Source organism: Girardinichthys multiradiatus, chromosome 5, assembly GCF_021462225.1.
Source record: "Girardinichthys multiradiatus isolate DD_20200921_A chromosome 5, DD_fGirMul_XY1, whole genome shotgun sequence".
NCBI lineage: Eukaryota > Metazoa > Chordata > Actinopteri > Cyprinodontiformes > Goodeidae > Girardinichthys > Girardinichthys multiradiatus.
Window position 1 is genome coordinate 34756275 of NC_061798.1, and position 66410 is coordinate 34822684.

General features: G+C 39.2%; 4 protein-coding genes and 2 pseudogenes across 4 annotated transcripts; 1 reads left to right on the forward strand and 5 right to left on the reverse strand.

The window, feature by feature from the left end:
- Window positions 1-9088: 9088 nt before the first annotated feature.
- On the reverse strand, window positions 9089-10665 carry LOC124867718 (annotated as a pseudogene).
- Window positions 10666-13633: 2968 nt separating this feature from the next.
- Window positions 13634-18232, reverse strand: tppp2 (tubulin polymerization-promoting protein family member 2). Its single transcript, XM_047364499.1, has 4 exons — window positions 18075-18232; window positions 16028-16219; window positions 15528-15681; window positions 13634-14193 (listed from the first exon to the last, which is right to left on the reverse strand). Exons 2-4 carry the CDS (start codon window positions 16216-16218, stop codon window positions 14002-14004), a joined length of 537 nt encoding a protein of 178 aa, XP_047220455.1. The 5' UTR covers window position 16219; window positions 18075-18232; the 3' UTR covers window positions 13634-14001.
- Window positions 18233-23204: 4972 nt separating this feature from the next.
- Window positions 23205-33530, forward strand: ftr84 (finTRIM family, member 84). Its single transcript, XM_047366358.1, has 7 exons — window positions 23205-23853; window positions 28646-28741; window positions 28849-29082; window positions 29360-29516; window positions 29604-29660; window positions 29758-29811; window positions 30780-33530. The coding sequence occupies exons 1-7, from the start codon at window positions 23290-23292 to the stop codon at window positions 31322-31324; spliced, it is 1707 nt and encodes a 568-aa protein (XP_047222314.1). The 5' UTR covers window positions 23205-23289; the 3' UTR covers window positions 31325-33530.
- A 290-nt stretch (window positions 33531-33820) lies between these two features.
- Window positions 33821-36634, reverse strand: LOC124868785 (annotated as a pseudogene).
- A 1246-nt stretch (window positions 36635-37880) lies between these two features.
- Window positions 37881-42033, reverse strand: LOC124868711 (NAD(P)(+)--arginine ADP-ribosyltransferase 2-like). The gene is made up of 3 exons (XM_047366230.1): window positions 41920-42033; window positions 40168-40270; window positions 37881-40064 (listed from the first exon to the last, which is right to left on the reverse strand). The coding sequence occupies exons 2-3, from the start codon at window positions 40249-40251 to the stop codon at window positions 39330-39332; spliced, it is 819 nt and encodes a 272-aa protein (XP_047222186.1). The 5' UTR covers window positions 40252-40270; window positions 41920-42033; the 3' UTR covers window positions 37881-39329.
- A 4075-nt stretch (window positions 42034-46108) lies between these two features.
- Window positions 46109-48611, reverse strand: LOC124868957 (erythroblast NAD(P)(+)--arginine ADP-ribosyltransferase-like). The gene is made up of 3 exons (XM_047366626.1): window positions 48420-48611; window positions 47208-47288; window positions 46109-47087 (listed from the first exon to the last, which is right to left on the reverse strand). The coding sequence occupies exons 2-3, from the start codon at window positions 47280-47282 to the stop codon at window positions 46323-46325; spliced, it is 840 nt and encodes a 279-aa protein (XP_047222582.1). The 5' UTR covers window positions 47283-47288; window positions 48420-48611; the 3' UTR covers window positions 46109-46322.
- Window positions 48612-66410: the final 17799 nt, after the last annotated feature.

Here is a 66410-nt window from a genome sequence, read left to right on the forward strand (position 1 = left end):
GGAAATAAGGTCTATTTTCCTCCTGTGTAATACAAATATCTGGATCTTTAATCGGATTTCTATTACCCCGAATTCTATAAAGAGTTCCCGTAGATGCACATGTTAAATTAGTCTCACTAGAAAATCTACTAACATTTCTGCTTTCCCTAACAGTATAATTCCTCACCCAAGGAAAAATGACCTCCACCAACCTGTTATCTGGAAAGAAAGTAGCTAGGGTATAAGCAGTATCAATAGGAACAGGTACTAAAAATGGTTGATCATTAATAGCATGTGGAATCAAACAACAAACATAGCAACTATCATTTCTTATTTTCCTCACAGTTTGATGCATCTGTTGCCACCAGACATTATCAGTATGATCACGGTAGTCAGGAAAGTGATGAATCTCTCTTCGAATCCGCTGATGAGTATTATTAGCATAATTCCTCAGATCTTTGCTGCACCTTTTCCAAAATGAACACAAGAGTTATAAAAATACTTGCAATACCAATCATTAGCATCAGAACAGACCATCTTCCATATAGCTGCATCGTGACCTTGAAGTGGAATGTCCTTTCTTCTGGTACTGAAAGCAAACAGTTTTTTCCAAAGAAAACAAATTATAAACAAAACTTAAAAATCCTGCTGCCTCTCCTGAGTGGCTTCAAGCTGCCCTGTTACCAGTCTGGTACAGGTGGGCGGTCGTAGGAAGCTCCTCTAGAAATATGTTTAGAAACAAGAACTCTAACCTGCTGGAAGTTAGGCTTCCATAGTCCAACTAAACAACGGTGGAAATGAACACATTCAAATTTGTAATAATACCATAATGATAGATATCAAGCAATAACCATGAAAGTTAGATAAAAGCATCCGAGATTTCCTCCTCAGAGTCAGTTTCGCTGTCAAAGTGGGAGAAAAGATTTTGGCTGACCCTCGCTGTCCAGGCAAAGGAGCACCTAGTAGCCACCAAATGTTAAGAAATTAAGGAAAATAAGCATCATGGCGCATGTTTGACTGTCTCTCTGTTGCAGACGTCGCCAGTCCATCATCCAGAGAAAGGTTATGTGCAAATGTGTAGAGGTCTTCCCTGTATGTTTCCTATGTGTCTCTCACTGTGGTGTGTGTGCAGTGAGGCAAATGACCTTATGATTTCTAACTTTCAGGCAATGCGATGGCCTTAAGTAGATTCTGAAATAACGTGGCACTGCCCAAGGGATTATTGTGCCCTTGTAAGAACAGTGTTCTTCAACCACCTCTTCAATCACTCGCCAGTGATCAGCTTACAGTTCTTTGTCTTGTGGTGGTCTGCTGTCCTCACACCTTTCAGGCCATGGATGATCCAGTTGGACAATGACTTGTGTCCTGGAAGCCAGATGAAGCTGGAGTAGCTGGACTGCAGCTTTCCTGGGTGTCTAGTAGGATCTGATATGGGCCATTCCAGCCCTGGACTTCCTGTGTTTTCTCCTAAATTCTCTGAGCAGAATCCAGTCGCCAGGAATAAAGGACTGGAGGGTGGAAATGGCTGTTTCTGGTAATGCAGCCTTCACTGTCTGTGAAACTTGAGAAAACACAGTGGACAGGTTTTGACAGTAAAACAACATCCTACCTTCACACAAAGATGTGGAAGAAAATGATCTTGGCAATATCCCCATGTCCAAATTAGGAGACCTGCCACACAGCACTTCAAAAGGACTGAGATTTGACTGTGTCCTTTGTCTCAATCTCATATAAGTGAGAACAGAGCCTTCACAACGCTTGGCTAATTTTCAATTCAAAGTCCCATTCTCAAACCTAAGTGCTTAAGTACATGAACTTCATCAAAACATCCAACAAAATCAAAAGAATTAATCTTCTGACTTCACCTGATATACTAGCAGTGACCATCAGCTAAATATTCTGAATATCAAAAATGTGACATGATGTTTGTGGAAGGCCTGATTACAGGTCATTATTTCCATAATTTCAGAATACCCAAAAAGAATTTCAAAAATGGTCTAATCTGTGGAGATGTAAAATTTCACAAAAGAATCAACACCATAATGTCAGAGAGGTTTTCAGAATGTGGTCTTAGGGAGCTATGCACCATTTATATAAACAAAGTACAACGTCTCTCTTGCATTGTCACTAAGTCCTCACTGGAGGTCTGAGCTACCCTTTTTTTCCCCCATGAGTGCTAAAAACTTTGGAACCCCATGTTACTTTATTCTGACATTCCCCTCTTCTGGCGCAGGGTCCAACCCATGCGACAATCCAGCAAAATTTTAACCAAAAAGTTCTAGTAACCAAGATCACATTACCTAGAACCAAAGAAATGAATTCTGACATAACCATGTGTCACTATGAATTTAACAAAAGCAACATAAAGAAAATCCAGATGTTTTTAATTGCAATTGAGTTCCATTAACAACAAAACACAAACTTTAGTTATTCAGTTCATCAATGTCTCACTTAGAAATTAGTCACATATCATCCTGATTTGTCTTGTATGAAGATGAGTATTAGATTAATGGACATCTAATGTAATTCAGATGCATAAACCCTACAAATTCGAATCTAATAAATAATTCCCACCAAGTATAAAGTCAGGACTCAGATTCTTTATCAAAAATATATTCCTTACTTTTGCATATCTTGAACTGTCAGCTAGCTTAATGGTACCAGGGAAACTTCCAATCTAATAAATCACCAATGATTCTGCATGCAAAACTAATTATTCAAACTAGTTTAAACTATTTCATTAACCTTTTAATAGTAAAACACATAAATCTAAAAGTCATGCTACATCCAAAAAAACATGTTATTAAGGCAACAATCACTGCAAGCATTTTGATTCTATTGTCTCTTAAACAGTGTTAAAACTCAGGAAGGGAGGTGCTGAGCGTTTCCATGGAAGCAAAGGCATGAACCAACCTGGTAGGTGGGCGGAGTCAGGCAGAACTAACCTCTGATTGGCAGCCTATGGGCGGACCCACAGTTTCTTCATTCAAACCCATCTTACTGAACCTTAAACTGCAAAACTGTTAACATGCACCTACCTGAGAAACAAGCTGCTTCTTAACTCTCCTGAAAACTCATAGTTTAATCAATCTGGGATTTAGAAACATTATTCTAAACATGGATTATTGTGTCATGCAACATATAAACAAACATTAATTCCAACAAAACAAACACAAAACATCAAAGACAAACAAATGGCCAAATTTGAAGCTTCAAGAATTCAAAGAAATTTTTAACAATCTCTTTTCAGAATATGTTTTCTCAGCCATATCTTTTAATGCTATAATTGACCAATTTTGTTATGACAATCTTCAGGATCCTTTTTAAGATGAGTGCACATAGTCCAAAGAGATCTCAAAGTATTTAGAAGCACAGCAACAGTTTTCTCTTAAATGAATCCAAATTCACTGATGCTGAAACCTTTTGCTAATTCTTTGTACTGTAACTCTATAATAATAATAACTACAATCCTGAGAGTTATTGTTATAATTCTCTTTTTGTTTGGCTCAATTTGATCGCAGCTGCATTCAAGAATTTCAGGTTAAATGCAAAGAAGTATTTTAAGCCGGCGTTGACATTTTTATACAATGTTAAACTTAACCAGAAATGAAGCTAAGAAGCTTGACTCCAAACTGGACTTTGTTCCCACATAGTGTTTCAAAAGGAGAACAGACATCATTTTCTTTAATTTGGGCTATTTGAATTTTGAGAGTTGGGGAGAAACTTATTACTAGAACACTTCTTTTACAATCCAAATGCTGATAAATGTTCCAATATTTTATCTCTTAGTTATCTGAAATCACCTTGTGTACCTTTGTATTCCTAGGTATTCTTTTAATCTTTAAACCCTAAGAAATCAAACAAGGAGACTGGAGTTTGAGCCAACCATCCTCTTACTGTTAAGAGGATCTTTATTTCTTTTCTTTTTCCTAAAATGAAGGATTTTACTTGTCTTTATTCCGTTATAAAAATCCTAACCTTGGTTCCAAAACAAAACTCTTCAACCCCAATCTGTGTTCCCCAGAGTAGAAATTTTGAGTATTATTGCATTTCAAAGCCACCAAATGACTGGAACTCATCATTGGCTTAGATCTGTTTTAATAGGTAATCGGTCTACCTTTAATTAAATATTATAATTTTATGGACCCAAAATCTATGGCTTACGGACTTCAGGAGTCCAGGAATCACAAGTTGAGTACTACTGCATTGAACAATGGTGTTAACTTTCTGCAGAGATTGAAGGATTGGCTAAATATATTATTTCTGCTTGGACAATAATCAGATTTAAAATTATTAGTTCACAGCTCCTAATTTACCTCAGATCATATTTTGCTCCTAACCCAGTTCATAAGAAGCTTCAGACATCATTATGCTAAAAAGCCAAAAACAAACAAAAACACAGATCTGTTTTAAAAAGAAAAAGCATGCTTAAAAAACTTGGTACTGTGGTGGAAAATAACTCCATGGTTCTGAAGGCCTTTTCTATGCAGAGTCTTTTAGGGAACATGAGATTAGTTTAATTTTTGTGTAGTACCACTGTCCAATCAGAATCTTTCTTACCTTCAAAAATAACCCAATTTTTCCATTCTCATTTTAAAGGTTTGTTCTACCAAGGAAAATGTGTTCAACAAAACCAATTACTCTCAAAGTTTTAAAAGTTTTAGCTGGTGATATCTTAGAAAACAACTAGTGTTTTAAGACTCCTATGCAACACAGAACTGATTAAGTTTCTCTTTCCTTCTTCAAAGTGAGAAAGAAACTGCAAAACCAAGCCTTTCATAGTTTTTTGTCAGGACCTGATATAAGGTACAGTGTAAATCAACACGCTGCATGAATCAGAAGAGGGAAGAAAAAACTATTATAACCTCTTCCCTGCAGCTGCTGTGAAAAACAATGAATTTGTACTTTCCAGTTAGCACTTTCGGACAAAAACTGCACCCCACTGTAAGTACTGTGTCAGAGACTGTATGAAGACCATCTGCAGTAAAACTACGCCAGTTTTCATGAGGTCTCTACCCATTAGATTTATGGGATACAAACTCTGACAACAGAAAATAATACCTGAAAGAGACCCATCAGGTGTTACACATGCGCTGGGTTTTGAAAATGCTCCTTCATGAGATCTGTTCTGAGAATAACATAGAAACACATGGTTACTGCTGAGTTTTGGAGATGTTGTAACTTCCTCTGCTTTTTAATAACGTTTAATAACTAGAATAATTGACCCTGAATATTCCACGACAAAAGAGAACTTGTTTCTCTAAAATAATTAACCGGAAAGTATCAAATGAGCTAAGTTATCACCTTTTTGAAAATACTTTTCTAACCCTAAAATAATATTTTAACCCGCTATATCTGTCAACGTCAAGCAAGCGTCACATGAGCAGCAGTTAATAAGCGTTCTTCGTTGCAGAAAATAGGAAAAGATTTATGCAAATGTGTGTGTGTTTGTACGTTACCCCCATCAGTTTCTAAATCGCTCCAGAGTCAGACTGTCATGGCACACAGTCCTCTATCAGTCCAAAAACAACCCAGGCCCTTCCCAGGTCTGTTAGTGGGACATTCACTCCTTTGTCCACTTTATCTTCTCCAGGAGGGAGAAAGAACTTTGCTCCGGCCTGTTTCTCTTCTGCCCGCATAAGATGTGATTTCAATATAAATCCAGTGTATTGCTCTTCTGGCTCTGGCAAACAGCATGGATCGTTGTCCATCTCAGTGGGTTTGGGACAGATTTCTTCTGAGTTTCGTTTTGGTGGAAACTCACACTGTGATTTGCAGCAAGCAGGCAGGTAGGCAGACCCTCTCTCTTTCAGGCCATGCTGAAGAAGCGTCTCTGGTGGAGTAACCATGGGAAGGGCAGGTTTCTAAAATCCAGACTCAAAAACGCAGATGTTGCACTCAAATCCCATATATGTATGTATGTGTATGTGTGTGAGAGAGGCAGAAGAAAAAGTTTAGTATAGGTTCAGATTTTGCACACAGAAATATTATCAGTCGGTCAGTCAGTTGTCAACCATGACATGCACTATACTAATTTCTTTTCCGACTAATTGCAATATTTAAGACAAACGAAACTTCCTGCAGGAAAGTTTTAACTCTTTAACACCTTAATTGATGCACTCTGTGCTTTTTAATCTTTTTCTTATGTTTTTTTATTTTTCTCATCTCCATCCATCAACTGTTTTACTTGAAACTATTTAAACTATTTAACTTATTTACACTCAAACTTCCACTCTGTGAAAAACCAAACTTATCTTCCCAAGTTAAAGCACATTTAACACAATCATCCAAAAAAAACCAGGCCCTTCCCAGGTCTGTTGGTGAGACATTGAATCATTCTTTGTCCACTTTATCTTCTCCAGGAGGGAGAAAGAAGAAACTTTGCTCCGGCCTGTTTCTCTTCTGCCCGCATAAGATGCTTTCAATATAAATCCAGTGCATTCACTCTGCTGGCTCTTGCAAACAGCATGGATCGTTGTCCATCTCAGTGGGTCCAGACTTCTTCTGTGTTTCGTTTTGGTGGAAACTCACACTGCGATTTGCAACAAGCAGGCAGACAGGAAGGCAGATCTCTCTCTCTTTCAGGCCGTGCTGGAGAAGCGTCTCTGTGTAATAGCCATGGAGAAGGGCAGGTTTCTAAAATCCACACTCAAAAACGCAGATGTTGATCTCAAATCCCATACGTGTGTGTATGTGTGTGAGAGAGACGCAGAAGAAAAAGTTTAGTATAGGTTCAGATTTTGCACACAGAAATGTTATCAGTCGGTCAGTAAGTTGTCAACCATGACATGCACTATACTCCTTTCTAAAACAACTTTCTTTTCGACTCTCTAATGTCCCTTTTCACTTTTTACCTTCTTTTCCGACTGATCGCAATATTTAAGAGAAACGAAACTTCCTTCAGGAAAGTTAAAAATTTTTATTTTTTTACTTATTTACACTCAAACTTCCACACTGTGAAAAACCAATGTTATATTGCAAATTAAAGCACATTTAACACAATCATCCCCACTTTTTCCTTTCATTATTTTATAAATCAGAGTCTGAAGAAGGAGGCACCCCTGATGCCTCAAGGTTCCGGAACCATTTTTTGTTGTTGATGTTTTTAGCATGATTTTTTCAGCGGCACGTCTGCCGTCTGGCTTTTCTCCTTTATGAGGTGTAGAAAATTGCTAAAAACCACCCGCAAAACCGTGTGTTCTGCTTTATTCCATTGTTACCATTGAGAACCTCCCTGTTTTCCCTAACAGGATGACCGGGCCCTCAGCTGATGTCCTCCCTCTCGCAACTCTGGAACCTAATTAATTAGTTAGGAGATGATGGTTAATGTGTAATAAAAAATAATAATATACATTATATCATACAGAGCAACTTCTCACCCAGATATATTTGAAGACAAATAGTTCGGATCCAATCGGCCAGAAGTCGCAGACGGGCACCCGGACTCCCCTCCGTAATATGGAAGTGGTCTGAGAACAACTCTCAGGCTGGCCGGGCGTCCGTGTCCCCTCCTGCGGTCTCCTCTGGCACGTTAGATCCTGTTCGTGACGCTAAAATTGTTGTGGAATTTTCTTATCAAAGTGGGTAGAAGTTGACTCACAAGAAGAGAAAATCCGGACTTTGTCTTTATAAGTTTTATTCAAAGGCATTCAGCGTTTGAATGATTCTGTCACCGAGAAAGTCATTTAGGCACCAGAACATGACAGTGTTATCTCAACTTCAAAGAGTCTGTGTTTTATGACCCCAGACCCTTCTCGGGTTCAGAGGTGACGACAGGGACGTTTTTGTGTCAGTAGGTAACTTTACATCTGAGAGCATAAAAATCACATGTGGCGTTCCCCAAGGGTCCATCTTCGTGCGTTCATCTTTAGTAGAATTGATTACTGCAACGGTGTCTTCACAGGTCTGCCTAAAAAGTCGATCAGACAGCTGCAGTTGATCCAGAACGCTGCTGCCTGCGTCCTCACTAGAACTAAGAAAGTGGAGCACATCACCCCGGTTCTAAAGTCCCTACACTGGCTCCCTGTAGCTCAGAGAATAGACTTTAAAATACTTCTGTTAGTCTATAAATCACTGAATGGCTTAGCACCAAAATACATTACAGACTTGTTGTCAGTGTATCAACCACCCAGACCTCTCAGGTCTTCTGGCTCAAATCTACTCTGCATACGCAGAACCAGAACCGAACATGGAGAAGCAGCTTTTAGTTCTTATGCTCCACTACTCTGGAATAAACTGGAAAACTCTAAAAGTGCAGAAACCCTAAATTGCTTTAAATCAAGATTAAAAACTTAATTGTTTAGAGTGGCCTTTGACTGTGCCATCTAAACATTATTAGTTACGTTTTCAGTCCAATTTTCCTTTCATTTTCTTATCAATCATTCTATTCTCTTTATTTTATTTTAATTTTTTTTTTAATTACCTCTGTTGTTTGATCTTCTGTATCATTGTCATGTTTTTCCTTGTGTACAGCGCCTTGAGTGCCTTGTCGCTGAAAAGCGCTATATAAATAAACTTGACTTGACTTCTCTTCAGGTTGGAGGGGAGTTCCTGCCTCAAGTGGAGGAGTTCAAGTATCTCGGGGTCTTGTTCATGAGTGAGGGAAGAATGGAGCGGGAGAGCGACAGACGGATCGGTGCGGCTGCCACAGTAATGGGGGCACTGTGCCGGTCCGTTGTGGTGAAGAGAGAGCTGAGCCGAAAAGCGAAGCTCTCGATTTACCGGTTGGTCTAAGCAATCAAAAACTTTAAATAATTAAATAAAAAAACAAGAAGGAAGTACTTCCCACTGCCAGGCTTCAAACATGTAAACCATACTGTCACTTTAAAGGACAGTTGTCTGGGTAACATGTTTGAGGATCAATCTAGGTCAGCTCAAATACTTTTTGGTACTCAGTTATGAGTTAAAACAAACTCTTCATCACTTAGTCCAAACAGATAGATTCTAACATCTGCCAATAAGTGAATGTTTTGTCATTTTCTTGACATTTACTTTTTTTTTTTTTTTAAGTAAGTGACACTTGCGATGGAAACATATCGTAGCTCCTGTGAAAACACACACTCTTTTTTAAATCACAAGCTGTGGTGAAAATTTAAGATACTCCAGAATATTCAGTTATATTCATGTATTCATGTATTATTATACAAACATTACATAAAATCCTGCTTCTAAGACATAGCATTTGTGAATATAATGTATACAGTCCTGACATGCAATAAAGAAACAAAACACGTTAAAACATATGAACATATTTATCGATCTCATACAGAATAAAGGAAAAAACAGTATATGCTTCCAGTAGAAATGCTAACACTTAAACAAAACAGTGATAAAAAGCTGTTTTCTAAACAAACCCTTGACAATTTTTGTTTGCAGCAGTTAAATGGTTTTATGTGGGAATGTGAAGGGAAGCTGTAAGCAGTCAATATCTTATCCTTAGGAGACAGCATTCTGAAAATCTTAACCTCAAATAAACACAAATAAGAGTTTTGGAAAGACTTTTTGATGAAAAAAGTAAAAATTGTTTGACTAATCTTTACACTAATTTGGTGTGGCCTCTGACAGTTTCTCAACCAGGTTGAACTTAAGTGTTTCATTTGAAAAATATTGTGGATAAAATATTGTAGATATTTTAAGATGGCAAAAGCCAACTTTGTAACCTCTATTTAACTTGCTATTAGCTTTACGTTACTGTCCAAATGTCTGTGGGTTTACTCTAAGCGAGGAAGTGAGGAGTGTAAATCTGAATATTCTCTTTAAAGATCAGTCATGTATAAGTTCAGGAGGAGATGAAAATGTATGGCTGCACGGTTATAGGTTAAAAGATAACAAAAATCACAAAAGTAGTTGTTTTGCAATTGAGCAGTTAAGATTGCTTTGGAAGCCAGTACTGTTCAAAACATAAACAGTGTCACAGTCTGCAAGTCCTTCAGTTTTATCTTTGTTGATTATTTTGAACTTCTCATAAGGTGGTACGAGCACCTCTTGCTCTTTGTCTCCGAGATCTGGAAATGTTTTCAAATAAGCACCATGACAGACTGTAATATTAAAGCATGTAGTTTTACCAAACCTATAATGTTCTGATGACTTAGAGGTGGAGGTAAACATACCAAACCGAATCTCTTTGTTCGTGTTGACAATGAACTTAACATTGGTTCTGCAAAAAGTTATTTTATAACCTTTGTTCTCATTGAGGATCTGTATAGCCCTGGTCAACCAGAAATGGAAAGAATGGAATGGAAAGGAATTTGCGTACTGTTTTCTTTTGGTCCTGACTGCTTTATTGAATGGCTTATGGAACTCTGCCTTTCCTCCAGCTGTTTAAGTGCAAATTGCTTGCATGTGATTTATTGTTAGATCCCCATCTTCATTCTCTCTTTGTTTTATATTCCTCTTGTGTCCATGCATTTTTAAATAACAGATTTTTTATTTCATTTTTGAAGAAAATTTTGTTGACCTTTGCTTCCATCTCTGTAGCGCAGGTAGAGTACATGTCATCAACAGAATTTTAAGCCATGTTCAGTGGGAAGGGCTGATCATCGTGTGTAATGAAGGGGCCACCAATCTAGAAAGAATGAAGTTTTATTCGCCTTACTTACTTAGTTGAAAATAATGATGTTATGTGCCTCAATATGGAAATCTAAAAAAAAAATTGTATCGCACCATGAAAGTGAAATAATCTGTCATTCATGAATTTGCAAGTAGACAGAACTGTTTTGACGTACAATCTTGCTTCAAGAATAAAACTGCCAGTGGTGGTATAGTAAATATACATATTAATCATACCTATAACTTAAACTAAAGAAATAATTAAAAATTTACACTGTAACACCAAACAAAACAAAGTACCTTCTGTGGATCAGCAGGAAGCATGCAGCAAAGAAGCAAACACAACCAAAAAACTGCATTTTGGTCTTCATCCTTGCAATCCTGCTAAAATATTTTCTGTTTACACAAACAAGAACACAGCATTTATCACTGTAGTGACCCTATGTAAGTAATATCATGATTTAACTCCACACCCGCTCTAGCTGTTGTTATTCTTGAATTTTATAAATAAAATAAAATCTTACAGTTTTCCAAACCAGATGTCGTTTTGAAATATTAAATCACAATTCTCTGGAAGTGTAGACCAGCTGGATCATGATTTGCACAGTGGTTGCTACTTATATACTTTGCTTTCTAATAAAGACCCACACACACACACACTTCCTTGCTTCTGACCGCACACGTTGGAAACCGATAAATCCAATAAGTCAGGTACATGCACAAAAAGGACAGAATGCTAGTTTTATATCACAAACAAATCATTATGCATTTAAGTGACCTGGTGGCTGGTGGTGGCTTATTTTAAAGCCTGGTACACTGAAATACTTATGAGTTGATTGCTCTGAGTCCAAAGATCCACCGTGGGTTTTGATCAATTATTTTGTGAAACTGGTAGTCCTTTTATGCTGTTTCTCAACATTTCTATTTTTGTGTGCTCTATAGGATATTTAAAGGGTCGGGCATTTATTTTATTTATTTTTTCTTAAATTCAAAGTTTTTTTCTGAAAATATGAAGCTTCTTAATTTCCAATCAGTCATTACGTTCGAAAAAGGCCACAACAGGTCAACAAATCTTGGGACATTAAACATAAAATTAGCTGATCAACAAAATCATAACATCTGGAGTTTTCAGGAGCGCAAAAGTCTCAAAGCACTCATGGAGAGGAGGGTGTCTCATCTTCAAAACATGAGTCACTTGAAGCAGCTTTTGCATTAAGTGAAGGAGTTTAATTATGTTGACTCTTTTGTTCACGAATGATCGTAGAATGGAGTAAATGATGAAAAGATCTACTCTTCAACAATAAAGATGCTGTTCCGGTCTTTTGTGGTAAAAAAAAGAGTTTTGATGAAAAGCAATGTTCTCAATTTACTGGTCCTTCTATGCTCTGACATTCACCTTGTTGTCATTAGATATTGTTCATGAAAAAAAGACGAAGATCCCTGAGACCAGTGGCTTCAATAAGCTACCTTCACATAGAAGCACGTCCCACTGGGAGAAGACCCTTGGGCATACCTAGAAAATTTATTTTTTGTCTGGTCTGCAATTGCCTATGGAGTACCTCAAATGAGTGTTGTTTGGAAGAGGGATCTCTAGGTTGTGTCCCAGAACTTACTCCTCAACTAAAGCTGTATACGATGGATGAATCGATAGATGGCATATTTTCACTCATTTTCATGTGCAGGTTATTACTTCAGAATTTTCAAAACAATATTTTTGTTTGTTACGTATCTTAACATAGATGTAATGGTCATTCAGGCATAGAAAGGCAGTAATGCTTGTCATGAAATTGTATATGTGATAAATCTCTCAGATCCCATATAAGGTTTTTGCTGAAAATGTCCCATTTATTAAGGACATAACTTTCAGATACACCGCACCTTTTTTTTTTTACTTTACATTAACCAAATTTACCTTTTTGCAGTGTGGTAGCCAATAGGATTTTACTTTCTTGTGTTTACACCATTTTAGCACATTTGAGCAACACAGAGAAAGTTTAGTTTTGAAGCTTTATCTTGGTGGCTACAGCAAATCCAGTAAGCAACCCAATAATTGTTGTCTGAACACTATTTTAAAGACATTTACAAGTACTAAATTATTTTATTTTTTTTTCATGGTTGTCTACAGCAATCTGATTTAATTTAGTTGGTACAACATCTATAAATATTAACAGTATTTCATTTACAAACTTGCCATTGTTCACATGTTTTGCTAATTCAAACACATTTATTTTCACGTAGTTTATATGTTTGATCTTTGAGATTAATGAGAGGACAAGGAAACAGACTCACTCGGTTAATTTTTGCGTTTAAAATGAAGCTGGAAATTCCACAGACTGACACTCTCACAGTGCAAAATTAAATTAATCACACAGTTAGAAGATATGAATGAAGCAATATATAAGTAAGAGAGTTTAACACTAAAAGGACAAGACTGCCCAAGCTTATTAACAATTGTTACAACAAAGAAATTTATTCTCACAGTTGTTGCTGGAAATAGAAAATTATTTCAGAGTTGAACAAATTACATGAATTATTATCATGTCTATAGCAACTGCCATTCGAATCATATTTTTATTTAGAGTGATCACAGATTCAGTTTTTAACAGCTATAGTTCATTCCACTATTATTGTCGCCACTAGATGGCGGTAGGGTTGGTTAAGGCCTTAAAATAAATTAATTTTGGCTGAAGATATGAGCAGGTTTGGGCGCATAGCTATTTTTAGCCATAAGATTAGGTGGATAGAAGAAATGTGCATGTGTGTCATGTCATATTTTTACCTCAGGGCAGCTCAAAGTCATTAATTACTAATTATAATAATTTTTCCCGTCTCCTAAATTAATGTACTGAAATTAAAGGTTGCATTTATCAACGTTTTTGATTATGTATTACTGCAATGAAGGATGCATTAATTTTAAGGTATTTGAAATTCTTTACCAGGCCTGTCAACACACTTGGAGGGCACTCCAATCTTTCACAATATACCTATTTAAGAATATAGACAATGTCATTCATTTTAGTTTGGAAGTTAACAAACCACTTTTAATTATTTTAAATTCAGTAATGACACATATTATTTAAAGGAAAAAAATAACACATTAAGACTCTTCACCTTTAACCACATCATCTGTAAAGTTTATTGCAATTTTTCTTGAAGAATCTTTTCTCAGTACATTATGAAAGAAGCTTAATTTTTTTATGTAGCAAAGCTTAGCATGGTATATAAAAAGTGGCTGCTAGTGGGGCATCTTCTCAAAACCAATGATTAATTATTCATGAAATCAATACAGCTTAAGCATAACAGCACAATATGTCAGAGCTTTTATTAATGGTTCCGAATTGATCTAGAAAGCAAGCGTTCTATCTTTGGTTCCTATAAAATAAAAGACATAAATATACATTATTACATTAGTATTTATACATGCTATGCATCATTAAACTGTTGCCAGTGCAGGGGTTTGTAATTTTAACAGGATCATGGATTTTTTACTTTTTCATCAAAAGTGCCACTGCCCTTATAAGCCGTCACATATCCACTGGTGTCTGGAATGTCCTCACGTCCACCCTTCCCTTTCCCTTTGCCTGAGTCATCAAACCGCTCCTTGTGAGAGCCGGTGTACTTGGCTGAGTCAGTCAGTCTCTCCACTGCGGCTGCCTTTGCAACTTTCTAAAACCAATAACAGTAGAAAACATGTAAAGCGAAATCTAAAGTAGTAAGCAGGGTAGTAACTTCACAGTTCACTACGTTCAGATACAAAAATAATACACGAAAAACACACTGCCAACCTTGATTGCATTACATTGTTGGAGAAATATGTAATGTACTGAGTTAAATGTGAGACTCAATCCCACCATCTACTGGTATAACATGAGTAGCACAAACAAAAACCAACAGAAATATTTTTTTGGGTCAAACAAAAATATAAATATACTGTTTTAAAACTCAAAAGCCCATACACATTCTTTCATTTTCCTTCTCTGCTCTGTTCTCTCAAACCCCCAGTTGGTTGTGGCAGATGGCCGCTCACACTGAGCCTGGCTCTGCTGGAGGTTTCTTTCTGCTAAAAGGGAATTTTTCCTCTCCACTGTCGCTACATGCTCATCCAGGAGGAGTGACTGCTGTGGGTCACTGACTCGATGCAATCTGCTGGGTTTCCATAGATAGAATGACTTTTTATCTAATTTGAATAAATAACTGAATCTGACTGCTGGTGGTTGGGATTAATTGGAATGTATGTACCTGTCTTGAAATCTGTATGATTTGATTGAATTGACTTAGCCTATTTTAAACCATTCACACAATGCAACAGGAAACAACATTCTCCAACTGTTTTTAAATCCCTCCCTGTTGGATGGAGTAAGGGGGAGTCAGGTTTTGCCTAAACCGGCTCAGTTATGGTTGAGGTGCAAACACACCCTCCATTTCTGCTACCTGTGCGACCCCTTCTCTTTTCCAATGGTTATAATCAGACAGAGAGAGGTATCCCAATCCTTGTGGTTTTTAGTACAACAATGGCCATCAGTGGGCTCTAAATGGACAAACTTTATCAGTTTATTATTTTACTTAGTACCCCTACACATAGCCCATTCTAATATGGTCAAACTCTAACACTCAGTAGTTTCATCTCACCTGCCCAACAACTCCGCACCATTACAAACCCTTTGTGAAGTGCCTTGAGACGACATGTGTTGTGAATTGGCGTTATATAAATACAACTGAATTGAATATAACTGAACTGAACTTAGTCAGTCAGAGTGACTGACTGACTGAATTGAATTGAATTTCATTACATGGGCAAAACAGCTAAATAAAAAGATTCAACAAAAAGAGAATACAAGAAGTGATCAAATGGTTGCTAAAAAATAGTTTTGACGTCTTTAGTTTGAATTTAATGTTCAAATTTTATGTTAAATAAGCACCCCCACACACACACACACACACAAACTGGTTATGAATTTAAAGTAAGAGTACAGTTGTTGTGATTATGACCTAATACTTACAGTGACTCCAGCATTGGCAGGTTCTTTCCCAATAATGAGGCCATAGAGCTGCTGAACAGCCTCCTCTTTGCTCTTGCCTTTAAAACGCTTCGGAGCCAACTCAATCAGGGCCTGGTTGAACTGCTCAAACGTAATGACACGAGCTGACTTTGCCCTATGGAAACAAAGTGTTGCCAGTTATTTTCTAGAGAAAGTGACAAAATTAGACCTGCATAAATATAAATAACATAATCTATAAGGGGATATGTTTTGCTTATATAAAAAGGATAGTTGTTACAATAATTATGATCAAAACATAGCTTTTAATAAAATAAATTAAAATGGTCTATTTTACGTCTTTATGACTGTGTGAAATAGTAATTGCAATACCGAAGATTTATTCAGAAAAATAAACATGAGTATACACCAAATATGAAAGTGACTTTAGTGCCTTTTCTTGTTGGGACATATCACTGACTTATAAATATTTTTGAAAAGATTGCTCCAGGCTTCAGTCTTACTTGACTTTGCTGAAAACAATATCAACATCCGTAGTGGTGACGTTCTTGCCGTCGGTAATGTGACAGTCTTTGCAAATCTTGGCAAAGTTCTTTCCATTCATCTCTTTTCCAGTCGCTTTGGTGTCTCCATGTACTGCAAACTTCTGGAAGGAAGTCTCCACCTCAGCCATAGACACTGTGCCCTCTGCCATTCTAAGACAGGCATATACATTTTTATTACAGAAAAGTGTCCCTTTAAATAATAATTAACTGATTATGCAAAATTCATGTCAGTTATATGATAACATTCTCTGAACACTTTAACAGACAATTAAAGAGTAAAAGCAGCTTTGGAGTACAGAAATAACACAACAATGTTTACCACATGATGGCATTACATGTGAAACAACAAAAAGCTTATGTGAACATTATTCTAGTAAAATGTCTAAAATATGAAAACCATGCATTACATGTGTACAGTTTTTCTCTGTTTTACACACATTTTTCACACTGTACACATTTTACTGTAATTATTTTCCAATGTGGTTTTTGATGGTTGTTTCTCACATATTTCATGTTACCGCACAATATCATTTCCATATGTGAAATGTTTTATCATGTGTTTATGTTAAATATTTTGCTGTAATTAATGTCATTGTGCTTTCTGCTGTCACATGTGAAATCTTTATCCACGTGTTTCACATGTGACAAATTTCCACATGCAAGATAAATACTTTTCACCTGTTCTACATTTTGCTATAATTAATTTCAAATGAGCTTTTAGTTGCCACACCCACACATGTGGAACATTTTTCCATGTGTTAACCCTGACCCTGTCATGTTATTACAAAATATAATTTGAAAACACTTTAATAACATAAATGTATTACATCCCTAAGCATCAGCTTTACTTTTTTTACAGTGGTGCTGAAAATTACCACAAACAATGGTGGATTCAGCATGATAGCAATTAACTAAGTGACTTCTGCTGGAAAGCATCCCTTTTGCACTAAATTACCCAGTAGCAGTATTAAGTTCATGCTATATGTACTGCACAATAAAACACAATTATAGGGTTGCAGTATCCATATGGCAAGCCGCTATTTAAACACACACTAAGTCAGGATTTAGTTCTCAAACCTTTATAAAACTATTATTAGAAATGACATAAAAGCAGGCAGGGAAGGTACCACCCAAATCTTCTAAAATCACGTTTTCCATTTGAAAGATGTATGTTTTTGTACATGTGTTTCACATATCTCCCATGCAATTTCAGCATGAAAGGTCACAAAAAAAATTCCCAAAGTTGCCTTATATTTTTTAAAGATAAATTATAAAATTTCAAGTCTTACTTAAAATTATAAGAACATTGGTGAATAATTAGCTGTTTGCTTGCCAGAAAAATGACAGACATAATGACCACTTTCATTTTCCCTTTCCATTTATGCACACATACACTGATACACAACCCTAACATCGGTCATTATGTCAGTGTTACTGCAGCTGCACTCAAGCCAATTTAATAAAATTAAGTCTGTTTCCAAATGGTTTCTCTGCTTTTCAATCTGGAGATATACAAAACCGTTCAGTGCATTTATTCTTCTTCTCTTTTACAGTTTAGTGTGTGTAAACAATAAAATTGTATAACAGTTGCTGTTAGTATTAACAAATGGACAGTTAATGTAAAGTGTCTCATTAGCCGATAAATATGAATCTACAGTAAAGGACAATTTCATACCTGCAGGACATGCATTGAAATAATATCATACACCTAACCTTATCTTCCTATATCTACAAATATAAACATCATGATAAACACTGCTTAGAAATGTGACATTTTGGTGATATTGCTAAATCTCTTTTAAACTAATAAAAAAGACTAAAAATAAGCATGCACTATTCCTCAGTACTACTCCACAAATTAAGTATACAGTTGTTCTACATACCCTGTAACCACTAGCCTCAAAGCTGGTTTGTAGCATTTAAGATAATTTCCTGACTTTCATTATATTCCTAAAAGGACTTCTGCTATATCGGTGATGCCTGAAACGTGAAGCATAAAACGTACCTGCTGTTGTAAATGCAGTGATGCCACGTAAATATTTAGCTGCTTCACTACTGCCTTTCTCTTTGTCCTCTGGCTCTCCTTCCTGCCACTCCCAGATTTTTCAGAGATGCGACATACAGAGATGCAAGTGGAGAGAGGCTGAGAGGAGTTGAGATGGGAGGAGGGAGAAAGTACAGGCAAGCACATTCAATGACGTCATAGGTGCTCACTCCCTCTAGTGTCCGTTTAGGCTCACTAGCTTCATGCTTCATTGTAAAGACTCACTTTGTCAGAGGGATTTAAAGCATCTCAGACAGGATTTCAAAGTTCAAGCTATATGTAGCTCTAATTTGCCCATGAGAAAATAATACATCTATATAGTCGGAATTTAGAGCTTTATATTAAATTTTAAGGAACCCAAACGTTTGTAAATCATGCAAAAGAAATGCAAAAAGGAATGAACTAGAACTCAAGACATCTTCATCTTGTTAAAACTAGTTCAGAAAAGATAGACTTCATTGATCTTATAATGGAGTTATTAACTTATTACAGCAGCTCTTAGTAACACACAAGTAGGGTGCAGATAATTCAAATGTGCAATCAAAGAACCCTGTAAATGTGCAAAAATAATGTAGGAATAATAGAATAAAATAAAATAACTTATGTTCAGTAAAAAAAAAAAGAAGGTGATTGTGCTAAAGTGACAATGATTGCAGGTATTTACAAATACAGAGGTTATTCCCATAAGTTGTTCTGCCACTCCTCCAGCTTAGTTTATGTATTTGTTACTTCAAGGCCGGACAGTTGTAATTCTTCATGATGAGGAAGTCCACAAATAGCAATTAAAAGCTTTGAACTGATCCAAAATTCTGCAGCAAGAGTTCTGATGAAAATAAAAAAGAGATATCATATTTCTAATATTTTAGCTTCCCTTCATTGGCTCCCCATTAAATCCAGACCACAATTTAAAATTCTCCTTCTCACATGTAAAGCCCTTAATGATCAAGCTCCATCATATATCAGAGATTTGATTGTTGTATATGTTCCCAAAAGCACTTCACACTTAAACTGAAGGTTTATTGGTGGTTCTTAGAATTTCTAAAAGTAGAACTGGAGGCAGATCCTTTAGTTATCAGGCTCTTCTCCTGTGGAACCAGCTACCAGGTTTATTCCCTGAGGCAGACAACCTGTCTGGTTTTAAGACTAGGCTTAAAACTTTTCTTTTTGCTAAATCTTATACTTATAGTGGCTGAGGGCTGAGGTTATCCTGAGCTATCTCTGCAGTTATGCTGCTATAGGCTTAGGCTGGTGGAGATGAAAATGGCCACTTATCCAGCTTCTGCTACATTCTCCTACAACTACAAGTGTGCATTGTTTGCTGTTATTTCAGCTTTTAATTTTGTGTTCTCTCTATGTTTTTTTTTTTATCTTTGTAGGAGCAACAGTACATCTGGCCTGGCTTTCTGTAGCTGTAACACCTTCCCAGAGGAGGGCATCAACTGGGCTCCTGCTGCCAACAATTTCATGTTCTTCTTCTATAGATGATACACTAGCCACTGTATTTCAGTTCTGTTTTCCTTTTTTTTTTTTTTATGCTTGAAAACTGGTTCAGAGCTTATTTGTTAAGCTATGTTTCTCTCCTAGATGAAGCCACTAGAGGAGCTACTAATGCCATTAACTTTTTACTTTTCTTTAACATAAAATGTACTGCCGGATCAGTGCTTCTGAGTTTCTATTTTTGTGTGTTTGCTCTATCTTTTAAAACCCCTAGCTGGTCGTGGCAGATGGCCGCTCACACTGAGCCAGCATCTGTTGGAGATTTCTTCCTGTTAAAGGGGAGTTTTTCTTTTTGCTGTTGCTACCTGCATGCTTAGTATGAGGGATCGCTGCAAAGTCAGCAACACAATGCAAGCAACAGTCGACTGTTGCTACATGTTAATCCAGGAAAAGTAAATGCTGTAGTGAATAAATTAAGAAACTTAACACAAATTAATATATTAATGTGGAAACACCTTTCAAACAAATAAAAATGAAGACAGAAATTTTAACAGGAATGTGGCAAGACTTCAAGAACATAATAAATAACAAGGAAATGATCAAAACACCAACAAAAGAAAACCAAAACACCTATGACTCATGAGACTAATGTTGTCTAGTTTCCATTTGTGATATTTCTGTAATAATATGAGAGTGTGAAAAGTACTCTATTTTTTGTTTGTGGGTGAAAAATCTAAAGAATTGTGATAAATATCATGACATATTTTCACCCTACTGACGGATGAAATCTAGCTTTTTAATATGTGTCGTTATGCAGTTATGCAGGTGTACAGAATGTAGCAAGAATGAGCAAGAATCCTAATTATCAAAATTATACCCAAATACTACACACATCTCTACCACTAAGTTGTTCATAGCAATGAGAGGACACATCACAGATTCTTGTCGAGGCAGAAGAACTTTCATAATTTACATTGGGAAATAAACATGTTAAAAAATAACATACACAAAACAGCTTCTTGGTCTTGGTGTTACGTGGCTATTACTTAGGAATAGAGAGGTATCCTGATTAATAGATAAGTTAGTAAAGCACTCCCTTAGTAACTGAGTGTCATGATCCACAGCTGTTTCTGTTTTTGTTTTCTTCTTATGTTTGTATTTAGATCCATTCTCTTCCCATTAGCCTACCTTTCCTCAGTTTCCTGCTTAGTTTCTCCCTCAGCTGCTCTGCATTCTGTTGATTGTACTCACCTGGTTTTCATGTAGCTAATTACATCTACGCTCTATTTAAGTTCCTGGGTTCTGTTCCATCTTCGCTGGATTATTTTGTTGACTATTGTCCTTTGTGTTTCCTCGTGTCCTGTAACTGTTTCAGTTGCATCATTAAAATACATTCTCATCATGCATCTGACTTGCAATTTGGGTCCACAACAACGTCAAATCACGACAGAGATCCTGCTTTAAAAACACGCTGCTGTCGCTCCTTCTTTTTTATGCTAGTCAGTCTTGACTAAAACAGATTTTCATTAAGCCTTAATATGTCTACAACTTAGCCATGGTAATCATTTTCACTTTAAGTCAAATATCTACTAAATATAGTCAACACTTATGAACCATTGAGACATTGTTTAGATGTATTTTCAAAATTCCAAAATAAACTCGCTAAGTTATTAAATATTCTATTTCCGTTATTTTTCCATCATTTTTAGATGATGTTTGGTTTTGAGATACAAGCCATAAAAACACTTTTTTCTATGAAGGAATATCTGTTATTCTTCTATGTTCCCCCCTCTTTGCCAGTACATTTGCAACACATCTGTCTGCTGTCCCCATCTATTCCTCTTCAACTCTGTTGCTTTCTCTTTTTTTCTCCAGCTGTTGTTTTAACAAGAACTCCCTTGTTTGGGAAAAGATGAGAGAAGCCTTTCATAGAACAAAGAGCATAGATAACAGAAAGCTGGCACTTAATGGGACATTTCAATCAACCTCTTAGCTTATCAAAATGTAGCAAGCAATTCATGAAATTTGCAGCTCTACACTGATCCTAAACAAACAGCTTCAGAATAATGCTATAAATGGAAAGACAAAAAGGTATTTAATGCTAATAGTTCAAAATGATGCAGCAACAATTCATTTCTCATGGGGTAACCCAGTCATAATTTATCTATCTGATCTTATAAAGCAAAAGTTCAGTGAGCGTGAAACATCATTCACACATGTAAATTGGCCACAACAAAGTCTGAAACATAACCGATGTTCTTTGAGATATGTGAAATATGTATTGATATCTTACACTTTTTGTTGCTTAAACATTGTCTTACAAGATATTTTTATTTGAGATTTTGACATTTGTTTAAGAAAAAACATGTTAAACCTCTATAGGTGAATAAGTGGAAAACATTTAGCAAAAGCTTATTATTCATTTCATTATTGCAAGAAAATGTATAATTCAAAGAAAGGACAATAGACAGTAATGTAAAAATGTAAGATGATGTACTTATAGAGCATGTGTGTATGCCTACATTTTGCCACATTGTAGGTACATAGGTAAATTATGTATATAAAGGTAAAGAAGAATTTGATTGATGTAACCAATAAACTACCCTCTGATCTGATGTCATAGGTGTGTACAGCTGCCCTCAGTGCCATGAATCCTTCCTTATTTCACAGTTACAGGCTACATTAGCTGAAAAGCTGGACAGTGAATCCCAGGATATCTCTTGTGAGGTCAATCTTTATGACAAAGCTTACCATATAGTCTTTACACACAATTGTTAGTGTGTCAAAGAAAACATTCAGAGGAGACTCAAATGAAAAATGTATTGTTTTATTTTTATTTTATTTCATTTATTGTCTCTTATGTAATCCAGATTTGTTTCACCTTGTTGTTAGGATCCACATTGGCTCCTGAGAGAACCCACGTCATGTGCTTTGTTCACGACAAACCGATCAGCTTGTTTTGGAATCAGACACCACCATATTCATTTCTCAGTCACATGGAAAGCTCAAGGTTATGAAGGACTTTTGGTTCAAACTATTAGACCCTGCAACGTGCTACCTTTATATCTTCATGAAAAACGGTTTTTGGACAATGAATATCTCATAGACTGACTTCTATGCACAGCACCTTGCAAATTTATTAATAACCCATTAAACTTTTAGACTTTTTGCTATGTTAGAACCACAAAATTCTGTGTATTTTATTGGGATTTCATGTAAAAAAACAGCACAATTTTGTACATCATTTTCGAGTGGAAGGAAAATGATACATGATTTTTGAAAGTCAAAAGTGCGACATGCGTTTGTATTCTGTCCCCTTGTAATAGCCGGTGCAGCCAACTAGTTTCAGAAGTTACCTAATTAAATGTTTTATGTAGAAAATATTTTCCTCTGCTGATTATTTTACCTTACTTTGTGAGTTAAGGTAACATTCATGTTTAAAAGTAAATTCCATGAAAGATGCAATGTCAGGACTTTCAGAAAATGAAAAACACGTTGTGTGGGAAAAGATCCGCTTACTGTTTGTTGGCAAACAAAGCCTTTCCTTTAAATGTCAGCAGAAAATAGCACAGTGTCCTTACAGGACTGGTAGCATCAGTGGCACCTATTTAATTAGTCTTTGTGGACCTTTTTCTGACTGGGAGCATTTGACTGTTTGTTTTAACATACTGACATACAGACTTCGACAACTTGTTGGGATTCGCATATCTTATTTCACAGGATACCTTTGCTAAAGATCATGGCTGATTCAGGTTTCCCATTACCACCAGACTCTTTCTGTCCACTATGTACTGATGGACTAAGGGACCCAGTCACTATTCCCTGTGGTGACACTTACTGCCTGGAGTGTATCAAGATATATTGGGATCAGTTTGACCACATGGGTGTGTACAGCTGCCCTCAGTGCCGTGCAACTTTCACACCACGACCTGTCCTGAGACGTAACGTGCCAGATGTTCAGCATCAGCAGCTTTCAGAGCTAACTCCCTTTCCTTACTTGCACCGTGAATCCTACTGCGACTTTTGCGTTGGCCGCCGCAACAAGGCCGTCAAGTCATGCCTGATGTGCCTTGCATACTACTGTGAAATTCATGTCAGGCCTCATTATGAATCATCCACATTCAAGAGGCACAAGCTTGTGGATGAGACAGGCCACCTGGACAGGAAGATTTGCCCCCACCATGAGAAAGGCCTGGAGCTCTTCTGTCGCTCGGACCAGATGTGCATCTGTGTGCTGTGTACTGTCAGGGAGCACCGCAACCACAACATTAGCTCATCAGAAGAAGAGCGTGTTGAGAAACAAGTGAGTTCTATCCATTTTCAGACAAATCCGTTTCTCATATTGAAAATGACAGCCTACAGATGTTTCCGTTGTTGTTTAAAAAATCTGGTCAAAAAAGGAAAATATTCGGTTAACGCAACCCCTGTTCTAGACTAAATTTCTAAAACTGTCTAAATTTAAATTCTGTTTTAAAAGTAAAAAGTTTTTTAATGTCTAGAAGTGGTTTGAGATTTTTTATTAGACACCTAAATATACACTGTTTTAGCAAATATTGGTTTGAGCAACACAAAACAAATAAAAAACCTTAGCTGACTCGGGACCTCTTGATTGCCAGGCTAACTCTTTACTAACAGGGCAGTTCTCTGCTTTTCATACAATAAAAAAAAGACAAAAGAAACAACACACATTTATGTTTTTACCAAAATACTCAAAATAGGATTACATTTATTTGTAATACAAAATCAAATTAAGCTCTTTTTGTGATTTGGCTTATGCTTTCTTGCATGTTTGCGTAGTCAACAGACTTTTTGTGGAATATCTGAATTTTATATTTTAAATATAGGCTAAGCTTAGACTAAGCAGTTTAGCCTGGTCTAATCTCAGACAAAATGGTCAAAATTCTGCATATAAAGAGACAAATCATTGACTAAAGTCAAACGATGTTTATATATACAGGGGTTGGACAATGAAACTGAAACACCTGGTTTTAGACCACAATAATTTATTAGTATGGTATAGGGCCTCCTTTTGCGGCCAATACAGCGTCAATTTGTCTTGGGAATGACATATACAAGTCCTGCACAGTGGTCAGAGGGATTTTAAGCCATTCTTCTTGCAGGATAGTGGCCAGGTCACTACGTGATACTGGTGGAGGAAAACGTTTCCTGACTCGCTCCTCCAAAACACCCCAAAGTGGCTCAATAATATTTAGATCTGGTGTCTGTGCAGGCAATGGGAGATGTTCAACTTCACTTTCATGTTCATCAAACCAATTTTTCACCAGTCTTGCTGTGTGTATTGGTGCATTGTCATCCTGATACACAGCACCGCCTTTAGGATACAATGTTTGAACCATTGGATGCACATGGTCCTCAAGAATGGTTCGGTAGTCCTTGGCACAAGTATTGGGCCAAGGGAATGCCATGATATGGCAGCCCAAACCATCACTGATCCACCCCCATGCTTCATTCTGGGCATGCAACAGTCTGGGTGGTATGCTTCTTTGGGGCCTCTCCACACCGTAACGCTCCCGGATGTGGGGAAAACAGTAAAGGTGGACTCATCAGAGAACAATACATGTTTCACATTGTCCACAGCCCAAGATTTGCGCTCCTTGCACCATTGAAACCGACGTTTGGCATTGGCATGAGTGACCAAAGGTTTGGCTATAGCAGCCCGGCCGTGTATGTTGACCCTGTGGAGCTCCCGACGGACAGTTCTGGTGGAAACAGGAGAGTTGAGGTGCACATTTAATTCTGCCTTGATTTGGGCAGCCGTGGTTTTCTGTTTTTGGATACAATCCGGGTTAGCACCCGAACATCCCTTTTAGACAGCTTCCTCTTGCGTCCACAGTTAATCCTGTTGGATGTGGTTCGTCCTTCTTGGTGGTATGCTGACATTACCCTGGATACCGTGGCTCTTGATACATCACACAGACCTGCTGTCTTGGTCACAGATGCGCCAGCAAGACGTGCACCAACAATTTGTCCTATTTTGCACTCTGGTATGTCACCCATAATGTGTGCATTTCAATATTTTGAGCAAAACTGTGCTCTTACCCTGCTAATTGAACCTTCACACTCTGCTCTTACTGGTGCAATGTGCAATCAATGAAGACTGGCTACCAGGCTGGTCCAATTTAGCCATGAAACCTCCCACACTAAAATTACAGGTGTTTCAGTTTCATTGTCCAACCCCTGTAGCTTTGCCATTGAAATCAAATCTATTGCTTACTGGTTATGATGAAACCTTCTATGACTGAACATAATTCTACACACATTATATATTTTTGTGAATAAATTGGAGCTGTCTTCTTTTAAAGTGTCTTGGGATTACATTTGTGTGGATTTAATTAAATTGAATTAAATTGAAATGTCCATCCATCCATCCATTCCATCCATCCATTGTCTTCAACTTATCCGGGGTCGGGTCGCAGGGGCAGCACCCTATGCAGAGAGACCCAGACTTCCCTCTCCCCAGCCACTTGGGCCAGCTCGTCCGGGGGAATCCGAAGGCATTCCCAGGCCAGCCGAGAAACATAGTCCCTCCAGCGTGTCCGGTGTCTTCCTCTGGGCCTCCTCCCGGTGGGACGTGCCCGGAATACTTCACCAGGGAGGCGTCCAGGAGGCATCATAACCAGATGCCCAAGCCACCACAACTGGCTCCTCTCGACGTGGAGAGGCAGTGGCTCTACTTTAAATCCGTACTGGATGACCGAGCTTTTGACCCTATCTCGTGGAGGAAACTCATTTCAGCCGCTTGTATCCGTGATCTCGTTTTTTCGGTCATGACCCAAAGCTCATGACCATGGATGAGGGTAGGAACATAGATCGACCGGTAAATTGAGAGCTTCGCTTTTTGACTCAGCTCTCTCTTCACCACAACAGACCGGTACAGCGCCGGCATCACTTCTGATGCAGCACCAATCCATCTATCTATCTCCCGCTCCATTTTTCCCTCATTCGTAAACAAGACCCCAAGATACTTGAATTCCTCCACTTGAGGCAGGAGAAAGCACTCTACCCTTTGCCGGCTCAAGACCATGGCCTCGGAATTGGAGGCAATGATTCTCATCCCCAGCTGCGAACTGCTCCATTGAGAGCTGTAGATCATAAGCTGATGAAGCCAATAGGACCACATCATATCATCCGCAAAAAGCAGAGATGCAATCCTACAGCCACCAAAACATATCCCCTGAACACTTTGGCTCCGCCTAGAAATTCTGTCCATAAAAGTTATGAACAGAATCGGTGACAAAGGGCAACCTTGCTGGAGTCCAACCCTCACCAGAAACGAGTCCAATTTAATGCCGGCAATGCGGACCAAGCTCTGACACCATTCACACAGTGACCTAACAGCCCATATCAGAGGGTCTGGTACCCCATACTCCCAGAGTACCCCCCACATGATTCCCCAAACTAAAGTTGGTTTAGAATTCCGTTTGGGTTTAAACAAAGATGTAAACTCTCGGTGACCATTTTGGGACTTTTTAAGATAAAACCGTAAAGAATATCGACAAAGTTTTGCGTACATTTGTAATGGAAAGACAGCTTGTGTTCTTTATCATTGGTTAAGTGTTTTCTATTGTTGCTCAGCCTTCCCTTTGCATTGCCACTTGGCAATTAAGCTCACTCATCCCACATGTGCCTGCCAATCATCTCAGTATCTCCCATCTGTGTCTCTATGCCTTTTCCTCATTTTTGTTAGTTCTTTGCTTATTTTTATTATTAAAGCATTTATCCTGAATAGGCTCTTTGCACATCAACTTCCGTGTTCAGGGATATGCTGCGGGGTTACTTCCGGTCTATTGAAAATAGCTTTCTATACAAGGTGCTTGCGGGGCTTGCCCAAGCTGATGATTAATGACGTTCACCGCATTTGTAAAAAAAATAACTTTTGTACAATAAAGCTTATGACCAAACATGAACTATACATGAACTGTAAGTAAGTCTCTGTTGCAATTTTGGGTAGCCTTGTTCTTTATTGAGTGAAGTAAACAGAGGTGGGTTGAGGAACCAAAACTGTACTCAAGTAAAAATAATCCTACAAGTACTTTGCTTTTCAAAGTAAATGTAACCATTTACTGCCCACCTCTGTTCACATTTAAGTTAAACTATTAATTTGTGTTGAGTTTAGCTAGTTTGCAGTGTATTAGCTTACTTTGTGTAGAATTGAATGTAATCTTCGAACCCTGCGAATCGTTTTAATCCAAACGTAGATTGAATTTTAAGTTTCTCGAACTCTTTCTTTAAAGCTTCTATTCCTTCTTTTAACTTACAGTTTTCATTTACTGCCATGGCTTCTGCTGCTTTATCTGGCTCAGGTCTCCTCACTCGGTCCCAGACACCCGGTCTTGGAAGCTGTATAGAGTAATCGTTCCATTTAAACAATAACAGGACAGCTCCTTTGTTTACCGTCCTTCTCCCCCCAGCAGTTTTAGGCTGGATTATCTGATCTGGAGTAAGATGCAGACTGCAGACCTTGCTGCGTGGTGTTACGCTGAACCTGTCACGCCGAATACTCATTAACCACCATCTTCTTAATTCAGCATCGTTTGGAAAGGCATGGAAAGTCCATTATATTTTGAAAACACCATGCAATTAGGGACACATGATATTGTTTTACTTGGTTCTGAAACACAAGTTTGTCTTTCTTTGTAGTCATAGTTCCTCAAAAAGGAAGAAAGTAAGGCGGATTTTGCACATGCAGATGTGACATCAGGGTCGTACGTGCAAAGGGCCTTTTCACCTGCTCTGCATTGGAGTAAAATAAAACCCTTCCTCTTTCATTGGCTAGATTATTGAGAAAGATGTTTCAACATTTGTTATGGATTTGAAGAAAAATGCATGGGTCTCTGTTGGGTCAATTGTTGGCCAGTTGTTGGTTCACCGTAATGGGATAATTTAGAAGGCAAAAGACAACCAGAAGGCAAGAAACACCAAGTGGCAAACTATTTAAAGAATTTTGTTCTGCTGCAAGTGCAACAGCAAATCGTATTTTGTAGTTTAAAGAGAAAAACTATTGTTTAAGGTTAAAAGTTTATTGTCTTTAGAGTAATGTGAAATAACTTCTTGGTGTGTATTTTTTCTTTCAGAAAGTTCTGGTGGTCACCCAGTCCAACGTGCAGCACATCATTTCAGAGAGGATGAAAGAGCTGCAGGAGCTCAAGCACAATGTGGACGTTCTAAAAGTAAATCAGACATTATCAAACGACACAAAAACATTCTCTTTCACCGCTGTACACAGGACTTCAAAATATCCTTGTCTTATAAAATAAATTCTCATTTTTCTTTCCAGAACGCTGCCCAGCGCGCACAGACTGAAAGTGATAAAACCTTCCATGAAATGCTGCAGGCAGTCGAGCGCTGGAAGTCTGAAATCAATCAGATGATAATGTCCAACATGCAAGCAATGATGACACAGGCTGAGGGTTACGTTGAGCGCCTTGAGCAGGAGATAATGGAGTTGCAGCGCCGGGATGCAGAGCTACGACAGATTCTTGAAACAGAAGACAACATTCACTTTCTGCAGGTGTCAGAGGATCATACACGTCTGTTTGCTGATATATCTTATATACTAAAGTACTCCTAACAGAAAATAATCAGGTCAGGCCTTCATTTGGACCAAAGTATGAAAGAACCAGATTCAGCCTACTGATGCTCATCAGTCCAAAATTTTATTTACATTTCCACAATAGGTTCATATTTGAAGTGTAGTTATTTAGGGGTTGAAACTGGGTCTTGAAAAATCTAAGTTTTGTTTCAAAGCTCTTGACAAAAGTCTGTCATTACTCTTTCTTATTATACAGACTTTTCCCTCCCTATGTGTTCCCCCGGAGGCCATGGTCCCCAAAGTTCTCATCAATCCTCAGTTCTCCTTTGGAGAGATAAGCAGAACTGCCATAGAGATTAAAGAAAATCTAGATGACATCTGTAAAAAGGAACTGAGTAAGATCTCCAAGACAGGTATGTTTCTGTAGAAAATATTTGTACACTACCAGAACTGAAGTAAACTCGTGCGACAAGCCAAACTAATGTAGACATTCCTTACAGTCAGTGAAACCACCGTGTACATACTTTTGCCCAGAAATGGGGACAAACGTCTGAAAGGTAAGGCATAATAAGGTCAGTTATATTTGGCTATTTACGAACAAAAAATGACAGGCCTTTATATCTAACAAAAGTCTTTTATTATCTTTATAAACAGTACCTTCCGGCGTTGATTTTCAGGAGCCAAAATCCAGAACAGACTTCTTGAGATGTACGTGGGCCTTTATGATTCAGTCAATTTACAGATGATGAAGACTGAAGGGTTAGACATAGACTCAAGTTATACCTCAGTTACAAAAACATAGACTTTCAACATGCTTTAGACTCGTACATGTAATGAGAAGTGAGAGTAAACCAGTAAGTGCAGATCATTTGTCTGAATAATTCATGTATGTTTTGAGGTACTGTAGTGTTTCCAAATAACTGTTTTTATGCTAATATCACATGACAGTACATATGGGTTCTCTAATATTCCATGTCAGTAAAAGAAACATTCCCTGGGCTTTTAATAACTCATGACAACCTGTTCACGTTTGTTGTAACATCATAATGAAGAATGTCTTTCAAACAAAGCTGTGAACTAAATGACTTCAAATTTCATAAATTTGACAAAGAGTTAAGGTGTCACTAAAATGTATTTAACGTTAAAAGTATATTTTTTACCCTATTTCCAGCAGGATTAAAAATATACTTTTCTCATTTTTCAAAAGAATTCACAGCAGGTAGTGACTACATTTTAATTGTTAAATTAAATGTTCTGGAAAGGTTTTGTCTGTCAAATTAGCCTTAAGGATAATAATTTCAATTTAGTGTATAATATTCAACAGTTCTGTGGTTTAGACATTATAAATGTCAAGCATTTGATGTGAGAATGTAAATCCCAGTCAGAGACTTGTGACTTGGATTTTCAATGAAAAACCTAAAATTGTTTGTGGAATTGCCTTTGATTTGAAATGAAAGGGTGAGTTGAGTTTTAGCTTGGACTTACCAATTACAGACTTAGGACTTGTCTTGGACTTGTAAATAATGTGAACATTCAAGGGCCTTTATAGTATTATTGAAAAAAAAGATACTTTTTTTCTTTTAAAGCAGTAAAGTGCACATCTTAATTTAAATTATTTAATGTATTTAGAGTTGTTGCAGATGAATAATAATGTGTGCTGTGGATGTTTTTCTCAGATGCGTGCAAGCTGTCATTTGATCCAAACACCGTCTACAAAGAGCTTGTATTGTCAGATGGAAATCAGAGAGTCACTCGAAAGAAAACAATCCAGTTTTATTCAGACCATCCAGAACGCTTTGATGGCTTTTCCCAGGTGCTGTGCAAGGAGGCTCTGTCTGGTTTCAAGTTCTACTGGGAGGCCGAGTGGAGTGGGGAGTTCTCCATAGGTGTGGCCTACAAGAGCATCAGTCGTAAGGGCAAGAATTCACACAGCCTTCTGGGCTACAACGACAAGTCCTGGAGTCTCCTCTGCTCTGATTCAGGGTACTCAGCCTGGCACAATAAATCAGACCAAGATCTTCCTGATGCTCCCAGGGCAACAAGAATAGGTGTGTACTTGGACTGTGCAGGCAATACTTTGGCCTTCTATTCAATATCGAATACAATGGAGCTCATCCACAGATTCAGAGCTCAGTTCAGTGAGCCTCTGTATGCTGGTTTTGGGGTTGGCTCCTCTGTTACACTCTGCCAGTTGAAGAAGAGCACTATGTCTTCTACCTAAAAGAACACAATTCATGTTCAAGGTATCTATACTTATATTTATGAATATTTGATATTGCTTGAACAGTTGTTTATAATTTGTAAAAGATTATTTATGAAATGCAGAAAATAGATAGAAAACTATTTTTTATCCAATATTTATTAGCTTTTTAAATCAGATGGCATCATCTCTTATTTTAAAATTATGAATTTAGATTGTAAGTTAAATGCACTCTTTTTCCCTCTTTTATATTTCAAACCGATTTTCAAAAAGCATCAACTGATATGTTCAGCTCTTTAAATTGTCCTTGTGAGTGTGTGTGCATGGTTGCATGTGTGTTGCCCTGTGATGGGCTGGAGACCAGTCCAGGGTACAACCCACCTTCTCCCAATGACTGCTGGAAAAAGGCACCCCATAACACCACCATAACAACTGCTGGTTGTGGATAGAAATTAAGCCATAAAACAGATGAGAATGATCAAAAGAAATAATCAGCAGCTCTTCTGAAATATTTATTTTGAACTTGAGATAAAGATTCATTTTATTCAGTCAAAACCAGCAGCTATCCTTTGTCGCTGTCTTTTTTGCTATATTTTTTTAATTTTATTTCCCTGTTCTCATTTTAATAAGTACTTTATCAGCAATATCTCCTATGTGTAGATGATATATGCATAAAAAATTGATTCATTAAATATTATATAAAATTTAAGAATGATGACACATGGCTAAGACGTGATCATCTAAGTACTGTGTGTGTTTAAACTTTACTAAATAAATAGATTTTAAACCAAGATTAAAAAAGAGACTTTTAGCTCTTTTGGGTTTTCAATATTATTTTATGTTATACCACACCAAGCAAGGGTTGTCATTTTGCACCCATATACCCACAGTTTTTTTGTCATTATAGCCTCTTATAGATCACAGGCCACAAAGTAAGTTATTGAACCAGTAGAGGTCAGCAAACATTTATTTATGAATACAGTTACTTTTACTTGTTTTTAACCTTCCAGAACATATTGGAAACACATCTAAATGATTGGCCAAAACTGTGACCTTTATCACAAGTGAGCAAAATCCATCTCTCTGCCAATGTATAAAAATTAGGAACATCTGGATTGCAGAGATGTGTTTGTCATGAGACAAAGTTGTGATACAACACAAAGCAAATCAGTGTCACAGCAAACATGTGTCGCCAGGTATATTATCATTATGTTTAATTCTAAATGAGACTTTAATAAATGAAAATAAACAGCATGTTTACAAAGTTATTTTTTCCACATACTGTCCGATGGCCTGGCTGATTTGTGTTTCTGAACACAGAAAACTGACAAACGCTTCATCGTACCCACTCCATTTAATCAAACCAGCTCTATTCACATTGTAACATTCCTGCAGACTGGATTATAACTGGGACTGAATGGGCGTCTACACAATTGAATTTGTGTGTATGGCATCTATATGAAACTGTCTGGATTCATTTAGGTATATATTTCTGCAAATTAATTAGGCACCTTGGTCTTGGAAAATACCTAAAGATCTTTTATTTTCTTAACTGGTGCTGTATGAATAAATGGAATAAAAAAATAAACCAAACATTCTATTGTCCCTGTCATTATGACATTTTACTATGGAAATACTTTATATTATTGATGGTAAAAGAAATGCATTTCAAATTGTAACTTTGAAGTTTCAGATTTGATTACCTGTAATCCAAAGTTTAAAACAAAACAAAATAAAATAAAAATGTTAGATGATGCAGGGAAATGCATAAATACAGTTTACCCCTAAAAAACACATTTTACAGTGACTCAACAAAACATTAATTTAGCTGTATTTGTATCATTTCTATCATTTCTCCTGACTTTGTCTAAAAAACAAAAATCTATGCTTTGATGATCGTCTCAGACATATATAAAAACATTCTAACATATTCTTCGTTTAGTTCTTGGTGCAGAGGGGTTTCTGACAGTTCACCCATTCCCTAAACAAAATGCCTACAAATACCCCTTGACACTAATCATCTTCAACAGTACCCTTTGAACATTTATTTCAACAAAAAATGTTTAGTATTCTTTTCTTTTACATTAATTTAAAAAGTGAGTTCATTTGTCAGGAAAAATTACTGCTCCTACGAATTGTATATTTTCCTTAATAAATCAAAAGTAATTTCATATGTAGAATTTATGTGGTTGCCATTGCATACAGCAGTTGGAGATTTAGAAATCAACTTTTTCCTTACTCTTCCTTATTACACAATCTTTTGGCTTATTTTTTTCTGTGCAGGTTTTGTGATCCAAAGAAGTTCAAATTCATGTGATGTGTCTAAATTTACACAAATAAAAGGCCAAGATTTTACATAGTGATGCTTAAGCCCTTTTCATATTTTAGCATATGTAGATCACTTAAAATGTGACCAATTTGTGTTTATTGAAAGAAAGATTAAAACATGCCAATCTGAAACAAAATTTTATTTTCATATATTTTCAAATTGACACCAAATATGCGAGTCCACTCCATTTAGACAAGAGCACAGTTTAGGTTGGAAAAAGCTTTTTGCGTGCTCTTAAGTTTATAAACAATGTCACATGGAAGATTTTTCTGCCCAGATCTCCTCTTAATCTGCATCACTGTAAATACCTCATACGGGGGAATCAAAACTTCTGCTTCTGATTCTCCAAACCTAGAGTACAATGAGATGTCCGCACCCAAACAGGTGGAAATCTCAAAGCATGTTTTGTCACCAAATCTGTAAGGGCGTTGATAACCAAGCATTGAACTGGAGGCAAAAGAGCCAAAGCGAATCTGTTTGTTGAGTAGCTGTTGACCCTTCGATAGCCAGTGAGGCATTTTTTTAGAGTACTTCTGGAAGTGCTGAGCCTTTTCAGGGCATTTGTGAGAAAGAAGTGCAGAGCGTGGTATTTGAATATGGTTTTATACTCCATGTTCTGTGTTCTAACTGCATCATTGAATTCAGGGTAGACTTTGGGTTCATCCATTGTGTAGACATAAATAGCCATGATCTCCTCTTTTACCAGGGTTCTGGAAGGGACCTTTCCATGTTTGGGTCTCCATTTCTGGTTGTAGTATTTTTCTGCTTCATTCCAGGCCAAGGAGAAATTTTTGTTTTGATTTTTCTCATTCAGCAGAAACTCAGTCCTCACTTTGTGCTCCATCTTGTCTTCACAGCCAGTGTACAGGTCCTTCTCAAAATATTAGCATATTGTGATAAAGTTCATTATTTTCCATAATGTCATGATGAAAATTTAACATTCATATATTTTAGATTCATTGCACACTAACTGAAATATTTCAGGTCTTTTATTGTCTTAATACGGATGATTTTGGCATACAGCTCATGAAAACCCAAAATTCCTATCTCACAAAATTAGCATATTTCATCCGACCAATAAAAGAAAAGTGTTTTTAATACAAAAAACGTCAACCTTCAAATAATCATGTACAGTTATGCACTCAATACTTGGTCGGGAATCCTTTTGCAGAAATGACTGCTTCGATGCGGCGTGGCATGGAGGCAATCAGCCTGTGGCACTGCTGAGGTCTTATGGAGGCCCAGGATGCTTCGATAGCGGCCTTTAGCTCATCCAGAGTGTTGGGTCTTGAGTCTCTCAACGTTCTCTTCACAATATCCCACAGATTCTCTAAGGGGCTCAGGTCAGGAGAGTTGGCAGGCCAATTGAGCACAGTGATACCATGGTCAGTAAACCATTTACCAGTGGTTTTGGCACTGTGAGCAGGTGCCAGGTCATGCTGAAAAATGAAATCTTCATCTCCATAAAGCTTTTCAGCAGATGGAAGCATGAAGTGCTCCAAAATCTCCTGATAGCTAGCTGCATTGACCCTGCCCTTGATAAAACACAGTGGACCAACACCAGCAGCTGACACGGCACCCCAGACCATCACTGACTGTGGGTACTTGACACTGGACTTCTGGTATTTTGGCATTTCCTTCTCCCCAGTCTTCCTCCAGACTCTGGCACCTTAATTTCCGAATGACATGCAGAATTTGCTTTCATCCGAAAAAAGTACTTTGGACCACTGAGCAACAGTCCAGTGCTGCTTCTCTGTAGCCCAGGTCCGGCGCTTCTGCCGCTGTTTCTGGTTCAAAAGTGGCTTGACCTGGGGAATGCGGCCCCTGTAGCCCATTTCCTGCACACGCCTGTGCACGGTGGCTCTGGATGTTTCTACTCCAGACTCAGTCCACTGCTTCCGCAGGTCCCCCAAGGTCTGGAATCGGCCCTTCTCCACAATCTTCCTCAGAGTCCGGTCACCTCTTCTCGTTGTGCAGCGTTTTCTGCCACACTTTTTCCTTCCCACAGACTTCCCACTGAGGTGCCTTGATACAGCACTCTGGGAACAGCCTATTCGTTCAGAAATTTCTTTCTGTGTCTTACCCTTTTGCTCGAGGGTGTCAATAGTGGCCTTCTGGACAGCAGTCAGGTCGGCAGTCTTACCCATGATTGGGGTTTTGAGTGATGAACCAGGCTGGGAGTTTTAAAGGCCTCAGGAATCTTTTGCAGGTGTTTAGAGTTAACTCGTTGATTCAGATGATTAGGTTCATAGCTCGTTTAGAGACCCTTTTAATGATATGCTAATTTTGTGAGATAGGAATTTTGGGTTTTCATGAGCTGTATGCCAAAATCATCCGTATTAAGACAATAAAAGACCTGAAATATTTCAGTTAGTGTGCAATGAATCTAAAATATATGAATGTTAAATTTTCATCATGACATTATGGAAAATAATGAACTTTATCACAATATGCTAATATTTTGAGAAGGACCTGTACATATCATCCACAGAGCTCAAAGCCATGTCCAGCTGAAACAAGCTCTGCCAAAAGTCATAAAAAACATTCAGGGAGAAGAGATTTCATTACAAATCTGGTAATCATCCAATAAGATGTGTATTCCACCATTATTGACCATCATTTCATTTTGCTTACCTTTGCAGTTTCCGTGGCGACTCCCACAATTAACAGCACTGCTGTCCAAACTACCATCTTTGCCATGTTTGATGAGTCTGCAGCCCTATTAGACAGTTCTATACCGCTAAATTCAGGTTTTTATAAAATGTGAAGATTTTATTTACAAAGTTTGACTAAATTAAAAACAAATCTCTCAATATGTTTACACATATTTAAATTGTTTAAACGTCTACTTTTGCACTTAACTGCATTAATTTCTTTAGTTGTTTTTAACAAAGAAGAGTAAAAATACAATGACTTTTCTTTGGCTTTATTGCACATCTAGACTCACCGTTGGTGAAGACGAGCCGTTCTGCCTGTTTGGTGCCAGCTGCAAATAATCTCAATTAGAGTTACTGCTCCTTTAAAGACTCTTCTGTCTTTATTGATTGTGGTGAATTGGACTGAGTTTAGATTCTACAGAAAATGATATAACTGATATGGGGTTAGTCAAATTATAAAAAAAATTAACTTTGATTTCCTGACAATTAAGCACTGTAACAATATTCAAAAAAGCTCAGATCATTAAACCATTTTGACTACAAAACAAGCTACAGCTCATTCCTAAACTTTAAAGTCACACTTAACTTATTTCACATTAGATATGTTGACTTGAAATAACACTATTGGCTGCACTGCACCTTTGTGTATTTTCAAAAATATTATGTAGCCTTTATTACTGCTTGTGTTTGTCCTACAATTTCATTTCTCACAAATTTAATTAATTGAAAAATAAATTCACAAATTAAAGTTTTGCAAAATATTTCATTTAAAATGGTGTGATGTTGTTATACAAGGCAAAGTATTTTATTAGAGCTGGATCATGATCCAGCAATTCAAAACACAGAAACAAAATTTGGTGAAGTGTCATACAACTGCACAGTAAAAGTGCAAAGTGGTGCAAAATGAATAAATATAACTTTGTTAGGCTATGGTGATCAGTGCGGACACAGACAGTAATATAGCATCTAAGGGCATGATAGGAGAAGAGAAATATACTGTAAAACTGTCAGATGTTTAGGCAATATTAATAGGTTGCTGCAACAATGCAATATCCAGTTCACAGTTATTGTCATGGTGAGAGTTGAGATAATGATGATGGGTGGGGGCAGAGAAAGGAGGAGATGTCCGTCAGCCTGAGGATACAGACTGTGAGCCATTCTAGTGGTCCTATACCTTCTGCCTGAAGGTAACAGGTGAAATAGGTCATGTGCATCATGGTATTTATCCCGCAGGGTGTTGTTAAAATAGTGCTTTATTTCTAAGATAAAATACAAAGATAGATCTAATGCAGTTTGGGTTTTTCTTGCTGCTGTCCCACATTATAAAGGTTCAGTTCCTGACTGTTTGATACAATTCAATGAAATGAGTGTAACTTAACTTCAGCATGGCACCTTTAATAAAACTTAACAATGGAGAAGTCATGCTAGTATGATCTCAAACAAGACATTTAAAATAAGGGTATGCAGCATAAAAAGATTACCTAAAGAACAATCACATTTTCAAAACTTGAACCAGTTTCAGTTCTTAAAAAGTGATGTCTCTATCTTATGAACAACTTTAATTTTAAGATGCATTCAGCAGGGCTCATGCTTCGTTTTGTAAAGTTTATTAAGCAGAAAAATCAATCAGGAAATATAACAAAGGTAGAGAAAATGCATTTAAAGAGTTTTGGCTCAATTCAATTAATGTATAGACCACCAATTAACAACAAATGTCATCTTGTTTTATAAGACAAACAGGTCAAATTTATATCTAATCACATTGCATACATTTTCCTTCAAATTCGAATCATAATAATCCAATACAATCCAGTCATGCAGTCAGATATAGATCAAGTTACATATACAGTACAGTTCAAATCAAATTTTAATTCAATATTGTCGAATGCTGATCATCATTTTATGCCACTCAGTAAAAACGTTATCTATCTAATGAGGCTGAGCTAATTGCTTTGAGTTATTGACTTAGTATCTTGAGCAAGCATGTAGCGACAGTCGTAAGGAATGACTGCCTTTTGGCACAAAGATGCTTTCAGCTGAGTATTCAGCTCCAAAGTTCCAAAATGTAATAAATATAGAAATAGTTAAAACAATTAGTTCTGCAAGTCATAAATACATTAAAAGTAGAATTACAGAAATTCATTAATTAATCATTGTCAAAGGTCAATAATTTAATGTGTCTTCATGCAGTAACAGAAACAAAGTGCTCTGCCTTTTATTTGGTTGCCACTCGAACTTCTACGACTTACATAGAAACCACACAGCCTGGACCTGTTTGGGTCACATTCAGACAAAACTTATTTATGTTTTGTTGAAATCTGCTTAACCTCTTCTATACGACGAAGACAGGATGAAAATAATTAAATGAATACATTATTAAGTAATTAACTGTAAAATTGTTTAATTAAAAGTTGCAATTAATATATGTTGGAATCCTTTTTTCTGTATTTTGTAAAGTTATTATGGTTGCTTTACTGATGTCCACCTTAAAATGTTTTAAGCTGTAGCTTGCCATATAGACTCTGACATGATTGGTTAGAATTCACAGGCCTGCCCTTTGACTTTATTTACTGAGGCTGTCAGACGAAACAAACTGATGTGCTGCAACCCGCAACCATGAAATAATAAAGTACCTGCTGAAGTATTAATATATTCTTTATTTGTAAATATAACATGTTTATTGGATTTTTTATTCAATTCAATGTGAATTATATATGTATTTGTTTTCAAGTTTATGTAGCTAATGACATGTTTATATAATCATTTATGCATTTCTGGACTTCCGTACCCGTAGTACTTGACTCAGTTTAAGTCTCAATTTGCTGTGACAGGCTAGGAGTTCTGACATAGAAAAAGCACAGCAATATGGGTTCGGGATAACTTTTTATGCAATAGCAAGCAAAGTAAACACAAAGTTAATGGTTGTAGCACTAACTAATGTATCAAATGTTTTCTGGCTTTTTTATAAATTCAGCTTTCAGGTTGCCCGTATCCTAAACAAAATCTGTCCAATTATGTCCATCTCTGCAAAGCCTTACTTTTATTTCTTGGACTCGAATATCCCGGCAGATATTCTTGGAAAAGCACAGTTTAAATTGGAATGTGGATTTCTTGTGCTCTTCAGTTTATAGACAACTTTGCATGGAAGTTTCCAGCTCATCAGGGACCTTTTCTTTATGTCTGTTATTTTAAAAACCTCATATGGAGGGATCAGGACCTCATTTTCTGATTCAAACCTGGAGAACTTTGAGATTTCTGCTCCAAAGCAAGTGGAAATCTCAAAGCATGACTCTTTTCCAAATTTAGTAGAAGGATAAGAACCCACCGAGCTGGAGGTAAAAGCACCAAATCGAATCTCTTTGTTGACATCCGTTTCAAATTTGCTTTTTGTTCTCCGGTAAGTGGTGATACACTCTTTTGCCTTGCTTTTGAGAGAGCGCAGGGCCATAGTGAGAAAGAAATGCAGTGCGTAAAATTTAAATTGATTTGTTTTGTACTGACGGTTTTGTGTTCGTACTGCCTTATTGAATTCATCGTACAACGGTGGATTCTCGAGAGTGTATGAATAAAGAGCCATGATTTCTTCTTTCTTCAGTATATTGGTATTCGCCCACTTCATGTTATAGTATTGCTCTGCCTTAAGCCAGGCATCTTTAAATTCCCCGTTGTTCTCCCTATTTAGCAGAGGCGTTACTATTTTGTTCATTTGATCTTCACAGCCATTGTACATGTCATCAACAGAGTTTGGAGCCATATCCAGAGGGAATGAAGAGCTCTAAACAAAAACAAAATAAATGTGTTATTTATTCTGAGTATTTATGTTGTTCATATATGCCTGTGCACTACTTAAAGCAATCCCCAAACTATGCACCCTTCACCTTCTTCATCCACTGTAATGGCAGAAACCCACTACAGAATCCAAATGAAAGCAAGACTACTGTCCAAATTGCCAGCTTTGCCATCTTGTCTCACAATACAATCCTGAAAAAAAGAGAAGAAAAACATTTGTTGAGCACCATGTTGAATATTTGTCACTGTATCAGTCTTTGTAAAATAGTTATGCCTTTTTTTCTCCTGGTCCAATCCCCAACCACGTGGAAATTGCTGAGAGATTAAAGGTTTGAAATTTGGGAATAAAAAGCAGGTAGAGCTTGAAGATAAGCAGGGTTGCTGCAGGAAGGACTGGGTGAATATTTGATCAAACCTGTTGAAGGACTGGTTCAAATCCATAATGCAAAGGTTCTCCTCAAGAAGAAGAGGGCCTTTGCCTTTGCTGGTTGATGCAGGTCTTTCTGTTGGAGAAACACTGTACTGGTATTGGGGGCACAGAGTTGTCCACACAGAGGTTGATGTAGTCCCTCACAACTTCATCAGTTACCTCAGACCATCTCTTCACTGTGTGTGCACAGTTGGTTCTACGTGTACAACAGGTTTATAAACAGGCTGCAGATGAAGCAGCCTGTGACCTAAACCCCCAGGAGAGGGCGGTGAAAAGCTGTATGCCTCCTTAAAGTTTTAACTAGATTCTAAAATGAGCACTAAGAGAGTTAAGAGATGCTGACACAGATGCAATGTGATCTTGTGATCTTTGCACTTCTTTCCAGGCAAAATACTTGCAACTCCATTTTGGACTGGTGGCAGCTACTAAACTGAAGATTATTTTAAGACTAGCAAACAGTTGCAGTAATCCAAGCAAAACTATGATCAAGATATTACTTACTTTACAAAGTACTTTGATGGAGTGTAGGAGTTCCCTTTACTAATGTTCTTTATCTGAAAAAAAACTCTTCTTCCCCACTTAGTTGATCAGTTTGTCAAATTAAATGGAACTGTCAAAGACCACACCAACATTTTGCGCTAATGAATGTAAACATGAATTTAAAATCTGCAGTTCATTTTATTTATTTTCAAACAGTGACTCAGGGTTGGGCTTTATACTTTTACTGACCATTAGGTACACCTGTCCAACTGCTCGTTAAGGCAAATATCTAATCAGTAAACCTGCATAGTAAGACCTTTCAGATTAAATGTTGTCCGGACCCATTGGATGGAGAGCTGGATTGAGCAATCCCCTCAGAAAAACGGAAGTAGAAGGGAGGGGTTAGCTCATCAGACAACGAAAACATGAATTTAAAATGTGCAGTTCATTTTACATATTTTTGAACAGTGGCTCAGGGTTGGACTTTATATTTCAAATTTTGACAGTTGACAGTGTGATGATGGACAGCTGTAGCAGAGATGTAGAAGCGTCAGAGGAGACTGTACCCACAGCAATAGTAGCATGAACATATATGTTAGGACCACTTAGACAATTTTGGACATGTTCATAAGTATTAAAAAAGCAGTTATGAACAGAAATAAATGTCCTGTCAGTGTCATAGACGTCAAGAGTAAACAACAATATGATAAAAATTGACTGCATGTGTATAATCAGTATATGTTGCAAATTTCACCCCCACTTTGAATTTACCATTAAATTGCATTGTTACATTAGTGATGTCAGTAGTACAATTTTCCTGTGGAGTTACATGTTTTCTTATCAAACAATCAGATTTAACACTATATTTTCTAATATTATACCTTAAAAAGTTTTAATTATTGTGGCGTTTTAGAAAACAAAAAATACTCACACCTGAGATGCAGAAAGAGTTTCTATATAGATGAATGCCTCAAAAAGGGTTTCTGTTGGATGAGTGATAAAGTACACGAACTCAAAAATCTTGACTGACTAAAATCGGGAAACCCTCTCCCCACCTCAACCCTACTTGGCTTTTTATACTGAAAAAAGAAGGAGGAGTTTTCAAGCTAATCAATCAGCTGCTGATGATTTTCTCACAATACCAAAGATCTAAATCTTGTATCAGTAGAGGAACAACAGCACATATTTTTTTCCATTGCAGATTTCAATAACACAGTCCTTAAGCAACAGTCTGAATCTTTTTCCATGCATTGAAGGTTGTGGCTTCTCTCTATATGTCAACCTTAAACTGTTTCCAGGCCATCCACAATATCATCAATGGCAGTGTGTAGGAGAACTTATGCACTTCAAGGTCCCCATTTGTCTGATTAACTCTAACACCCAAAACACATTGCTTTTACTAGTACGATTATTGACTTTATTACACATTCATTAATAATCACTTATCACAGAGCTTCATGTTAAAGCAGGAAGGATCGTTAGGCTTAATGCTGCTTTTAGGTGTTTTATTTGACACTTCTATTCATCCGAAGGCCTTAACAGATGTCTTCTCAAGGGTTTTATGGTACATGACCACAAAAAGGAAGTTCAATCAGTGTGTGTTTTCCAATTTTTAACATCCAAATAATAGAACGTGTCTTATCATTCTTTCAAATTTCTCATTTTCACGCAAGCATCTGCTTTCCCAAAGACCTTTATGTCTCACTAACTGTGGAAGTTCGTTTTTTAAACCTTAGTTTGAGTTCAGGGTCTGCTGAACTATCAACATGAATTATTTAATTTTAACACAGGTGTTCTGAACAAACTTCATTTATTACCTAGGCATTACTGGCATTTTCCAGTATACTTTCTAAAATTTAAGAAGCATTGCTTTATTTTGAGCTGGACCAGTGTAGGTATTATGAATTCTGGAGTGAGACAATTTGGTAAAGTCTGCACAACTGAGCAGGTACATGTGATAAAGTACAACTAATCATCAAACTAATATAAATTATTCAGTTTAATTCATCATTTTTTGTTTGGGAATACTCACTTATCTCACTTTCAATTTTAACACTCCTAGCTATAGTCAACTACAGTATATCTCCATACTTGAACAGAGTTCAAAATAAAGTACTAAAGTACTCCAAAAATTCAGTACTTATTTTCAAATATAAATAACCACATTAGATATTTAATAAAATAAATCTGTAGTTATTGTCTCTTAAGACCTAATTTATATGCCACAACAAACAAATAATAACTTATTCTTGTACACCTATGCTTAGATTTGAATGCTTTTTTTATTCTGTCATTATAAAGTAGCTGACATGTTGGAATTTGTGAAATTTAAATTCCTGTTATTAAGTTTGCTCATTTATAGGTTTGGTCACCTACATAAATATGCTGCTGTGTGAATATAATAATTGCTATGTCTATTGTCTGTTTTCTCCTCTCACATTGAAGGTAAATCTATACTCTTTCTTAAAAATGTTCGAAAGTTTAAAACTGTTGATACCTTTGTTGAGTGCATTTTTTTAATGTTTTTTTATTTTGTATTTTTTATTACAGTACTGGGTACAGCTAAGCATTATAGGTCATAAATCCTTTAAAAACAGTCTCTTATCAGCCTGTTGTTGTTTGATAGTAAATATTGTTAAATAACATTATTATAACGTTGTCCTCTAAAAGCTTGTACAGGCCACTTCCTTAAAGTGCTAGACATGCTAAACCACAAGAAAACAAGAAATTGAAGAGCAATGTGCTCTCAGTTTAAAAAGAAAACTAAAAAACTTTCAAACCATTTAGGTTCAATAGTCCGACAGTCTACAAACAAACAGTTCTAAACTAAAATGACATCAATTCAAGTAGGCATATTTGAGACGTGGAACCAACTTTTATTTGAACCAAATGATGCAACAAATAGTTTTACAGAGACATGGGAAGGATAGTAGCTACATGAAACATGCTATTTAGTCATTTTTTAAAGTTTACAATCAAATGTGCTAATTCAACTTAGTTCATTTTCACATTTTTGAACATGTGCACACCAGCTAAAAGCAAGTTCACATCTCAGATTATCTTTGACCTGGTTTCCTCATGGTTAGATTTAATGCTTTTTTATTCTATCTTTATAAAGTAGCTGGCATGTTGGAATTTGTGGAATTTCAATTCCTGCTATTTTAAATAAATTAAGTTTGCTTATTTGTAGGTTTGGTCACCTACATGATTATCCTGCTGTGTGTATATAATTATTGATATGTCTATTGTCTCTTTTCTTCACTCACCTTGAAGGTAAATCTATACTCTCTCTTAAAAGTCTTTGAAAGTTTAAAATCGTTGATACCTTCGTTGAGTGCATTTTTATGTTTTTTTAATTTTTTATCACTGACAGGCTACCAGTCAGGGTCAGCTAAGCATTATAGGTCATAAATCCTTTAAAAACAGTCTCTTATCAGCCTGTTGTTGTTTGATAGTAAATATTGTTAAATAACATTATTATAACGTTGCCCTCTAAAAGCTTGTACAGGCCACTTCCTTAAAGTGCTAGACATGCTAAACCACAAGAAAACAAAAAATTGAAGAGCAATGTGCTCTCAGTTTAAAGAGAAACTAAAAAACTTTCAAACCATTTAGGTTCAATAGTCCGACAGTCTACAAACAAACAGTTCTAAACAAAATTGACATCAATTCAAGTAGGCATATTTGAGACGTGGAACCAACTTTTATTTGAACCAAATGATGCAACAAATAGTTTTACAGAGACATGGGAAGTATAGTAGCTACATGAAACATGCTATTTAGTCATTTTTTAAAGTTTACAATCAAATGTGCTAATTCAACTTAGTTTATTTTAACATTTTTGAACATTTGTACACCAGTTAAAAGCAAGTTTACATCTAAAATTACCTTTGACCTGGTTTCCTCATGGTTAGATTTAATGCTTTTTTATTCTGTCTTTATAAAGTAGCTGGCATGTTGGAATTTGTGGAATTTTAATTCCTGCTATATTAAATAAATTAAGTGTGCTTATTTGTAGGTTTGGTCACCTACATGATTATCCTGCTGTGTGTATATAATTATTGATATGTCTATTGTCTCTTTTCTTCACTCACCTTGAAGGTAAATCTATACTCTCTCTTAAAAGTCTGAAAGTTTAAAACTGTTGATACCTTTGTTGAGTACATTTTTTTATGTTTTTTATTTTGTATTGTTTATTACAGTACTGGGTACAACTAAGCATTATGGGTCATAAATCCTTTAAAAACAGTCTCTTATCAGTCTGTTGTTGTTTGATAGTAAATAATGCTAAATAAAATTATGTATAGTGTGTTTAGTGAGATTAAATATTTTGTCAAGACACGTCTTCCTCTAAAAGCTTGTACAGGCCACTTCCTGAGAGGGTTAGACATGCTCAACCACAAGAAAACAAGAAACTGAAGAACAATGTGCACTCAGTTTAAAGACATAACTAAAAGACCTTAAAACCATTAAGGTTCAATAGTCCGACAGTCTATAAACAAACAGTTCTAAACTAAAATAACATCAATTCAAGTAGGCATATATGAGCCGTGGCAACAAATTTTATTTGGACCAAATGATTCAACAACTAAGTTTTACAGATGCATGGGAAGTATAGTAGCTACACAAAACATGCTATTTAGTCAGTCGTTTTCTACCGTTTATTCCATAGAGCTGGTGCCTATCTCCAGCAGTGTATGGGCGAGAGGCAGGGTACATGGTATTTATTCATTTCTTAAGTTTACAATGAAATGTGCTGATTCAGTAGTTTATTTTTACATTTTTGAACATTTACACACCAGTTAAAAGCAAGTTCCCATCTCAGATTATCTTTGGTGAAACTATGTGTGGTAGCTTTAATTTGGATTTGAAATTATGTCTTTGTGATTCGATAAATCTCAGTCAGTCATTTTCTACAACCTATTCCATAGTGGGTCACAGGGAAGCTGGTGCCTATCTCCAGCAGTCTATGGGCGAGAGGCAGGGTACACCCTGGACAGGTCGCCAGTCTATTACAGGGCAACAAACAACCATGCACACACCAAAGGGCAATTTAACCTAACAGGCATGTCTTTGGACTGTGGGAGGAAGCCTGAGTACCTGGTGAGAACCCACGCATGCATGGGGAGAACATGCAAACCCCATGCAGAAAGACCCCCGGCCGGGAATCGAACACAGGACCTTCTTGCTGCAATGCAACAGTGCTACCAACTGCGCCACCTTGCTAGATAAATCTCAATAGTTCATATTAAAATCAATCTCAAAAGAAATCTAATGTTATGGTTGTTCTTTGTGCATGTTTCACTAAAATTTGACATATGTAGATTCATTGGATCAGTTATCAAGGAAAAATGCACAGTTTAAGTTCGAAAGAGCTTTTTCTGTGCTCTTTAGTTTCAAAACAACCTCACATGGAAGGTTCTTGTCCTCAGATCTCTTCTTTATGTCTGTAATTTTAAATATTTCATAAGGAGGAATCAGGACTTCTCTTTCTGATTCTCCAAACTTTGAGTACAGTGAGATGTCTGCTCCTAAACAGGTGTAAATCTCGAAGCATGTTTCATGGCCAAATGTTTCATTTCTGGGGTACTCCCCCATCGAGCTGGAGGTGAAAGCGCCAAAGCGAACTTCTTTGCTGAGAACGCCTAGGTTGTATTTTTTGTTGACTCTCCGGTAACCAGTAAGGCATCTTTCTGTCTTAGGTTTGCGAGAGTTGAGAAATTTAAGAGCGCCTGTGAGGAAGAAGTGCAGTGAGTGATATTGAAATGTGCCTTTGTACTGATCTCTCTGTGTTCGGACTGCATTGTTGAATTCAGCATATATTTCCGGTTTGTCCAGAGTATAGGCATATATGGCCATCTTCTGTTCGTTCTCCAGGGTTGTGGGAGGCTTCTTTCCATGTTTGGGCTTCTGTTTCTTGTACCGTTTCTCTGCTTCTTTCCAAGCTAGTGCAAAATTTTTGTTTATCTTTTTCTCATTCCCTAGAAACTCAGTCTTGACTCTGATCGCCATCTTGTCTGCACATCCTTCATACATGTCATCAACAGACTTTGGAGCCATGTCCAGTGGGATGAGAGGATCAACCCCAGATCTATACTTCTGCGACAAGAAAACAAGATAGAAATTAAACCTTTCAGGTAATTTTTTCACATGTCTGTACAGATACAGTATGTCTGATTAAAGAAACACATATATCCTGTTTCACCCAGTTTACATTACCGTTGCAATAGAAATGGAAGCTCCAAACACCAAAAGCAGGGATGTCCACATGGTCATCATTGCTAACTTTAGCATTTAGTCCTGCAAAGACATTTTAAGTAAATTCTGATTATTGGTTTCCGATCATAGTCATTCATCTCACTTAAGTGTAAGATCTATTCCGCTAACATATAACATTATGCTTCAGAATGAAATTCCAGCATATTACCCTAACAGTGTTTATATTTAAAGTTGCTAAGCCAGAAAACAATATAGAGACACTAAACAGCAGCAATGAAAAACATGATCTGGAATATTTGGATTTTCACAGTTGTAATCCCAAATTCTGATTGGACCCTTAAACAAACTGAGCGGAGACTGAAGACACCTTTATATGCAAAGTTGTCATACTGAATTTTGAGGTCAGCTTGCTAGAAAGCTCTTGTTGTAACTTGTTAATTTCACATTCTAAGGAACAATCAAGAAATTAAATCTTACATTTCACCTCTTAAACAGTCATTCAGTGCGAATAACTAAGAACTTTTTTTTAAATAATATGACAAGCTGACAATTCCCCCGCGCCCCACTATGGAATAAGCGGTAGAAAATGACTGACTGACTGACAAGCTGATAATGTTATAGTCCTGATATATAATTAAAAAATGAGGGTGGTACTGACAAAACATAGTATTTATTGTAGCGGTAACCATTATAAAAATAATTCCACTTTCTATTTGCTCCTGACAACCTTCTGTTGCACAGATTTGGAGCTTTCAATGTCTGAACTTTTATGGTGAAACTGCAGCATTTAACACAGGATTAATGTAGCTCTTATGTAATCTGGAGTGAGAGCTTTTAAGTTTTGAAGTGATAAATTATTTTCTGATAAACAACTGATCGAAGACAGCAACTCAAATCTTAACATATACATGTGTAGTGAAACATTTATGAAAAAAATGCAATTCCCACTTCTATAGTTGACAGAAACATTAGAATAATGACAATAACTAGCCTATTATTGTCTGCATGGGACTGCTGCATGTCATAGATTTATCTTCCTCATGGGACTTACCTTTATTTTACAAACTGACAAAAGAGATCATTCATTGTGTTCTTGCATTACACTTTTACCTATCAAACACCTCATCTAGCAGTTCAGATGTTGTTTTTTGCCACCTCTACCCTAAAAAAGTCAAACCTATACTACATTTCACAATCAAAATAGGTCTTTACCTGAGTTTTAGGAAGAGCTTCTGTGGAGATGAGGAACAAGATGAAAAGAAATTATAAAAATGTTCTGTCTTTTCTGTAGATCAATTAAATAACCAGCAGATTGATTAGAAAAAAGTAAAATAAAGATAAAGGTCAAAATAAAAGTGAATATAAATTTTAAAGAGAAGGCTTACAAATGTTTCATTTGATGAACCCATAGACGAACCCCTGTGGTTACAGCTAATCTGATCTCTTTAATGACAGGGAAAAAAAGGAGGAGTTTCAGAGTTAACCCATCACAAGTTACCTTATCCTTCATATACCCTCCACACAGAAAAAAAACACATTTCAAATACTGTCTGATTGTACAGACATGATGCATGATTGTCTTCAAGGTGCTTTTATTTACACTAGTGTATCTATTCCCGTGTCATGAATGGCCTCACATAAAAATAGATGCAATGTATATGTTAACTGTAAATGTGCAAAGTGGCAAAAGTGTTGTATGCTTTAAGTCAAAATACCACTTCTTGTTTTTCAAAAGAACCCTGCAGACTGCTTCCTAGGTGGTTAGACATGCAGAACCACAAATAAGTACATAAACAGAGTGTGCATCATGTGCAAAAACAGTTCAAGGACGAACTGCCATTTGACTAAAACCAACCCCATACTTCTTTGGACATTATAGTTGTTGTTTTTCATCTCACTATTAATGGTTTGGCCTTTCTAATTTGGCTTGCAAAGTTGTTGTAACATTGGGATTTACAAAATTTCCATGATACAGATGCAATACAAAATTACAAATACATTAATTTTGGACAAATAATTAGCAAATAATATGTAATTAATTTAAGGTTAGTAGTTTGAACTGCCACCCCCCCTCCTTGAACCGACACATTAACGTGGTGAAGGGATTTGAGTGCTTGAATGATTTTAGAGGGTATGTTTACCAGTGCTTTAATTCCCCTGGTAGGGTCTCCCATGGCAGACAGGCTCTGATTGATAGGTCAGATAATGTCTGGTTCAGAAGCCTCCATTAGGACATGTACAATGAGGCCTGGTAGGGCGGAACTGGGGCCCCACCCTGGAGCTAAGCCTGAGGACGGGACTCGTCGGCAAGTGCCTGACTGCTGGGTTACTCCTCGTGAAACCCGGCCAGGCCAGGCCCGAATGGGAGATGCAAGGCTATTCCCCAGTGGGCCCAACCACATGCAGGGGAAACCCTGCAGGGGTAACTCTGAGGGACCAGCGCTAAGACAACTGGCCAGCGGTCAAAGGCAGAGACCTCGATGACCCGATCTCTGGATGATTAAACTGGCTCTAGTGGCATGGAATGTCATCTCGCTGGGGGGGGAAGGACTCTGACCCTGTGCTGGAGGTTAAGAGATATCAGCTAGAAATAGTCCGGCTCACCTCAGTGCAAAGTGTGGACACTGGAACCCAGCTCCTTGAGAGAGGTTGCACTCTCTTCTACTCTGAAGTGGCCTGCGGGGAGAAATGGCAGTCTGGGGTGCGTTTGCTTGTCGCCCTCCAGCTTAGTCATCTTGTGTTAGGGTTTACCCCGATGAATGAGAGAGTCACATCCTTGTACCTCCAGATCAGGAAGAGGTCTCGGGCTGTTTTTTTGGCCTACGGGCCAAGCAGCAATGCGGAGTACCCGGCTTTCCTGGCATTCATGTTGGTGGTGCTGGACAGTGCCCCAGTAGGGGACTCCGTCATTCTGCTTGGAAACAACAGTAAATGCTGCAGTGCTTTGCCAACACGGTTTACAGTGGGGGTGGGAAGCTGCTGACCCCGACAGGGGACAATATTGGGAAGTAGAATAAGTATTTCCAGGATCTCCTCAATCCTGCCATCATGCCTTCGCTGGTGGAAGCAGAGACTGGGGACTGGAGTTGGTTCATCACCAGGCTGAAGTCACCGAAGTGTTCAAAAGGTTCCACGGTGGAAACGCTTCGGGGGTCGATGAGATCTGCCCTGAGTACCTCAAATCTTTGGATGTTGTAGGGCTGTGATGGTTGACAGGCCTCATCAATAATGTGTAGATGTCAGGGACAATGCCTCTGGACTGGCAGACTGGGGTGGTGGTCCCCCCGGATGGTGTGTTCCAACTACAGGGCAATCACACTCCTCAGCTTTCCTGGGAATCCCTATGCCAGGGCATCGGAGAAAAGAGTTTGGCTGATAGTAGAATCTTGGCTTCAGGAGGAGCATTGTGGTATTCATCCTGGCTGTGGAACGCTTGAACAGCTCTACAGCCTCTACAGGGTGCTTGGGTGTTAGTGGGAGTTTACACAACTGGTCCACATGTCACGGTTTACTTGGAATTGGACCCCACAGTGCAGACGAGCAGGCAGCTTGATGGGAAATGAAAAAAAAAGAGGTATAATTACAAAAACTCACTCACAGCAGGAGGCAGGAACAAAACAAACGGGCAGGCAAGACAGGCATGGCATGATCAAAAAAACAAGACTTGGTTAGCATGAGAATGAAAGATGTTTCCGCGATGACTAACTGAACAGGTGTGTATAAATGGAGCATGGTACAGGTGGAGCAAGGAGACAGATTAACTTGGACAGGTGAACCGAATAAACTTAATTGACAGAGAACACAATGTGACAGGAGCAAAACATGGCTTGAACAGAACGCAAATCCAAGGAAACAAACTAACAGAAATATAACTAGAAAAACATGAAACAAAAGCATAACCAGATCCGAAAACCAAACTTGATCAAACATGAAGACGACAAAACAAAAGCAAGACCAGGAAAATAACAGAAGCATGATTCAAAATCTAAGAAGAATAACAAAAGAACAAGTCAAAACCGTAACTGTGAAAAACATAAGAAGAAACCCAAAACCAAAAAACCAAACAACCCTATATCATGACAGAACCCCCCGCCAGTCCAAAAAAAAGAAAACAACCCGACCAGGGCTGGCGGTGGGGGCCTTGGTAGGAGGGCCAAAAACAGAGTTCAGGCGGGCGACCAGGAGGTTGTCCCGAGCAGGCACAGAGTTCAGGCGGGCGACCAGGCCTGCACCAAAGACGTGGAGGCCCTCAGTGGCGTGAGCAGGGGCTGAGGCGTCGCGGACCCTCAGTGGCGTGAGCAGGGGCGTCGCCGGGGCCCCCAATGACTTGAGCCAGGGCATCCCTCTTACGACATCTTCTGCGCCGTGTGGTGGGGATTGAGGCTGACTCAGGCTGAGGCTGTGGTGTGTCTGACATGGGCTGCTCTGCAGCAGCAGCTCCCTGGAGTTCTGACGTGGGCTGCTCTGCAGCAGCAGCTCCCTGGAGTCCTGACGTGGGCTGCTCTGCAGCAGCAGCTTCCTGAAGACTTGCCGTGGATGATGGAGGATGGCAGTAAAACAGCCTTACTGCCGCTTCATACTCCATCTCGATCTGCTTTATCCTCTCCATCAACTCAGGAGAGGAATACAGGAGACCTGTCGTCCTGAGGATCTTGATTTGGCTAGCAGTGAACCTCAAGCGCTGCTCCAGCTCGGCAGGTGTTGCCCCAGAACTCCGGGCTGGAGCGAGCGCAGACGGCATGGGCGGAGGTGCAGCGAGCCTGGCAGACAGTGCTGTGGCAGACAAAGATCGGGCTCACTTGCTGCAGCCCTCACGTAGGCTGGCTGGGAAACCACCTCCGGAACCGCTGCACGTCGGCGTTTCTTGCGGCGGGAGGAGGACGTGGGCCTCACTGCCGGACCAGAGTGCACAACCAGGGGAGGAGGCGGAGAACGGCGACGAAGGGGACCTGTCCCCGGAACTGGAATCGCCAACCTGGTTCCATCATAAGCCGACTGCGGCACTGACAGCCCCGCAGAACGGCGCAACGACGTCTCCGCCTCCCGAGACAGGAAAGTAAGGAGGTCAATGGAGCTAGCCTGATGCTCCTCCGCGAGGTCCTTGTTTGGCGGAAACATACTGTCACGGTTTACTTGGAATTGGACCCCACAGGGCAGACGAGCAGGCAGCGTGATGGTAAGTGAAAAAAAAGAGGTTTAATTATGAAAACTCACTCACAGCAGGAGGCAGAAACAAAACAAACTGGCAGGCAAGACAGGCATGGCATGATCAAAAAAACAAGAATTGGTTTTAGAACAAGACATGAGCATGAGAATGAAAAATGTTTCCGCGATGACTTACTGAACAGGTGTGTATAAATGGAGCATGGTACACGTGGAGCAAGGAGATAGATTAACTTGGACAGGTGAACCGAATAAACTTAATTGACAGAGAACACAACGTGACAGGAGCAAAACATGGCTTGAACAGAACGCAAATCCAAGGAAACAAACTAACAGAAATATAACTAGAAAAACATGAAACAAAAGCATAACCAGATCCGAAAACCAAACTTGACAAAACATGAAGACGACAAAACAAAAGCATGACCAGGAAAATAGCAGAAGCATGATTCAAAATCTAAGAAGAATAATAACAAAAGAACAAGTCAAAACCGTAACTGTGAAAAACATAAGAAGAAACTCGAAACCAAAAACCAAACAACCCTACATCATGACACCACATGTGTTTTGTGGACAGGAATTCTAGGCACAGCAAAGGGCCAGAGGAGATTTGATTTGTGGACCAGTGGATTTGGGCTTTTTAATCCCGTTAACCACCAAAAATAAACATTGCAATTATCATAAGCAACAAAATGAAAACCTTTTGGCTTACCTTTTTATTGCTAGCCGCATGACAATCCATGGAGGACAAAAAGGACAGAGGAATGAAAAAAATAATGAAAATTAGCACAACATTTCAAAATGAAGCTAATTACAGGGAATGGTTCCATGATTCCATAACATAACCCAAAAGTTCGAGACAAGCATACAACTTAGTTAGATTTAAGCAAGAAACATTTATTTTCCTATTACACAGTCAAACATGTTGTTTGTAGTGTTTGGGCCTGCTTTGCTTCCTCAGGACCTGGACGAATTGCCATAATTGATGGAATCATGAATTGTGTTCTCTGCCAGAACGTCCTGCAGAAGAATGTGTAGCCATCAGTACAGGACTTTAAGCCCAGTCACACTTTTGGTTATGCAGCAGGGCAATGATCCAATCGTAGCAAGGCCACCACTGGGGGACTGAAAAAAATAAGTATTGGAGTGGCTTAGCCAAAGTCTAGATTAAAATGTGAATCAAATATTGTAGTTTGACCTTTTCCCCACACTTGAACATCCTCTAAAATGGCTAAATTAAGATATCTCTGCAAAGGAGAGTGGGCCAAAAATCCTCAGTGGTGATGTTAAAGACTAATTTCCAATTATACCAAACTGTCGACGTAATGTTGCTGTAGAGTGTGCCACAACTAGTTATTGACTTTAATTACATTTTACCCAGGGCCAAGTTGGTTAGCTTTTTTCCTCTCAATAAATGAAATCATTTGAAAAAAGTTTTTTGTATTTATTTAGTTTATCTTTATCCAGTATTACAATTTGTCTGAAACATTTAAGTGACAAAATAGCAAAAACACAAGAAATCTGTAAGAGGGCAATTACCTATACCTAATACCTATATTGGTGAAAATAAATGATGAATAATGATAATTGAAATGTTTACAGAATCTTTTCACACCTGCCAAAAACGTTTGTACAGTACTACATATATATATATATATAGGGTACTGTGCAAACATTTTAGGTGGAACCCTGAGGATGTGCGACGAAGCCCTGAGGATCTCCGGTGGAGGCCTGAAGGTCTGCGGCGGAGCCATGGAGATCTGCAGCAAGACTGTTGAGGCTCTAGAACTCGGGAACAGGAACTAGAGGTGGTTCACTCTCGAACCCCTATCGGAACGCGGGAACAGGAACAACTGGCCACCCTTTAGCAGAGACTGGAGGTGATGAAGATAATGATGATGTCTGAACCAGGAGTGTAGATGATGAAGATGATGATGAGGATGATGATGACTGAGCCAGGAGTGTAGATGACGAGGAGTATGCTGCTGACTGAGCCAGGAGTGTGGATGACAAAGTGGATGATGTCTGAGCCAGGAGTGTAGATGACGACGGTGGTAACTGATCAGCAGGAGCTGAGGCATCGGTCCGACCCATAGCGGAGGCAGGAGGTGAGGCGTCGGGCCGCCCCACAGCAGAGGCAGGAGCTGAGGCGGAAGTGTCGAGCTCACCTTTGGCGGCGGCTGAGGCGGAAGCGTCGAGCTGACCTTCAGCGGAGGCTGAGGTGGAAGCATCGAGCTGATCTTCGGCGGCGGCTGAGGCAGAAGCATCGAGCTTATCTTCGGCGTCACCTGAGGCGGCAGCCTTAAGCCTATGGCGGCATCTGTGGCGTGCCGAACGGGTGGAGATGGATGGAGTCTCTGTAGTCAGGTGAATAAATGCGGACAGGATGATCGTGGGTGATAAATCCTGGGCTTGAGAAGGCTGAGAGGCAGCGATAAAGGTGTTGACCAGACCCTTTGGAAGATGGGTGGAGGTGTCGATCTTAGTCTTTAGTAGAGACAACCACCCTTGAAGGGAGCTCAGCAGGGTTATACTGGGGCTTTGGGAAAGAAATAGTTTCTGATATTGTTTGTTTAGGGCTCAATAGCATATGACTTTAATGGTCTCACCGTTTTTATACAAAAATAGTTACTAAGAAAATGGAGCATGAGCTCAAGCAAGAAACGTCAAGTCAGTGTGCTGGTCAGCATTATTAATCTAACTGATAGAAAGTGTTGCATCATTCTCTCTTGCAGTTTGTTTTCCTACAAACTTCTGTTTCAACAAAGATGTGGAAATTTCATTCCTTATATGGTCAGGCATGTATATCTAAAAAAATATTTGTTTAAATTTAATTACCATTTAATTTAGAGACGTTTCAAAGGCTGATACAATTACTTTTACTTTTAAGTCATCAGTACAAGTAAATAACCCAACAGATCTTAAGCTACAGCTTTGCAATAGCAGTGCAGCTTTTTCAGCAAAATAATCACTTTTTCATTTCAGGTGTCTGTCTTTTCGTTCTTGTTTTTTGTCAGGTTTAATCAACCTAAAATACTTATAATCATCACAAAAAGAAGAGAAAGACCAGATAATTAGTTTCTTACTCAATGCGAGGAGAACGGACAGAGATGTGCTTTCAGTTACAAATCTCCTACCGCTCTGAAAACCATCTCTCCAACACCTCTTTTTATTATATTTAGGGTGGTCCCTAGTTACATAAACGTTGCTGCTCTTTAAGGGTGGGGAACAAACAGTAGCAACATGACATAGATCCCGTACCCCATTATCTTGTACAAACACACTTGCACAGTCTCCATAATCTTAAGATATGTGCGCTCTTTGTTCAGCACAATCAGCCTCCATCTTTATGATGTCCTCAACTGACTGCATCATCCCGATTCCACCATTCCTCCTTGCCTGCAAACAACTCATCACGTTTACTTACACATACAACATGAAAGGTTATAAAGATCAAGAGCATTGTGGTATTCATCCTGGCTGTGGAACGCTTGAACAGCTCTACAGCCTCTACAGGGTGCTTGGGTGTTAGTGGGAGTTTACACAACTGGTCCACATGTCACGGTTTACTTGGAATTGGACCCCACAGTGCAGACGAGCAGGCAGCTTGATGGGAAATGAAAAAAAAAGAGGTATAATTACAAAAACTCACTCACAGCAGGAGGCAGGAACAAAACAAACGGGCAGGCAAGACAGGCATGGCATGATCAAAAAAACAAGACTTGGTTAGCATGAGAATGAAAGATGTTTCCGCGATGACTAACTGAACAGGTGTGTATAAATGGAGCATGGTACAGGTGGAGCAAGGAGACAGATTAACTTGGACAGGTGAACCGAATAAACTTAATTGACAGAGAACACAATGTGACAGGAGCAAAACATGGCTTGAACAGAACGCAAATCCAAGGAAACAAACTAACAGAAATATAACTAGAAAAACATGAAACAAAAGCATAACCAGATCCGAAAACCAAACTTGATCAAACATGAAGACGACAAAACAAAAGCAAGACCAGGAAAATAACAGAAACATGATTCAAAATCTAAGAAGAATAACAAAAGAACAAGTCAAAACCGTAACTGTGAAAAACATAAGAAGAAACCCAAAACCAAAAACCAAACAACCCTATATCATGACAGAACCCCCCGCCAGTCCAAAAAAAAGAAAACAACCCGACCAGGGCTGGCGGTGGGGGCCTTGGTAGGAGGGCCAAAAACAGAGTTCAGGCGGGCGACCAGGAGGTTGTCCCGAGCAGGCACAGAGTTCAGGCGGGCGACCAGGCCTGCACCAAAGACGTGGAGGCCCTCAGTGGCGTGAGCAGGGGCTGAGGCGTCGCGGACCCTCAGTGGCGTGAGCAGGGGCGTCGCCGGGGCCCCCAATGACTTGAGCCAGGGCATCCCTCTTACGACATCTTCTGCGCCGTGTGGTGGGGATTGAGGCTGACTCAGGCTGAGGCTGTGGTGTGTCTGACATGGGCTGCTCTGCAGCAGCAGCTCCCTGGAGTTCTGACGTGGGCTGCTCTGCAGCAGCAGCTTCCTGAAGACTTGCCGTGGATGATGGAGGATGGCAGTAAAACAGCCTTACTGCCGCTTCATACTCCATCTCGATCTGCTTTATCCTCTCCATCAACTCAGGAGAGGAATACAGGAGACCTGTCGTCCTGAGGATCTTGATTTGGCTAGCAGTGAACCTCAAGCGCTGCTCCAGCTCGGCAGGTGTTGCCCCAGAACTCCGGGCTGGAGCGAGCGCAGACGGCATGGGCGGAGGTGCAGCGAGCCTGGCAGACAGTGCTGTGGCAGACAAAGATCGGGCTCACTTGCTGCAGCCCTCACGTAGGCTGGCTGGGAAACCACCTCCGGAACCGCTGCACGTCGGCGTTTCTTGCGGCGGGAGGAGGACGTGGGCCTCACTGCCGGACCAGAGTGCACAACCAGGGGAGGAGGCGGAGAACGGCGACGAAGGGGACCTGTCCCCGGAACTGGAATCGCCAACCTGGTTCCATCATAAGCCGACTGCGGCACTGACAGCCCCGCAGAACGGCGCAACGACGTCTCCGCCTCCCGAGACAGGAAAGTAAGGAGGTCAATGGAGCTAGCCTGATGCTCCTCCGCGAGGTCCTTGTTTGGCGGAAACATACTGTCACGGTTTACTTGGAATTGGACCCCACAGGGCAGACGAGCAGGCAGCGTGATGGTAAGTGAAAAAAAAGAGGTTTAATTATGAAAACTCACTCACAGCAGGAGGCAGAAACAAAACAAACTGGCAGGCAAGACAGGCATGGCATGATCAAAAAAACAAGAATTGGTTTTAGAACAAGACATGAGCATGAGAATGAAAAATGTTTCCGCGATGACTTACTGAACAGGTGTGTATAAATGGAGCATGGTACACGTGGAGCAAGGAGATAGATTAACTTGGACAGGTGAACCGAATAAACTTAATTGACAGAGAACACAACGTGACAGGAGCAAAACATGGCTTGAACAGAACGCAAATCCAAGGAAACAAACTAACAGAAATATAACTAGAAAAACATGAAACAAAAGCATAACCAGATCCGAAAACCAAACTTGACAAAACATGAAGACGACAAAACAAAAGCATGACCAGGAAAATAGCAGAAGCATGATTCAAAATCTAAGAAGAATAATAACAAAAGAACAAGTCAAAACCGTAACTGTGAAAAACATAAGAAGAAACTCGAAACCAAAAACCAAACAACCCTACATCATGACACCACATGTGTTTTGTGGACAGGAATTCTAGGCACAGCAAAGGGCCAGAGGAGATTTGATTTGTGGACCAGTGGATTTGGGCTTTTTAATCCTGTTAACCACCAAAAATAAACATTGCAATTATCATAAGCAACAAAATGAAAACCTTTTGGCTTACCTTTTTATTGCTAGCCGCATGACAATCCATGGAGGACAAAAAGGACAGAGGAATGAAAAAAATAATGAAAATTAGCACAACATTTCAAAATGAAGCTAATTACAGGGAATGGTTCCATGATTCCATAACATAACCCAAAAGTTCGAGACAAGCATACAACTTAGTTAGATTTAAGCAAGAAACATTTATTTTCCTATTACACAGTCAAACATGTTGTTTGTAGTGTTTGGGCCTGCTTTGCTTCCTCAGGACCTGGACGAATTGCCATAATTGATGGAATCATGAATTGTGTTCTCTGCCAGAACGTCCTGCAGAAGAATGTGTAGCCATCAGTACAGGACTTTAAGCCCAGTCACACTTTTGGTTATGCAGCAGGGCAATGATCCAATCGTAGCAAGGCCACCACTGGGGGACTGAAAAAAATAAGTATTGGAGTGGCTTAGCCAAAGTCTAGATTAAAATGTGAATCAAATATTGTAGTTTGACCTTTTCCCCACACTTGAACATCCTCTAAAATGGCTAAATTAAGATATCTCTGCAAAGGAGAGTGGGCCAAAAATCCTCAGTGGTGATGTTAAAGACTAATTTCCAATTATACCAAACTGTCGACGTAATGTTGCTGTAGAGTGTGCCACAACTAGTTATTGACTTTAATTACATTTTACCCAGGGCCAAGTTGGTTAGCTTTTTTCCTCTCAATAAATGAAATCATTTGAAAAAAGTTTTTTGTATTTATTTAGTTTATCTTTATCCAGTATTACAATTTGTCTGAAACATTTAAGTGACAAAATAGCAAAAACACAAGAAATCTGTAAGAGGGCAATTACCTATACCTAATACCTATATTGGTGAAAATAAATGATGAATAATGATAATTGAAATGTTTACAGAATCTTTTCACACCTGCCAAAAACGTTTGTACAGTACTACATATATATATATATATAGGGTACTGTGCAAACATTTTAGGTGGAACCCTGAGGATGTGCGACGAAGCCCTGAGGATCTCCGGTGGAGGCCTGAAGGTCTGCGGCGGAGCCATGGAGATCTGCAGCAAGACTGTTGAGGCTCTAGAACTCGGGAACAGGAACTAGAGGTGGTTCACTCTCGAACCCCTATCGGAACGCGGGAACAGGAACAACTGGCCACCCTTTAGCAGAGACTGGAGGTGATGAAGATAATGATGATGTCTGAACCAGGAGTGTAGATGATGAAGATGATGATGAGGATGATGATGACTGAGCCAGGAGTGTAGATGACGAGGAGTATGCTGCTGACTGAGCCAGGAGTGTGGATGACGAAGTGGATGATGTCTGAGCCAGGAGTGTAGATGACGACGGTGGTAACTGATCAGCAGGAGCTGAGGCATCGGTCCGACCCATAGCGGAGGCAGGAGGTGAGGCGTCGGGCCGCCCCACAGCAGAGGCAGGAGCTGAGGCGGAAGTGTCGAGCTCACCTTTGGCGGCGGCTGAGGCGGAAGCGTCGAGCTGACCTTCAGCGGAGGCTGAGGTGGAAGCATCGAGCTGATCTTCGGCGGCGGCTGAGGCAGAAGCATCGAGCTTATCTTCGGCGTCACCTGAGGCGGCAGCCTTAAGCCTATGGCGGCATCTGTGGCGTGCCGAACGGGTGGAGATGGATGGAGTCTCTGTAGTCAGGTGAATAAATGCGGACAGGATGATCGTGGGTGATAAATCCTGGGCTTGAGAAGGCTGAGAGGCAGCGATAAAGGTGTTGACCAGACCCTTTGGAAGATGGGTGGAGGTGTCGATCTTAGTCTTTAGTAGAGACAACCACCCTTGAAGGGAGCTCAGCAGGGTTATACTGGGGCTTTGGGAAAGAAATAGTTTCTGATATTGTTTGTTTAGGGCTCAATAGCATATGACTTTAATGGTCTCACCGTTTTTATACAAAAATAGTTACTAAGAAAATGGAGCATGAGCTCAAGCAAGAAACGTCAAGTCAGTGTGCTGGTCAGCATTATTAATCTAACTGATAGAAAGTGTTGCATCATTCTCTCTTGCAGTTTGTTTTCCTACAAACTTCTGTTTCAACAAAGATGTGGAAATTTCATTCCTTATATGGTCAGGCATGTATATCTAAAAAAATATTTGTTTAAATTTAATTACCATTTAATTTAGAGACGTTTCAAAGGCTGATACAATTACTTTTACTTTTAAGTCATCAGTACAAGTAAATAACCCAACAGATCTTAAGCTACAGCTTTGCAATAGCAGTGCAGCTTTTTCAGCAAAATAATCACTTTTTCATTTCAGGTGTCTGTCTTTTCGTTCTTGTTTTTTGTCAGGTTTAATCAACCTAAAATACTTATAATCATCACAAAAAGAAGAGAAAGACCAGATAATTAGTTTCTTACTCAATGCGAGGAGAACGGACAGAGATGTGCTTTCAGTTACAAATCTCCTACCGCTCTGAAAACCATCTCTCCAACACCTCTTTTTATTATATTTAGGGTGGTCCCTAGTTACATAAACGTTGCTGCTCTTTAAGGGTGGGGAACAAACAGTAGCAACATGACATAGATCCCGTACCCCATTATCTTGTACAAACACACTTGCACAGTCTCCATAATCTTAAGATATGTGCGCTCTTTGTTCAGCACAATCAGCCTCCATCTTTATGATGTCCTCAACTGACTGCATCATCCCGATTCCACCATTCCTCCTTGCCTGCAAACAACTCATCACGTTTACTTACACATACAACATGAAAGGTTATAAAGATCAAGAGCATTGTGGTATTCATCCTGGCTGTGGAACGCTTGAACAGCTCTACAGCCTCTACAGGGTGCTTGGGTGTTAGTGGGAGTTTACACAACTGGTCCACATGTCACGGTTTACTTGGAATTGGACCCCACAGTGCAGACGAGCAGGCAGCTTGATGGGAAATGAAAAAAAAAGAGGTATAATTACAAAAACTCACTCACAGCAGGAGGCAGGAACAAAACAAACGGGCAGGCAAGACAGGCATGGCATGATCAAAAAAACAAGACTTGGTTAGCATGAGAATGAAAGATGTTTCCGCGATGACTAACTGAACAGGTGTGTATAAATGGAGCATGGTACAGGTGGAGCAAGGAGACAGATTAACTTGGACAGGTGAACCGAATAAACTTAATTGACAGAGAACACAATGTGACAGGAGCAAAACATGGCTTGAACAGAACGCAAATCCAAGGAAACAAACTAACAGAAATATAACTAGAAAAACATGAAACAAAAGCATAACCAGATCCGAAAACCAAACTTGATCAAACATGAAGACGACAAAACAAAAGCAAGACCAGGAAAATAACAGAAACATGATTCAAAATCTAAGAAGAATAACAAAAGAACAAGTCAAAACCGTAACTGTGAAAAACATAAGAAGAAACCAAAAACCAAACAACCCTATATCATGACAGAACCCCCCGCCAGTCCAAAAAAAAGAAAACAACCCGACCAGGGCTGGCGGTGGGGGCCTTGGTAGGAGGGCCAAAAACAGAGTTCAGGCGGGCGACCAGGAGGTTGTCCCGAGCAGGCACAGAGTTCAGGCGGGCGACCAGGCCTGCACCAAAGACGTGGAGGCCCTCAGTGGCGTGAGCAGGGGCTGAGGCGTCGCGGACCCTCAGTGGCGTGAACAGGGGTGTCGCCGGGGCCCCCAATGACTTGAGCCAGGGCATCCCTCTTACGACATCTTCTGCGCCGTGTGGTGGGGATTGAGGCTGACTCAGGCTGAGGCTGTGGTGTGTCTGACATGGGCTGCTCTGCAGCAGCAGCTCCCTGGAGTTCTGACGTGGGCTGCTCTGCAGCAGCAGCTTCCTGAAGACTTGCCGTGGATGATGGAGGATGGCAGTAAAACAGCCTTACTGCCGCTTCATACTCCATCTCGATCTGCTTTATCCTCTCCATCAACTCAGGAGAGGAATACAGGAGACCTGTCGTCCTGAGGATCTTGATTTGGCTAGCAGTGAACCTCAAGCGCTGCTCCAGCTCGGCAGGTGTTGCCCCAGAACTCCGGGCTGGAGCGAGCGCAGACGGCATGGGCGGAGGTGCAGCGAGCCTGGCAGACAGTGCTGTGGCAGACAAAGATCGGGCTCACTTGCTGCAGCCCTCACGTAGGCTGGCTGGGAAACCACCTCCGGAACCGCTGCACGTCGGCGTTTCTTGCGGCGGGAGGAGGACGTGGGCCTCACTGCCGGACCAGAGTGCACAACCAGGGGAGGAGGCGGAGAACGGCGACGAAGGGGACCTGTCCCCGGAACTGGAATCGCCAACCTGGTTCCATCATAAGCCGACTGCGGCACTGACAGCCCCGCAGAACGGCGCAACGACGTCTCCGCCTCCCGAGACAGGAAAGTAAGGAGGTCAATGGAGCTAGCCTGATGCTCCTCCGCGAGGTCCTTGTTTGGCGGAAACATACTGTCACGGTTTACTTGGAATTGGACCCCACAGGGCAGACGAGCAGGCAGCGTGATGGTAAGTGAAAAAAAAGAGGTTTAATTATGAAAACTCACTCACAGCAGGAGGCAGAAACAAAACAAACTGGCAGGCAAGACAGGCATGGCATGATCAAAAAAACAAGAATTGGTTTTAGAACAAGACATGAGCATGAGAATGAAAAATGTTTCCGCGATGACTTACTGAACAGGTGTGTATAAATGGAGCATGGTACACGTGGAGCAAGGAGATAGATTAACTTGGACAGGTGAACCGAATAAACTTAATTGACAGAGAACACAACGTGACAGGAGCAAAACATGGCTTGAACAGAACGCAAATCCAAGGAAACAAACTAACAGAAATATAACTAGAAAAACATGAAACAAAAGCATAACCAGATCCGAAAACCAAACTTGACAAAACATGAAGACGACAAAACAAAAGCATGACCAGGAAAATAGCAGAAGCATGATTCAAAATCTAAGAAGAATAATAACAAAAGAACAAGTCAAAACCGTAACTGTGAAAAACATAAGAAGAAACTCGAAACCAAAAACCAAACAACCCTACATCATGACACCACATGTGTTTTGTGGACAGGAATTCTAGGCACAGCAAAGGGCCAGAGGAGATTTGATTTGTGGACCAGTGGATTTGGGCTTTTTAATCCCGTTAACCACCAAAAATAAACATTGCAATTATCATAAGCAACAAAATGAAAACCTTTTGGCTTACCTTTTTATTGCTAGCCGCATGACAATCCATGGAGGACAAAAAGGACAGAGGAATGAAAAAAATAATGAAAATTAGCACAACATTTCAAAATGAAGCTAATTACAGGGAATGGTTCCATGATTCCATAACATAACCCAAAAGTTCGAGACAAGCATACAACTTAGTTAGATTTAAGCAAGAAACATTTATTTTCCTATTACACAGTCAAACATGTTGTTTGTAGTGTTTGGGCCTGCTTTGCTTCCTCAGGACCTGGACGAATTGCCATAATTGATGGAATCATGAATTGTGTTCTCTGCCAGAACGTCCTGCAGAAGAATGTGTAGCCATCAGTACAGGACTTTAAGCCCAGTCACACTTTTGGTTATGCAGCAGGGCAATGATCCAATCGTAGCAAGGCCACCACTGGGGGACTGAAAAAAATAAGTATTGGAGTGGCTTAGCCAAAGTCTAGATTAAAATGTGAATCAAATATTGTAGTTTGACCTTTTCCCCACACTTGAACATCCTCTAAAATGGCTAAATTAAGATATCTCTGCAAAGGAGAGTGGGCCAAAAATCCTCAGTGGTGATGTTAAAGACTAATTTCCAATTATACCAAACTGTCGACGTAATGTTGCTGTAGAGTGTGCCACAACTAGTTATTGACTTTAATTACATTTTACCCAGGGCCAAGTTGGTTAGCTTTTTTCCTCTCAATAAATGAAATCATTTGAAAAAAGTTTTTTGTATTTATTTAGTTTATCTTTATCCAGTATTACAATTTGTCTGAAACATTTAAGTGACAAAATAGCAAAAACACAAGAAATCTGTAAGAGGGCAATTACCTATACCTAATACCTATATTGGTGAAAATAAATGATGAATAATGATAATTGAAATGTTTACAGAATCTTTTCACACCTGCCAAAAACGTTTGTACAGTACTACATATATATATATATATAGGGTACTGTGCAAACATTTTAGGTGGAACCCTGAGGATGTGCGACGAAGCCCTGAGGATCTCCGGTGGAGGCCTGAAGGTCTGCGGCGGAGCCATGGAGATCTGCAGCAAGACTGTTGAGGCTCTAGAACTCGGGAACAGGAACTAGAGGTGGTTCACTCTCGAACCCCTATCGGAACGCGGGAACAGGAACAACTGGCCACCCTTTAGCAGAGACTGGAGGTGATGAAGATAATGATGATGTCTGAACCAGGAGTGTAGATGATGAAGATGATGATGAGGATGATGATGACTGAGCCAGGAGTGTAGATGACGAGGAGTATGCTGCTGACTGAGCCAGGAGTGTGGATGACGAAGTGGATGATGTCTGAGCCAGGAGTGTAGATGACGACGGTGGTAACTGATCAGCAGGAGCTGAGGCATCGGTCCGACCCATAGCGGAGGCAGGAGGTGAGGCGTCGGGCCGCCCCACAGCAGAGGCAGGAGCTGAGGCGGAAGTGTCGAGCTCACCTTTGGCGGCGGCTGAGGCGGAAGCGTCGAGCTGACCTTCAGCGGAGGCTGAGGTGGAAGCATCGAGCTGATCTTCGGCGGCGGCTGAGGCAGAAGCATCGAGCTTATCTTCGGCGTCACCTGAGGCGGCAGCCTTAAGCCTATGGCGGCATCTGTGGCGTGCCGAACGGGTGGAGATGGATGGAGTCTCTGTAGTCAGGTGAATAAATGCGGACAGGATGATCGTGGGTGATAAATCCTGGGCTTGAGAAGGCTGAGAGGCAGCGATAAAGGTGTTGACCAGACCCTTTGGAAGATGGGTGGAGGTGTCGATCTTAGTCTTTAGTAGAGACAACCACCCTTGAAGGGAGCTCAGCAGGGTTATACTGGGGCTTTGGGAAAGAAATAGTTTCTGATATTGTTTGTTTAGGGCTCAATAGCATATGACTTTAATGGTCTCACCGTTTTTATACAAAAATAGTTACTAAGAAAATGGAGCATGAGCTCAAGCAAGAAACGTCAAGTCAGTGTGCTGGTCAGCATTATTAATCTAACTGATAGAAAGTGTTGCATCATTCTCTCTTGCAGTTTGTTTTCCTACAAACTTCTGTTTCAACAAAGATGTGGAAATTTCATTCCTTATATGGTCAGGCATGTATATCTAAAAAAATATTTGTTTAAATTTAATTACCATTTAATTTAGAGACGTTTCAAAGGCTGATACAATTACTTTTACTTTTAAGTCATCAGTACAAGTAAATAACCCAACAGATCTTAAGCTACAGCTTTGCAATAGCAGTGCAGCTTTTTCAGCAAAATAATCACTTTTTCATTTCAGGTGTCTGTCTTTTCGTTCTTGTTTTTTGTCAGGTTTAATCAACCTAAAATACTTATAATCATCACAAAAAGAAGAGAAAGACCAGATAATTAGTTTCTTACTCAATGCGAGGAGAACGGACAGAGATGTGCTTTCAGTTACAAATCTCCTACCGCTCTGAAAACCATCTCTCCAACACCTCTTTTTATTATATTTAGGGTGGTCCCTAGTTACATAAACGTTGCTGCTCTTTAAGGGTGGGGAACAAACAGTAGCAACATGACATAGATCCCAGTACCCCATTATCTTGTACAAACACACTTGCACAGTCTCCATAATCTTAAGATATGTGCGCTCTTTGTTCAGCACAATCAGCCTCCATCTTTATGATGTCCTCAACTGACTGCATCATCCCGATTCCACCATTCCTCCTTGCCTGCAAACAACTCATCACGTTTACTTACACATACAACATGAAAGGTTATAAAGATCAAGAGCATTGTGGTATTCATCCTGGCTGTGGAACGCTTGAACAGCTCTACAGCCTCTACAGGGTGCTTGGGTGTTAGTGGGAGTTTACACAACTGGTCCACATGTCACGGTTTACTTGGAATTGGACCCCACAGTGCAGACGAGCAGGCAGCTTGATGGGAAATGAAAAAAAAAGAGGTATAATTACAAAAACTCACTCACAGCAGGAGGCAGGAACAAAACAAACGGG

What these genes read in the sequence shown, in the direction of transcription:
- LOC124868711 (XM_047366230.1), bottom strand. Translation starts at nt 40,251, where the DNA reads ATGGCAAAGCTGGCAATTTGGACAGTAGTCTTGCTTTCATTTGGATTC. An exon ending in CATTACAGTGGATGAAGAAG is followed by an intron (nt 40,065 to 40,167) that starts GTGAAGGGTGCA and finishes GTTTTTGTTTAG; the next exon opens with AGCTCTTCATTCCCTCTGGA.
- tppp2 (XM_047364499.1), bottom strand. Translation starts at nt 16,218, where the DNA reads ATGGCAGAGGGCACAGTGTCTATGGCTGAGGTGGAGACTTCCTTCCAG. An exon ending in ATTGTTTTCAGCAAAGTCAA is followed by an intron (nt 15,682 to 16,027) that starts GTAAGACTGAAG and finishes TTGTTTCCATAG; the next exon opens with GGCAAAGTCAGCTCGTGTCA. An exon ending in CTGCCAATGCTGGAGTCACT is followed by an intron (nt 14,194 to 15,527) that starts GTAAGTATTAGG and finishes TATTGGTTTTAG; the next exon opens with AAAGTTGCAAAGGCAGCCGC.
- LOC124868957 (XM_047366626.1), bottom strand. Translation starts at nt 47,282, where the DNA reads ATGCTAAAGTTAGCAATGATGACCATGTGGACATCCCTGCTTTTGGTG. An exon ending in CTTCCATTTCTATTGCAACG is followed by an intron (nt 47,088 to 47,207) that starts GTAATGTAAACT and finishes TTCTTGTCGCAG; the next exon opens with AAGTATAGATCTGGGGTTGA.
- ftr84 (XM_047366358.1), top strand. Translation starts at nt 23,290, where the DNA reads ATGGCTGATTCAGGTTTCCCATTACCACCAGACTCTTTCTGTCCACTA. An exon ending in AAGAGCGTGTTGAGAAACAA is followed by an intron (nt 23,854 to 28,645) that starts GTGAGTTCTATC and finishes TTTTTCTTTCAG; the next exon opens with AAAGTTCTGGTGGTCACCCA. An exon ending in TGGGGACAAACGTCTGAAAG is followed by an intron (nt 29,661 to 29,757) that starts GTAAGGCATAAT and finishes CTTTATAAACAG; the next exon opens with TACCTTCCGGCGTTGATTTT.